General features: G+C 37.3%; 6 protein-coding genes across 14 annotated transcripts; 4 read left to right on the top strand and 2 right to left on the bottom strand.

Annotated features, from left to right (window-relative positions):
- Positions 1–9,659: 9,659 nt before the first annotated feature.
- Positions 9,660–43,646, top strand: LOC112295539 (uncharacterized). 8 transcript variants are annotated; one of them, XM_024547288.3, is made up of 70 exons: positions 9,660–9,941; positions 10,150–10,315; positions 10,847–10,950; positions 11,249–11,383; positions 11,926–11,985; positions 12,383–12,480; positions 12,731–12,848; positions 13,084–13,185; positions 13,564–13,767; positions 14,073–14,233; positions 14,677–14,847; positions 15,044–15,124; positions 15,409–15,730; positions 15,959–16,063; positions 16,273–16,368; positions 16,561–16,628; positions 16,913–17,036; positions 17,469–17,780; positions 18,108–18,317; positions 19,047–19,156; positions 19,331–19,427; positions 19,563–19,661; positions 19,907–20,077; positions 20,353–20,427; positions 20,790–21,413; positions 21,632–22,159; positions 22,401–22,544; positions 23,015–23,128; positions 23,309–23,493; positions 23,635–23,743; positions 23,908–24,051; positions 24,274–24,606; positions 24,762–25,006; positions 25,609–26,032; positions 26,226–26,420; positions 26,881–26,984; positions 27,411–27,703; positions 27,914–28,007; positions 28,121–28,510; positions 28,777–28,994; positions 29,293–29,479; positions 29,588–29,921; positions 30,108–30,269; positions 30,549–30,712; positions 30,930–31,134; positions 31,377–31,673; positions 31,876–32,073; positions 32,316–32,358; positions 32,513–32,649; positions 32,969–33,520; positions 34,018–34,326; positions 34,424–34,900; positions 35,099–35,166; positions 35,325–35,655; positions 36,056–36,154; positions 36,246–36,401; positions 36,848–37,029; positions 37,310–37,559; positions 37,904–38,202; positions 38,411–38,582; positions 38,827–38,963; positions 39,133–39,259; positions 39,579–39,800; positions 39,989–40,348; positions 40,995–41,153; positions 41,447–41,740; positions 42,152–42,394; positions 42,518–42,570; positions 42,826–42,937; positions 43,167–43,646. In XM_024547288.3, the coding sequence occupies exons 2-70, from the start codon at positions 10,219–10,221 to the stop codon at positions 43,491–43,493; spliced, it is 13,920 nt and encodes a 4,639-aa protein (XP_024403056.1). In that variant the 5' UTR covers positions 9,660–9,941; positions 10,150–10,218; the 3' UTR covers positions 43,494–43,646. The 8 variants fall into 8 exon arrangements, with proteins under 8 accessions (XP_024403056.1, XP_024403053.1, XP_024403063.1 ...); XM_024547285.3 differs by having other exon boundaries at positions 24,762–25,012; XM_024547290.3 differs by having other exon boundaries at positions 9,701–9,941; positions 18,108–18,298; positions 19,339–19,427; positions 24,762–25,012.
- A 2,020-nt stretch (positions 43,647–45,666) lies between these two features.
- Positions 45,667–46,444, top strand: LOC112295541 (small ribosomal subunit protein uS9). Its single transcript, XM_024547297.3, has one exon. The coding sequence runs from the start codon at positions 45,800–45,802 to the stop codon at positions 46,232–46,234; it is 435 nt and encodes a 144-aa protein (XP_024403065.1). The 5' UTR covers positions 45,667–45,799; the 3' UTR covers positions 46,235–46,444.
- Positions 46,445–47,890: 1,446 nt separating this feature from the next.
- On the top strand, positions 47,891–50,219 carry LOC112295540 (uncharacterized). Its single transcript, XM_024547296.3, has 4 exons — positions 47,891–48,420; positions 48,555–48,877; positions 49,061–49,271; positions 49,382–50,219. Exons 1-4 carry the CDS (start codon positions 48,172–48,174, stop codon positions 49,862–49,864), a joined length of 1,266 nt encoding a protein of 421 aa, XP_024403064.1. The 5' UTR covers positions 47,891–48,171; the 3' UTR covers positions 49,865–50,219.
- Positions 50,220–50,903: 684 nt separating this feature from the next.
- Positions 50,904–53,828, bottom strand: LOC112294937 (uncharacterized). Its single transcript, XM_024545950.3, has 4 exons — positions 53,146–53,828; positions 52,530–52,873; positions 51,906–51,963; positions 50,904–51,726 (listed from the first exon to the last, which is right to left on the bottom strand). The coding sequence occupies exons 1-4, from the start codon at positions 53,255–53,257 to the stop codon at positions 51,233–51,235; spliced, it is 1,008 nt and encodes a 335-aa protein (XP_024401718.1). The 5' UTR covers positions 53,258–53,828; the 3' UTR covers positions 50,904–51,232.
- A 2,788-nt stretch (positions 53,829–56,616) lies between these two features.
- LOC112295068 (uncharacterized) lies at positions 56,617–59,191 on the top strand. Of its 2 annotated transcripts, none has more exons than XM_024546211.2 (7): positions 56,617–56,942; positions 57,317–57,460; positions 57,571–57,669; positions 57,821–57,897; positions 57,979–58,087; positions 58,226–58,554; positions 58,892–59,191. In XM_024546211.2, the coding sequence occupies exons 1-7, from the start codon at positions 56,873–56,875 to the stop codon at positions 58,991–58,993; spliced, it is 930 nt and encodes a 309-aa protein (XP_024401979.1). In that variant the 5' UTR covers positions 56,617–56,872; the 3' UTR covers positions 58,994–59,191. The 2 variants fall into 2 exon arrangements, with proteins under 2 accessions (XP_024401979.1, XP_024401980.1); XM_024546212.3 differs by lacking the exon at positions 56,617–56,942 and adding an exon at positions 56,970–57,063.
- Positions 59,192–64,768: 5,577 nt separating this feature from the next.
- LOC112295051 (uncharacterized) lies at positions 64,769–67,348 on the bottom strand. The gene is made up of 6 exons (XM_024546172.2): positions 67,207–67,348; positions 66,729–67,054; positions 66,418–66,566; positions 65,785–65,946; positions 65,511–65,626; positions 64,769–65,221 (listed from the first exon to the last, which is right to left on the bottom strand). The coding sequence occupies exons 2-6, from the start codon at positions 67,018–67,020 to the stop codon at positions 65,191–65,193; spliced, it is 750 nt and encodes a 249-aa protein (XP_024401940.1). The 5' UTR covers positions 67,021–67,054; positions 67,207–67,348; the 3' UTR covers positions 64,769–65,190.
- Positions 67,349–67,782: the final 434 nt, after the last annotated feature.

Genomic DNA, 67,782 nt, shown 5'->3' with positions numbered 1-67,782 from the left:
TATTTTTAGTATGCCATAGCTAAAGATAAAAAATAAGCAAGTTGATTAGCTAACAAGGGTGATTTCAATAAAAGACAATAGACATAAGGTGATTTTTTGTGCCTCCACATTGAATGAAAAAACAAAATGATCTGCAACTAAAAACTTACTTGTAGGAATGATCTTTATAAAAAAGTAAATACAACATAAGTAATTAATATATATATATATATATATATATATATATATGATGGTTCCAAATCTTGCCTCAATGGTAGAAAAGATAGCCAAAAGAATAGAATAGTCAAAATAATTCATATATAAATAAAGAAATATTTTTTGAATTGATTTACCTAGTGGCATGCCACGTGATCAAGGTACCTCTTTTCAAATAGAATTATTACCTAAAGCCAAACTACCAATTCTACCAATTTACTACCTAGCACCAAATGAAGTCAAAGAGTTGCAAAAGATATTGGAGGAACTTTTAGAAAAGGGCCTTATTTAAGAAAGTACGTCGCTAAAAAAAACATTTGGATTCTTTGTACCTAAAAATCCTTTGTATTGATTATCATGGCCTCAATAAGCAGACTATAAAGAATGAATATCTACTTGCGCACTTGGATGATCTTCTTGATCAAATTTGAAGTACAATCATTTTTAGCAAAATAGACCTTTGTAGTGGCTTTTGGCAAGTACCTATTACAAATGAAGATTTAGAAAAGATGGCATTTTGCATGTGCTACAGACATTTTGAATAGCTTATTTTATCTTTTGACTTTACTAATACTCTAGCTTCTTTCATAGGTCACATGAATAAATTGTTTCGGGACCTTTTGAACTAGTATGTAATTGTCTTTATTAATGATATTCTTATATATAGTAAAATCCTTAAGAAGCATGAGTAACACATACAAAAAATGTTACGTTGGCTATGAGAGAGTCACTTCTATTGCAAGCAATCAAAGTGTGAATTTTAGAAGTTAGAAGTCACATGTTAAAGATATGAAGCATCCTCTGAGGACATGTGCATGGAGCAAGATAAGGTGAAAGCAGTGGAAGATTAGCCAACCTCCAAGGATGCTTCTAAAGTCTGCTCATTCTTAGGCCTTGTTGAATACTACTGCTATTTTGTTCAACGATTTGTACACATTGTTGCCTCATTGATAAGCCTATTAGAGAAAGGTGGTCCATTTGAATGGAAATTTGAGCAGCAAAATGTCTTTGATAGGTTGAAGGAGGCATTCATAATTGCTCTAATATTGCAACTATATATTCTCAATCTTCTCGGTATACTTAATATTGTTGTTTTTGACTTTACTATTAGAGCGGTCTTTTTATAAGACTTTAGTAGGAACCTTCAACCAGTGGTGCTTGAATCATATAAGAATATAAGAGCAAAATACAATTACTTTGCACATTGTTGTATTATGTGGTGTTTGGCTTGAGAATGCACTAGACACTTGATTGTAGAAGATAAAAAGAAAATTGCAACAACAAGTCCTAACAACTCTAATAGATTCTTAAATAAATAATAATTAAAGATTAACAAATATAATCAAACATCAATCAAATTCAATTAAAATTTCAAAGAAATTATACAAGAAACACAAAGAATTTTTAGAAATCCTTTCAAGAAATTATAAAAGAATAAATTAAAAATTCAAAAAAATTATACTAAAATAGAAATCTTAATAAAATATTAAAATAAAAACCTTAATTAAATCTCAATTGAATCTTTAAAAAATCCTAAATAAGCCTTAATCAAATCTTAATCAAATTCTAATCAAATCATAATCAAATCTCAAAAAAATCTTAATAAAATCCTAATAAAATCTTAATCGAATCCTAGTCAAATCCTAATTAAGTCCTAACCAAACCCTAGACAAATTCTAATCAAATTCTAGACAAACTCTAATCAAATCCTAATCAAATCCTAAAAAAATTCTAATCAAATTCTAAATAAATCCTAATCAAATCCTAAACAAATCCTAAACAAATTATAACTAAATTCTAATCCTAACCAAACTTTAAATCAATCTAAAATCCTAATCCTAATCCTAATCCTAATTAATCCCAAGTAATTCCTACAACAAATTTGAACCACAATAATTAATGAATGAATTATTGATTTTAACTCAAATTTTGTACACTTCTTAATAATTAAGTTGAAAATAAGTATAAAAAAATTTTGAAAATGATCAAAATTAATAAATAGACGATAACCTCAAATAAGTGCTCAGGTGTGACATGGCCTCCTTCTTCGACCTTGATGTCAACCTTCCATAGCCAATTACTCTTGATTGAACTATTACTTTGCATCTAAACTTTACACACTTGTTAAAAATTAAGCTAACTATCTCTATGAAAAAAATTTGTCTCAATCTAATTAGTAGATTGATAGATTTCTAAAAAAACCTTACTAGTCTTGAAAATCCTAAATTTTGAGACCATAACCTCCAAAAACCTTCATGCTTTTTAATCCAACCATTCGATCAAATCCAAATTTACAACACACATCAAGCACACTTACATCTAAAAATCCAAAAAATTTCACTCATAGATCTACAACCAAATTTATAAAATTCTCCAAAAAGTATCACCTATTTTATTTGACAAATCTAGAGTCACTTAAAACAAATCTCAATTTTGCAAAGTTCTTATAAAGTTAATACACACTTAAATCACTTCAAATCAATGCTCAAATAAACCTCATTAAGTTAGCTCTTAGATCCTAATCTCTGATCTCTAAAAAAAAGAATTATCATTAAGCCTTGGTTTTGTGCCTCACGGTCTGATTTTGACCTTGGTTGATAACCGATCTTCTCCGGGTATCAATTTTTGTTCCTTTTGAGATAAATTCTACTGAAACCAACTTCTCACCTCTTTGCACATATGTCTATATTTTTCATTTTTATAATCTACCTTATTTTTCCTTATTTATGGCCCTACAAAGTTAGTAGGGCCCACTTTTTTAAAAAGACAGCATTACTACTAAAAGTTTTAATACCTTCCTATCTTTTATTTATATTTTTTTATTTTATCTTTTAACTTGGCTCTTCTATAATGAGATCCATATTATTATCTTTCACCATATAATCTTATTATAACACAACAATATAATTGAGAGCAATTAACAATTGTGCATGTTACAAAGTTATCGAGACACTATTTATTGAAAAAGCTAGTAATTATTCAAATTGACCATTGATCCCTAATAGACAATTTGTATTTGAAAAATATGAAATTTGGACATCAACGTTAGAATGAATAGTTACAACTTTTTGATATTTAACTTGAATATAAATAAGGGTAATAATATATTATACCAGACAGCTTATTGCGGAGACCAAACTTGAAGGCCAAATTGGAGAGCAAGGCAGAAGTTGCTACCATTAGTAGTGTCATTTCAAATCTAACTCAAGAGGCAAAATCGAAGGAAGATACATATCAGAATGCTTGTTTCAAGATGGTTAGCAATCTGCTAAAAGTAGACAATATACAATATCAAGATTACAATCTTAGTGATGGATTATTCTATTCTAAGAAGTAAATTCATATACTTGATAATGTTATACTTTAGATGCGTATACTTCAAAAAAAACATGACATTCTGATAATTAAGCATCTAGGGTGTGAAAAAACTCTAAAAAAATTCTCAAGGATATGAATTTGGATAGATTTTGATCATGATGTTTGAGCTTTTGTGTGCTCTTGCAATTCATGTCAATATAACAAAGCATGCAATGCAACATCCATTGAGCTATTGCAGCCAATTTAACTATTTATGACATATTCAAAGCAAGTAACTGTAGATCTCATTTTATATTTGCTATAAATGCCTCATAATCACATTGGAATTATTACTATTGTGAATCGACTCTCAAAGCAATTTTACTTGGCTACAATGCAATCTAATATTAATGCTATAGCACATGCTTATGTCTTCTTTGACAGTATCTTTCGTCACCATGGATTTTTTCATGTCATTGTTTCAAATTGAGATTCGCGCCTTATTAAAAAAAATTAGCAAGCCTTATTCAAGTTACTGGATACATGACTTACCTTCTCTATGGCCTTCTATCTCCAAATAGATAGACAAATAGAGTATGTAAATTGAATCTTAGAGGATATGCTATGGATATTTGTAACAATTCATTATAATGATTGAGTTGAATATTTGATGCCCTTGGAGTTTTCTTACAATGATCATATTTAAGTAAGTACTAGTCATTTACTATTCTTTTTTAACATCGGTCAACATCTAAATACGTCAATAACTCTTTATTATTCCATTGATACCAATAATCTGACAATAGAAGAGTTTATACAATAGCTTAGAACTACCTTCCAAGCAGTACAATATTGTCTCTTTACTGCATAAAATTGATATAAGCAAAATATGGATAACCACCTATAATATAAAATATTATAGGAAGGTGACTAAGTATCACTCTCTAATGCCAACTTTCCACTTGCTACATCAATCCAAATCCGTAAGCTCACACCTTAGCATCGTATTAAGTGAAACCTTACTTGAAAATGTACCAAGAACCTGGTTGTAGAAGGTAGAAGGGATATTGCAACAACAAGATTTTAATTCTAATAGAATCTTAAATAACTCCAAATAAATCTTAATAATGTTAATCAAGATTTGATCAAATCTAAAAAAACTTCAAAGAACTTACAAAAGAAGCATGAAAAAATCCTAAAGAAATTCAAAAGAAGTATTAAAATAAAATCTAAAATATATCTTAAATAAATTCTAACAAAATCTTAACTTAATTTTAATTAAAATCCTAATAGTCCTTACTTAAATCCTAAGTCAAATCCTAATTAAATTCTAAATAAATCCTAAATCCTAATCTACTCCTAAATCCTAACTAATTTCTAAATCTTAAACCAAATCCTAATCAAATAGACCTAATCTAGAGATAGTTTAAAACTTCAATAAATATCAATTATACTATTGATCTTGCTTAAGATTTTACAAATATTTTAACAAAAAAATTGGCAATAAGCATACAAAATTTGAAGAAGATCAAACTTACCAAGTAGAAGAACAATCCTAAATTTTGCTCGGGTGTTGGCTGGCATCATAGTCCAAACTGAATGTTGAACTTTCAGTTTAAATATTTCTTTTTTGAATCATTAAATTGCTTCTAAAATATACTTAAATTTTGAAAAATCAAGTCTAGTTTCTATAAAAAAGATTCACTTCAATCGTAGTAACAAATTGCTAAAGATCTGAGAAATACTTGTTAACCTTCAAATTCCAATTTTTGAGTTGTCAACCAACAAAAACCTTTACACACTTTGATTTGACTATTTGATTGACCTGAAAATTTTCTCATATGCCAACAAATAGACCACCAATAAATTATCCAAAATTCATCCATACAAAAACCACAAAACTCAAGAAATCCTTAATTTTATAAATATAATTTTATTTTTTAGAACCTAATTCAATTAAAAATATTATTAAATTTGAAAAACTTCCAAAAATTAAATATTAAATTGATTGACATAAAAGCAATGTTCAAAAATCTCTTTATAAGTTTGCTCTCAAATCTCACTCTTTGATCTATGAAAGAACCCTAAAATCACTGTAGGTATATGATTTTGTACCTTAGGATTTGATTTTGATCTAAGTTGACAATTGGTCCTCTCCAAGGATAAATATTTGATAATTTGAGGTAATTTTTGCTTGAATTTATTGATAACTGCCTTTTAAAGATGTTTATATCAATTATATATCTCATTTACTTTGATTTGAGGTATTTATGCTTCTACAAAGCAAATAGAAGTCTCTTCCCTAAAAGGCAACATTCAGACTATACTTTTTATTACCTTCCTATCATTTATCTTTGTTTTCTACTACATCTTCCTACTAGGCTCTTCTATAATAACATCCATATTTTTATTTTTCACCATATAGTCATGATACTGCATGACATCAGTAGCTTAAATCTTTCCACATTTCTGCAATGATTTTTGATATTACATACTACCTCGAGCTTCCACCTCACATCCAAGTCTATCCAATCTTCCATGTTTTGCAACTCAGCGAGTTTCATATTAAATCAAGGTGCTTTTTGGATCGACATCAACCACCACCACTATCAATTGTGATTGATGACTAATAAGAATATGAAATAGACAATATTTTGAAGCATCTGTACTTTTGTTATGGCAATGGATAACCACAACTTTAATGCAAGGTTGTTTAGAAAGGTTATCCCATTGACATTGTAACATGGAAACTTGCACAAAACCTCATCCATTGCCAAAAAATAATTTGGAAATACGATCGAGAGCAAAACAAGGACATTCCACATTAGTGGAAGAAAATTAATTGTAACAGGGTATAGATAAGATAATTATATTATTGATGCATAGAAATAGGTAATTGAGGTTATTTTTGAAAAATTTATAGAAGTTTTTAGAATTAGAGCCAAATTGGTGGTTTAGGTGGGATCCACCATAGAACATTATAGAAGAATTAAAGATGGTTATTTAGGTAGATCCCACTTCTAGAACTTTCTAGAAGGGTAGTTATTTTGATGGAGCCTACCATTATCGACATTCTAAAAAGTTCTAAGATAGTTACATAAAGTATACATAGAACTAATTAAGACCATTTGAGGCATTTGATTAAGTATGGCTTTGGTCTCTTTCTCTTAGAAAAGTTTGGTTTGTATTTTTTGTTCTATTTTATTTTAAATCCTTTTGCTTTGTTTTTTATGTCTTATTTTATTTTGTTCTTTTTAGTTTTGTTCATGTCCATTTTGTCCTAATTTGTGATGGAATTCATGTTGCTATAGACTAGAAGGGTTTTAGATCTTTGAAAGAATTTAGTCCCATTTTAGCCTAATAGAAAGATATAATAAAAAAACAAGAATAAATAATTGGAAGGTAGTAAAAACTTTTAATTTTAATGCTACTTTTTTATAGAAGTAACATCTATAAACTTTGTAGGGGCATAAATGAGCCAAGTTAAAGTAGGTGAGATAATTTATTGTTATAGATATTAATACACTATAGATTTGGACTATTTTTTATTTTTGAATATATAAAATTAGTTATATATTAATTATATTTATCAAAATCTATGAAGATCTATCTTACATATTTATTTTTGAATCATAAAAGATAAAAGATATATCAAAAAGATAAAAAATATAATTTTTATATATAATAATAGATAAAAATAAAGAATTTGAGGTAGAAGAAATATTAGAATGAAGCTAATACTAAAATAAGTTAAAATATCTTGTATATTGGTACACATATGATATTAATGAATGTAAATAGAAGCCATCCAAAAATCTTGAAAATGCAACAAAGAAGATTGATTCTTTTTATTGACAACATCAAACTAAAAAACAAAATAATACTTTGTTGTAAAGTAAAGAAGGTCCATTGATGATTGCATTCTATTTTTTTAATCTTTATTTGTGGTTTTTTTAGTATTTGTGTTGTCAAAGAGATTGAAAATCAACAACTACAAGATCCAATTTAGAAACTATCATTTATTGAGTCACTAAATGAGGCATTGAAATTGTCTTAACCTTCAAGACAACATAACAAAGATGAAGACCTTCAAAAATAACATGTCATTCTTTAATTAGGTGGAAAGATTTAACATATTTGATATTATGATCTTGGAAGTAATTTTTAATGTTTGATGATATTAATAGATATAGAGATGATTCTTAATGGTAGTCAAAATATTTTATTTCAAGAAAGTTATAAAGTCTTCTATATTTATAAAATAAGAAGGATGTCTTCTTGATTTGATATAAAAAACTATTGATGGTTGAAAGAATGTGTCAATTACATTTCATAGAATTAAAGATTAACGTATATAAAAAATATTTTTGCTACATTTTGGACTTTTTTACAATGTTATCATTGATCCTTCTAGAACTTATTTCTAAAAGAGAGAAATGATATCATTGATATATAAATATATCTAAATGTATATATGTATATATGTATATATATTAATAATTATTTAGATTAAAAAATTAAATAAAATAAGTAAAAATAAGTAAATTTGATGATATTTTACAGAGAAGTTTTTTAGAAGATTTATATACCTAGAGTTGAATTTTTAAATATTAATATGTGTCTTTAATTGACTTTTTGGATTAGAAACATCATCAACAAGTTGGCCATGTGCCACATATGTTGTTAGCTTAAAGACCAAGCTAACTATGTAGCCCACACGTAGAAAAACTTGCATTGTAAGTCAAGGCATGTGTCCTACAAAGTCAACACATATTAGAGGTCCTATAAAACGTCGCCACGTAGCCCCTAGTTAGATAGTATATATAGAGACAAGAGTGAAGCCCTCTTCACTCTTGTCAACTCCTTTCTTACTTCCAGTTTAGTTTCAAGGGTCTCTAATTTTCTTGTCTTTTGGCAATAGCCATTCCAGTTTTTCTTTCAATATACGTACTTGTTTATTTATATTTTGTAACCTTTCTTTGAATAAAGGCTCACTTTTCTGAATTACTTTTTCATCGAGTTCTTGTCCTTGACAATAAGAAACATGGACATGGATTGTATGATCTATAAAATATCATTATATAGCTCTTTAGTTAGATATTATATATAGAAGCAAGAGTGAAGCCTTCTTCACTATTGTTAATATTTTTCTTGTTCTTAATCTTGTTCTAAGAATATCTAATCTTTTTGTTCTTGGCAATAGCCATTTTAGTTTTTTTCATATAATTATGTATGATTTGCCTATGTTTGTTTCTTTAAATGTCATAAGAGTATAATATTTCTATAGTGTTTTATTGTAATTCTTATCCTTGACATTAAGAGAGGACAAGGATTCTTACTATAACATTGATTGTTGGTATATAAAAGTGGTTGTTGAAATAAGTTTAAGGACCCAAAAGAAATGGCAATAATTGTGACATTGAAAGGTAGGTAAAGAAATTTGGAGTTTGAATGTAGATTAATGTAATAATAATATCCATGTAATAAAATAAAATGCTGACATAATAAAAAAGAGGTGTCCACTTATAGATTCCTTAAGTTATTAATATCTTTTAAATATACTTGAAACTTGTTAATTCTTAATACTTTTTATACACTAATTAGATATAGTTTTATACTTTCATTTTCATTGCAACATGGTAATATTTAAATATTAAATTATTTATTTAGAAAACTTCTATATATTATAATGTATTGATTTTAATAGAAGACATTAGTTTTATTTTTATTTTTATGGAATTAATATAAAATATTTATGAACAATATATAGAAATGAATGCTTACAATTATAACACTCATATTTTAGATTTATATCAATGCAATAATAATATTTATTGTGCCATTTTTTGAGTTGATACCAATATATCACCACCATGCTATTCTATAAAATAATTATCTTTTTAAAAATATAGGAAAGAAGGGATTTAAGTTTTGGATAGAGTTGTTGTCTCGATCATGTGTGTTGCTTGCTTGCTTGCTAGCTAGTACCGAGCTGCTTAAATGAAGTATGTGGTGGGTAGAACTTTACATATATGTTTAATAGTTTGTCCTGCTTTTTGAAGGAAAGAGAGACTCTGCAGGAAGGAATAAAGAAGTAAAGCGATGAGGAACATGGAAAGAATATGGGGGGGGGGGGTCGTGTGTGTCGTATCTCGGGGCATTCATTCTGCCTTGCCTTTGCCCCCCCTCCTTCTTTGCCCTTTGCGTTGAGTTGCGTTGCACTGATCTCCATCTTCCCCCTTTCCCTTCTCTCCATGGCCACCCTCCCTCCCCTACTGCTACGACGACTACTAACTCCCATATATCTCTGTTTCACTCTCTTCGTTAGTTCCTTCCTGGTCGCTTTTTCAAATCTTACGGAGCGCGTTGCCGTTGCTTGTCTTCCGGGATCCTGCCCTTCTCCTCCTCCTTTTGCGAACTTGTAGCTGGCCAAAATTGGAGGTGTCGAGGTCGGGAACTTCAGATTGCCTCTCGTCATTGGTTGATGCGCTATTTTTATCGTTTGTGGTGAATTTGGCATGTTCCGAAACTGGTGTTTTGCGATCTTCTTCTTCTTCTTCTTCTTCTTCTTTTTCTTTGATGATGGTTGATCGTTTGATCAAGGATTGTGCGTTAGTCGGTGATGAGTGTGAGGTGGTAGTGGTAATTGGAATTCAGGGCAGAGGAGTCGTATGGATGCCGAGGTAGAAGTGCAGCGTGAGGCGGAGTAGGCCTGAAGAAGACAACATGTTGGAAGAACAGTTGGCGTTTTACTTGGAGAAGTACCTTGGCGCGTATATCAATGGACTCTCCAAGGAAGCGCTCAAGTTCTCTGTCTGGCAAGGTCAGTTTTCGCCCCTATTCCATTTCGGGTTTTGATCAGATGATCAGTGTAAGCGATTGGATTGGAAGTGATTCTGTCTAGTTGCCGCTGTTTTTGAAATTCTGCAAGGCTGACCGCTTGAAGACGAAGATATGCTCGGAGTAGGTTGTGCTTCGTAAGCATTGGTGAATTAATTCACGAAATCCTCAACACTATGTGGAAGATGGCAGTACTCACGGTTGATGAAATGATCATGTTCTCAATGCATTATTTTCTTGGCTCAAGTGCTTCAGTAATCTTAATTCTTGGGACGGAGTTGATTGTACGTCCTGCACATGTTCGTATAAATGCAGTTTGAATCTTGAAGCTTGCCTTCTGAGAATTTTAAAACACAAGGTTTTTGGTTTCGTACTGTGGTATAGAAATATTCGAGGCAAGGCACTTTGAGTAACTTTGGGTTATTGGCACTTCTGAGTTCCATGACCTACTATCTGTGTCTGTCATTGATTTTATTTATTTATTTATTTATTTTGTTGAACATTCGGAGTGTAGGAGATGTGGAGCTCACAAATATGCAGCTTAAGCCGGAGGCTCTCAATGCTCTCAAGTTGCCAATAAAAGTCAAGGCGGGATTCCTTGGGTCTGTGAGACTTAAGGTATGACGTACTTTTTATTGCTCTATCAATATGGTAAGCTGTCCTGGTTGTTACTTGATAAGGCAGAGTTTGGCAGGGATTGCTGCACATTACGCTCATCAAGTTTTTATCGCAGTTGGACGATTCAAATCTCATCTTTGCACAGGATTAGGGCTTGGACTAGAATGAGTTGGTTATGATCTTATGAAACTTCGTAATTTAACTTACGCCCACAGTTAATAGAGGACAGAGGATCGTAGACTATTTCCCATTTTGAGAGCTTTCCTCAAGATAGAGCTAATGACCATGATGACTCTAGGTCCCGTGGAGCCGTCTCGGACAAGAGCCTGTGGTAGTTGAACTTGACCGCATTTTTATACTAGCCGAACCTGCGACCAACGTGAAAGGAGGTGATGGCGACTCGGTGCAGGAAGCAAAGAGCCGACGTGTGAGGGTAATGCTCGTTCTACATGCCTTCTTGATTAGGTTCCCAAAAGATTTGTTATCGTAAGTGCTGTTGACCATGAGCATGGTCAGCTTGCTTGCACGCCAAACAGGGGCGGTTTACAAGCTCTATTGGCAGTCCATTTACTCATGTTCAAGGCTGAATTTTTTACGGGTGGCTATTCTGCATCTCTGATCAATGAAGAGAGGTCAACATAGAGTGATCCCTTTAATAGTTTAGACGAGGTGATTCACATCTGGCTGCATCATAAGATTGGAATTGAGAAGCATGATCATGTTGGAATCCCAGGTTTCGAATCATCTAAGATACTGCTGACGATACTCTTAGATGTTCAGAAATCGAAGCCAAGAAAATTAGACCTTCAGATAGCAGTATGCGAGCTTCATCAAATGCATATGAAAAATTCTGAAGCTTTGATTCACCGATTTTAGCTTGACCCTGCATTCTACACAAAATTGATTACCTTGCCGTGGGAGGTTAATTGCTGGAGTAGCATTCGTGAGGACGGTGATTTCTTGTGATGTCTGCAGGAAGAGGAAGAAAAGCTTCTGAGGAGCAAGGCAGAGCCCACGAGAAAAGCTGAAGAGGAGGTACATGATCTATCAATTGCTTATGATTTGATTTTTAGCTAAATCGTAGTTCTCACTTGCATTTTCCTAAAATTCTTGGCATTATTTGCGACACAAATCTACTACATTTTTTCAATGAAAAGATGTTCTATTTCATTTATTTAAATTTTAACTTATTATTATTATTATTATTATTATTTTTAATATGAAATTTTATGTGGATATATATATATATATATATATGTATATAAGATTCAGGTTTCTGGCGTTCTTGTGCATGCTGATAATCAAGTTGATGTTAGTCCACCACTTTGTAAGAGTTGTTCTGTTGCTGGTATCCTGAGGTTTCAGTCTGACACAAAGTGCAGGTTATGATATGATAGAGACGGAAATGAAATGCAAGTTTCTTGAATTGCAGAGCAACTCCTCATGGCTAGGGTCGTTAATTGGCACTGTTATTGGAAACTTGAAGCTGTCCATTACTAACATCCACATTCGATATGAGGACGAAGAGAGGTACGGAGACTTGTATAAATTTCAGACATACTTCATTTGTTTCTGACTAGAGACCTAATCTACTAGTCCAGCATTTCGAAAGTGTTTGCTTCCTTCTATTTATTGTTCAGTATGTGTCAAATCGATGAGTAATCAGTCTGATCAATAGTCCACTCAGTACTCACGCAGCAAGCTGTACAAAAAGATATGTTTGTTCATTAAGGCGTTTTTTTCTTTTTTTTTTTCTTTTGTCTTTTCCTTTCTGTCGCAGCAACGCTGGGCATCCTTTTGCTGTGGGTCTAACGTTAGCCAAGCTAGCCGCTGTCACCGTGGATGAAGATGGAAAAGAGACTTTTGTCACTGGTGGTGCACTTGACCGTGTGCAGAAGGCAAGTACCTTTTGTATTCTGAGAGATATTTCTGTTGCTCGAAAGCCTTTGCGCTGTGGAACTGTTGAAATGCATGTTGTGCTGAGCCGTTTTGCAGTGGACGTCGTTGGTATAGCTCCTTCAATTCTTGCATTGATGGACTTATTTCACGTGTGTAAATTCCGAATTTTTATTCATACACAGTAGTTATTCGCTTTGTATTGTATCGCTAACTGGTCATATTGTGAATATGCAGTCTGGAGAGCTGAATCGATTGTCCTTCTATTTCGATGCAGACACCAAAGCTTGGCCTATGGAAAAATCTTGGGATGAGATTGTGCCGCAGGATTGGAGCAAGGTACCAAAGCTTACTTTAAAATACGCTTGCAATAAGCACACTTATCGATTCATCATCAGTATGCTTGATGGTGTTTTGTATACATTTGGTAAATACTATATGTTTCACATAATTAGGCGCATAGTTAGTTGTTGTACCGAGGTGAGTTTTTATCCTCATTGGGTTGCAAGCTAGATTTCTTGATTCTTTTTTTCTTGTGATTATTTCTCATTGATATACAACAAGTCTACATTGTATGCGAGTAAAATCTATGTGGCGTCGTTCTTTTAATCTGTCGTAGTAAACGAGAAGGGATGTTCGATCCCTCTTTTTAAGGTCAAGTGTTTATCCTGCTGGCTTTTAGAAATTAATTTGACATGACTATAATTTTGTTGGCAGGTGTTTCTACCAGGCATTGCGGAAGAACCATCTGCTTATGGGAGAGAGAAGCCTCCCTGGATAGCAGATCACCAGTATGTTCTCGAGCCTGTTGGTGGCACAGCGAGGTATTTCAAACTTGGACAGAAGGATACACCTAGTCCAGATAAGCCCGCTCATAAAGCTATCGCTATATTGGATGATGTCACGATTAGCTTGACTGAGGTATATGTTCTATCTTCATTCTCTACTTTCGATTTTTACGTTATGGCTCATTAGGGAATGAAATTATTTAAACAGTCTGCATACCCCTTATCGTTCGTGGTTCTATGTGTTTTGTATTATTAATTGAAGCTCTTGTTTCTTTACAGCAGAACTAAATTTTCTCCTTATCGACCTTGTTTGTTTGTTTGTTTGTTTTGCATTTGGCGTTACCAATAATTTCTTTTTAAGTCTGCGGGTGTTTCTAGCGTGAGAAATTAAGCCTCTTTTGTACAATAGACTATTCTCATGGTGGTCCGATCATGTAGGAACAATATCGAGATGTTATAAAGCTGGCTGAAAATATTTCGGCGTTTAGTAAACGTGTGCAATATGCTCACTACCGTCCTAGTAGAAGTATTCAAGAAGACACGAAAGGGTGGTGGCATTATGCGTATACTGCTGTACTGGAAGACCAGAAAAAAACAAGGTGCGCCTAATTCAGACACTGAATATCGTGTTGTAATTGAACGAGCAAGCTTTGACTTGTAACGTTTTAGAATCTTATGGGTGATGGCCTTAAATATTTCACGAATGACCATATTTGGAAAAGGTTTGAAAATGAAGTTGGAGTGGTATCATTGTCGAGGAATTGTCCTCTTGATTGCATCTGCAAACGTCCCGGGATTGTGTCTCAAACCTTGGGCTGTGTTCTTTAAGCGTTGCGTGGCATACACAATGACTGAAGTGATTTAACAGCTGTTGCCCTTTAATTTTATTCTTACATATTAGTTGGTTGAGAACAAGTAAGCAGGGGTGTTGTTCACCAGGAACAAACGCACAAGCACAATGACTTCCTTGATCAACAGGTTCATATTGTTAATCAGCTCTAATTAACTCACTTTTTTTTTTTTTTTTTTTTTTTTTTTTTAGTGGTCACCTTTCATGGCATCAGATCTTATTTTACTCAAGAATACGCAAACAGTATTTGTCAAAATATGTTGAGGCTCTTCAATCAAATCCAAAGGCTACGTCTATCAATGATAACAAGGACATTATGGAGTTGGATCGCCAGCTTGATTCTGAGATAATTATTCAATGGAGGTAATTGTACTACTTGCATGGATGTACTGGATAATATGTAAATTGTTTTAATTTACCTATTACTGTGCTCACAAACGTTTAAGGCGCTGATTTTTCGCTGCCTAAGAATGCTTGCAATAATACTAATAGTCAGCAACTTGATATTTCTGTCCCACCGATTCTTAACCAATATTTTACTTACCTCTGGTGTGTACAGAATGTTGGCTCATGCATTTGTGGATCAGGAGAGAAAAAAGGGTGAAGAAAGAGTTAAACGGAGCTGGTGGTCATTTACATGGTAATTTGTTACTCACATCACTTAGTAGTAGAGTGCTGGATGGATTCGGACTTGCTTTTCACGCAGGAAACCAGAACCTTCTGCTCGAAGGTTTAAGATCGTTTGAGCAATGGTTTATCATATTCTGTCGAACAGCAAGTATTTACACTAAAATTGCCAAACGGTTGAGAGGTATACTTAAAAAGTTTTCATTTCATCCTAAATCTAATTTATAGGATTTGAAATGATCTTAATCATCTAGGTCAACGACACTCTTACTTACTGATCTGCTTTTCTTTAAGCAGGGGCGGTGTTGATGACAATGATGCTGGTAGCAAAGAGTTTACAGATAATGATTGGAGAAGGATTGATTATGACATTGGGTATGAACAAGGCGCACCAGCTCCTATAGCCCCTGCGGCAGACCAACCCAACATGCTACATGCTGTTGTGGAAGTTTATATGCGACACAACGGTACAAAATTGGTATCAGCGAATGGAGAAAGCATTCTGGCGCTTACAGCCGAAGGCCTGAGGTGTGGTATTAAATTATATCCTGAAACCAAGGTCTTCAGTGTTGGACTAAATTCCTACAAGATAGCTGCTCCAGAAGGACTTCTTGGAGAGGTACCAGTACACCACAGTTCAATAAACAGCTTTCATGTATTTGATATGAAGGCGAAGTCTATGTAGGGGCAATATTTAACTACTTGTGGTATAGCAGTTATAGTCTTCTATACCATAAATTATATTAATTCAGATAACAAGTGGTTGTAACAGGAACTTAAGATATTGGAACTCTTTTATATTTGCTAACAAGTGCTTTGATTTACTTGTCCTGCGGCTGGATCCTAGAGTGCACATGAAGAGAACTCATTGTATGGTACTTTCATACTAAGTCCATGGGATAAGCAATTGGATTGGTCGTTGGAGGCTAAGGCTGCTCCCTGCTATGTGACTGTATGTGACCTCTCCTTTCTCACTCACAAGCATACACATAAACTTGAAGATTTGCTGTTTTTTCAGTCTGGAAATGATAATGCAGTTATCTGATTAGATGGTAATGAGTGGTATTGGTAACATTTGAACCAGTATTACCCGGAATGTTTCTTGCGTCTAGATTTTAGTGCCGGCTACTTATTTAATTATCATGTGCTGATTATTTACAGGTACGATTGCAAAGCTTACAAAGGATTTCTCAGTTCTTTTCGAGCAAAGAAGCTGTAAGCCGAGATGTTGCCCTTCAGACAGCTGCAGCGTTACAGGTTCGTAGTATTTCACACACTTAAGAGTGTTAAACAATTGGCTTATCTCAGAGATGATGATATTTGTACCTGAAAGTCGCTTCTTCTCTTCCCATCATTATATAGGTGCTTTCGTGCGATGTTCAATTTGACAGAATCTTGGTTTTGGAATCTTGTGGCCATGGTTAATTTAGGCGTTATTGAGATGTGCAGTCAACCGTGAATGAGGTTTCCAAAAATGCTCAGCAACAACTGCATGATGCTCTTAAAAACAAGCCCAAGTAAGAGAATTATTTCTGAGCAAGTAATGTAAGATTGAATCTTGTTTGGTAGTCAAAAAAGTGCTAACTGAAACATATAGACTGGCTATAGGTATAACATGGTACCTTGGTTAGGGATAAAATGGTGGGTTCAGATGTACATTTGTATGTGTGCTATAACCCATTTCTAATCTTTTCTCTTGGGAAAAACACCGTGTGTAGTGCAGTATATCTGCTAACAACATCTAACGTAAGCGTGTTCTAATATGTTATTGAGCGTGGCTTGACTTGCGGTGTTCATCTAGGTTTCTGTTGGACCTAGATATTGCTGCTCCCAAAGTCACCATACCCACTGATTTTTATCCTGATGGCCAGCACAAATGCAAAATGTTCCTCGACTTGGGTTATTTGAACATTAATACCTTACCAGTAAGTACCTGTGCATTGTTTGATCTTGGGTTCTAAACTGTGAGGCTGTGGACATCGTGTGATGCTTTGCTAGTTTCGTACTTTCTGTCATATCTTAGCCTTTGAGGTAGGTGTCATTGACTTGGAAAGCAGTTTTGTTACAAAATTAATTTACTTTACGATTGTTCATTTTTTCTTTCCTTTCTCCCACAAACAGACTTCTATGGCATGTTTTTGTAGTCCTGCAAGAAATCATGGTATTCCTGAATCGATTGCCGGCCAAACTTTTCGAATTTGATGTCTATTTTGAAAGAGAAGAAAGAACAAATGTCTTCATGTTTTTCGGAAGTACTCAATAGTACATGTGTTTTGTACCTAATCAATGATATCAGGGTACTTACCGTTTTGCCGAATGAGAATGCCTAAATTGTTTCTCGATGCAACGTGTTGTAGGAGAATGGCCCTATTGACGACTTAAGTGAAGAACATCAATTATACATGCGGTTCCGTATTCGCCTAAAGGACATTTCAGCTTTTTTAGTAGATGGTGATTATGATTGGCGAAAGCAGTATAATGTGAACCCTGAGACTGGCAGACTTCATGTTGTAAATGATCATGTGCTTTATCAGCCTGATAGTGTAGAAAGTCTAAAGAACCGTGGAGATAAAGACACTGGCGCTTCTGAAGGGAAACGAGATGATGATGGAGGTTTATTCTTCTTGCCTATGCTGGAGAAAACTGGAATAACAGTTGCGCTTGAACAGGTAACTCCCATAAATATTTGCTGGACATGGACTCTGTTTGCAATCGATTGTGTTTTATTTTTAGTTGTAGTTTAGATCTCATTTTACAGCCCAGTAGTTGTGATGTTCAAGTGAAGACACCGCTGTCATAGGATTTGGGTTGCCGGAGTTAATAAGGGAAGAAATTAAGTGTTGGATTATTGTTGTAAAACGTAGCTCCTGATTTTTTTCTCCATTCAATGAAGGATTTGGTATGTCAATTTTTAGCTTTCAAGTATAGTGGTATTCAGCACACCCACACATACAAACATAGTACATGCATTGATTCCTCTAACTGTTGTGACGCAGATTTGTGTGCCACACCCAAATTACCCTACGACTAGAGTGGCAGTAAGGTTGCAGTCCCTCGGATTCCAATTCTCTCCTGCACGATACCATCGGATCATGCAAGTTTTTGGGATTTTCGGTGATGAATCTAATGAAGAGGATACCCGTTCTGCTTTTCGACCATGGGACTCTCCAGATTTTAATGGACAGATGTCAGTTCTCTCCTGGACGGTGTGCTTACTCATTGCAAACCCTCCATTGTTGATACTCTATCATAAGAGCTACTTCACAAATTTAACTTTAATTGAAGCACATGTTTAGGGTTAATACTTCATGATGCGATTGGTTTATTTGCGAAGTTTAGTTAGCACTTTCGGCAAATTACGATAGCCAGTGTGCTTTGTTTTGTTTTGTTTTGAGTTGTTTTTTAGTTTTTCTTTCTTTCTTTCTTTCTTTCTGAAAATGTGGCTTTCTTATAAAACAACAGTATTTGTCCTGCTTGTAATAGATTTTGAATTTTTTGCAACATTACCTGGTGTTATTGTCAGTGTTACTGTATTATTTTGTTCGACGTCAAGATTTAGTGAATTATCGACTACTAAGCTCTTGAATGGAAACCTGGCTATCAGTTTCCAAGGGAAGGCTCTTGATGAAACTTTGTGCTAGGACCTCTCCAGTTGAACAGTGTGTTGCCTGGAATAAAAATGAACCTTGGTTCAAAGTTTCCATCTTATGTTTTTTTCCTGTTGTTTTATGTAGACATTAAAAGAGAAACGGACCGACTTTGTAGTGCTATTATCTTAATCTAATATGCGCATAACATGCCGTACGCTTTCGTTTCCAAGATTTTGCAGAATTACCATCCTGCAAGCTTGAAGATGTTGCTAGGTCCATGAGTATCACATTCTCTGTCATGATGGCTGTCGTGTATGTTGATTCACTCTTCTGCTATTCGTGCAGGGGGTGGGTCACAGAGAAGCTAAATGGGAGAGCCGTTATGGTGCATTGGCGGGGCCTTTTTTTTATCTATTGGAATCCGAATCATCACGCAGCTATAAAACGTTTCATTCGTATGCCAATTTTCACTACCTAGACATGATTGTGCATGATCTTCGATCTTTTCTTCATCCTTTTATATTTTAGGGACCTGCAGTCAACGGCTAGCTACTTCGTTTGTTTTGGGCTTTATGATGTGCAATTTTCTTTTTGTCCCATATGAACTAAACGTTTTGTTATCTGATTAGTTTGATAGGTAAAAAGGTCTTTAACCTTCCAAAAGAATCTTTGGGAGGTGTGGAGAACGTCATCGCTATATGTGATGCTGGGCAAATTGTTAGCAAGGTAATTTCCTTTTCACTTTTTGGGAATTGAAATGGATTTATCTTCACAGTAACAACTCATTTCAGTATACTAGATGTAAATTGCTTTCAACATATACCATAATAAATTCCTGGTTTGCTTTAATTCCAAGTACAGGTGGCAGAATCTGCTGGAGCGCTTCTTCTGCGTTTTGTGGACGAATATGCAAGAAATAAGTGGCAAGAGCGTTTCTCACGAGCAATATATCGGGCATCTGTAAGTGAAAATTCTGGATTGCAATCCTTACTTTATAATTACTTGAAATCTTAATTCTTTCTTGACTTTGAAAGTTCTTCGTGCTATTGCTTTAGTATTGCTTGAAAACTTATTCATGTGCTTTTAGATCCGCATTTTTTGACTTAGAATTCGAATTTTGTTCGATGGCATCTGCTCTTGTGGATTGTGCATCTTGGGAGCAAATAGAAGTTCTGACTATCTCGTGCGTTACAACGGGAATTCAGAGTCCTGTAGCAGTTGCAGGATGTCTGGGTGGAAGGGCTCAGAATGATGATACGGAGGAAAATATTCCTGTGTCTCCAGATACAGGCCAAACAAAGCTAACTGAGCAAGAAACCATCTTCTTCACTGGTGTTCTTGATGAGTTGAAAATTGTCATGAGCAACAGTCGTGATGTAAGCTGCCTTGCTAGAATATCAAAATGCTTGACTGTGACACATATCCGTGCGCTAGAATTTTCGTGCTCATAATTTCACTTACTGGTCTATCTGGTATGAATTTGAATCTGATACCGAGATGCTGGTTTATTTGAAAGAAACATTGTAAATTTACACTATTGATTCTGATTATCTACATCCAATTACAGTATGTGACCATTATTTGCATGTGTATGTAAATGTAAACACTCGAGCAAATGGATTCGTAAGTCATGATGACTTGCCTTGTGCAGATTGAGCTCACGTCACAAAAGATGTTGCTTGCACCTGAGAAACCCCTCTTGGAATTCCGTGCCATTGGGACTAAGGTAACATGTGAATTTTACATTCTGATCTTAAAAATGTTTTCCGGTAATCAGCCACTAAGCTTTGGATTTTTTCACTGATTTTTACTCGGCTTGATCTGCATAGCAGACATTTGCGCATAAATCGTGTATTTGTACTAGGTGTCAACATGGTAGTTGATGTGTTGATTTGTGACGAATTTACTGTGATGTATTATTGTCATGGCAAGTGTGTCGTGTACTTAGAGACGTTTAGATATCTGTCTGCAGTATGCATCTCTTTGAGCAGTCGCATCATTGCTGCATTGTTTTCTCAATCTGAAGTTGCACACGTATTTATGCTGAGCATCGCACCACTATCTATTAAGTAGGCACTTGTTCTGCAGGTTCAACTTGTTGTGAGCAAGAACCAGATGTTGGTTGGAGCTGTCTTACAATCCCTAGAAATAGAAGATAAGTTCCATGGTCATGTTTCATATTCTTGCCGATATCTAGCGCGATCATACATCAAGAAAAAACGCAAAGAACAACATCATGAAAGCAGCAGGCCCACATCACCTCACGAACACACTCACCTGGAAAATCTGGAAGATCAGAAATTGAAGGATAAAAGAAGCGAAGTATTAATAAATAGATCTGGTAACAACTCTAGGAATCCCGGTATGTCTAAGCCAATGCTTAGTCGCTACAATTCTTCAGGAGATGAGCATTTCTTTGACGCTTACGACGAAAGTGATTATGAAAGCAGCTCAAGTACATTTAGTTTACATACACGGGACAGTAGTTCTGATCTTGCGGTTAAGTTCTATGACGCAATTGATGGTGAAGCTGACAATCATGAGCCTCCAAGTTTCAAGAGAGAAGTAGGCCTCTTGCCGGGGTCTGCTTCACCAGACCGGAGCAAAAGTGATCATGATGTAACTGATATCGAGGACCGAGAGAGCTTCGTGAAGGCCCAAGTTATCATGACTTCACCAGAGTCCCGTACATATGCCTCTATTGACAATGAGGTTAGAATTCAATTTTTCAATGCTTTGTTGTAGACCTACTTTAATTGTGTGCTTTTAGGCATAAGTTGAACGTGTAAATCGTATATTTCTCATTACAGAGTTCATTGTGTGATATTGCATCTCCTTACATCTCTATATTATGAGGTGTTCTTTTTTCACAATCATATGGTAGTTGTTTTTCTATGTGAGCATTCATAAAAATATGTTTGACATAATAGGTGCGAATATCACTTTCAGCACTGTCATTTAACTGCAATCGGCCAACAATCATTGCTGCTTTAGATCTGGTGTCTGCCCTCACTGCTGAGTTCCAGCCTAAGAAAAACGAAGAGTCGCCCTTCACTGTTGGAGATAGGAAAGTAGATGCACCACGGTCTCGAAACAAGGAAATCAAAAGTGCCCCTGGTCCATTAGATATCGACAATAAAGATAAGAATGAGGTTAACCAAGACGCCGATAGGAACAAGGTTATTTATCAGGAAGAGTCCCAGTCCATGCCTGTAAATGCAGATGTGATTGTTACCGCAATCGATCCAAAATTTGTGGAAGATGTAGATGAGACGGGCAATGTCAAGCTGCCTCCAAAAGAAGAAGAATCAGTTGTCAAAGGGCTGCTAGGTAAAGGGAAAAATAGGATGGTCCTTTTGTTGGTATTAGATATGGAGCATGCTGAAGTTGTCCTGAACAAGGAAGATGGCTCACAATTATCAACTCTCTCCCAAGACAATTTTCACACGGACGTGAAGGTAATAATGGCTCTTCATAACGTTTTCCATCAAAATAATTGTTGAAAGTCTTTACTGCTTTTCTGTACTTTTATTTTCACCTAATGATCTAATATTGTTGGAGGAATATCTCTCGGATTGATTGAAAAACTCGCCTTCAATTACTTCGTTCCTTTGCTCTTGTGATAGTTGAATATTGTGAAGGATGTTTATGTGGAATTGTTCTAATTGATGATCTGAAGGAATTTGTGCATCTGACTAGATTTATCCAGAATCATGGGGAGTGAATGCCGTTCTGGGTAATCTTCGTGTAACTGACGATAATGCGACGGACCATCACGGTAGAGACATTCCTTACCAGTACATTTGTGATATGAGGGATCCAGGCGGTTCATCTTTCATTGAGGTTGAGCTTTCATTATCTGAAGCTCATTTTTCGAATTCCTTGTTATTTTTGCATGACTCAACTCACTTGAACTGTTGAAAAAGTAAAAGGTTTGTTGGCGAAGGTTTTTGTCCTTCTCTGCCAGTGTATTGTAAGAATGCTCTCCTATAATTCCTCATTCTAAAAGTCCTCTTCACTTTCTAAGTTACTGCCAAGACCTAGGTGAACTTCATGACAGCTATTCACCGTGTTAAGAAGTAATTATAAATAAGAATTTTGCGTGAAACACTTAATTGGACTTATCCAAGTCTGTTTTCTGTTGACTTAAAAATGCCTCCCTGTATTATATGAGAATTCTTTTTATTTTTTTGTGAGTATTGATTTCTTTACACACACAAGAGAGGCTTGAAACATTTTTGATGAGACCATGGTTCTGGTTATTGTACCTTGAATATTAATCGTCAAATTCATGTTGATATTCGCACATGCAGTTGGAATTTGTGTCGTTCAATGAAGACGACCTTGATTATGAGGGTTATGATTTTAGTGTTACTGGAAAACTTTCAGAAGTGAGACTGGTGTTCCTCAACCGTTTCATTCAGGAGGTGTGTTCAGTTACTTGTTCCTAAGGAATGCCATTTAAATGTCAAGGTTCTCGCAATGTGATGGGTATTAGCGCCTCGTATTGTCAAGTTCATTGTAAATCTTTTTGGTCTCTTGTAATTGAAAGATGAAAAACTTTGTACATCTGCTTTATTGTTATGATTGTTAAAGCTTTTGTGCAGATCATTGCTTATTTCATGGGTCTTGTTCCTCAAACTTCGGGCTATGTGATGAAGCTAAAAGATCGCGCCTCAGATTACGAGAAACTTTTTTCTCAGTCAGAGATAGAGGGACAACCATCACTGAAGTTAGATATTTCTCTCTCGAAGCCTATCATCATAATGCCACGAGGAACTTACAGTACTGAGTGAGTCCTATCTGTTCTCTGCCATTTTAGATGATGTCCGTGCATCTGGGCTGAGTTCTTTATTTTGTTGTGTTAATCCTCCTTATCCTCCGGTGAATCGACCACGTATGAATCTTTTCCAAATTTTTGCCATGTAATCAGTTTCATGGAGCTTGATATTCTACATATCAACATTCGTAGCAGCTCTGAATGGACTGGTGGTGGGAAGGAGCAACTCGGAGCAATTCACTTGGAAACAATCAAGCTTGATGTAATTTTCTTATGTGACGCAGTGACTTGTTAAAATGGTTTCTTTCAATGTGCGACATGCTAACCAGTTGTTTAAATTGGAATCATGTGATGATAACTTGGATATGAACGCCATGACGTAGGGTGTATACACTACGATAATTTGTTTCGAGCTTGATTCTGCAGATTGAAGATGTCAGCCTAAACATTGGAGTTGGAAATGTTATTGGGAATGAGATTTTTGATCGAGCGAGAGGCATCGGTTTGGTAGTAAGACGACCCTTACGTGACCTTTGGCATGAGGTGCCAAGTATCGAAGGAACAGTCAAGGTGATCTGTTTCAGATCATCTCTCTCTTCCTACCTTTCTTTGTGCAGCTTTCTAAGCATAAAAAACTACACTAACAATGTGTAACTGTGCTGAAGTTATTAGAAAATATCTCATTTTTTCTGTTCGTCGTCATCTTTTCCGTATGGCAATTTCATCAATAATACAGAATTTATCTGAAAGTTGTTACTTCTTTTCTTTTATCTAAACACTTCTTATTCGCAGATTGAAGAGCTTCGAGCATCACTCTCTGACAAGGAGTACCAGGTGATAACTGAGTGTGTAACACAGAATATGGCCGAAGTACCAGATTTACCTCCTACTCTGTATGAAAATGAATCCTTGGAGGGTGGAGCTCCAGAGTTAGCAGGAGAAGATGCTAATGGGGCAGATGTTGTCACTGAGGATTTAGAATCAGAGGACAATGAAGGTCACGGAAGGAGGAGCTCGCCAATTGAGAAACCGTACACAACTATCAAAGTTGGTGTGGGGATTGATCTGGTTGAGCTCCGTTTATTTATTGGCGGCGCTAGAGATGCATCTCTCGCAACTGTCCAGGTTAGATGTGAAAGGAGACCGTAGTAAAAAAAATAGCGTTTGCCTATGGTTTTTATTTCAATGTGTGATTTGATATGGGCATTAAGACGAACGTTGTGTTGTTTATATGTTTGGCCATTTGGTTCATCAGCTGAAATGTCATGTGGAACTTGTAGGTAATTGGCGCATGGGTTTCATACAAAGGAAATAACGTTGAAGAATCAGTTTTCATGGCATCTCTGGAAAGGCTTAGTCTCAAAGATGAACGTGAAGGAACCGATCCGGAAATGCAGTATATGATTGGGCATGCCGATGATCAGGCACCAAGCTCTTTAGGGGATGACCTTCATCACTTTCGAAGAAACAGGGAAAACAAAACTGAAGATGAGACTGCAGCTGGATCCTCCAACACATCGCCTGGGTGGGGGTACGACCTTTTCATATTGTGTCTTCGTAGTAAACGACTTCCAAACGTATTTGTTCGTCTGTTGAAAGTTTCCTTTGCATTCTTGTTCATTGTTTTTAATCCAATATGTACTTCTACGTGCATTAGAGTTTGAATTTGCAACATTGAATTTGTATCTTCTTAATAGATCCCCAATACTGTTACTAGGCAGATTTTGAATAACAGCAGAAATTCTTCGACGTATGTAACTGGGTTGTATACTTCTACTGCTTATTCTATCGTAAACCCAGAAGTTGCCATATCAATCCACTTTCTTGCTCATCTGCCTTAGTCTAGATAAAAAGAAAGTCAAATGTCTTTGTTTCTGTATCTTGAAATACGAGGAGTAATGTCGTCGATTAATGACACAGGCTAAGGTTTGTTTGCTGCGGTTCCTGATTTATATGTGAGGAACCTTTCTTGCATGATCACACAACATTATGGTTTTTTTAACTGCTCATTATAATTGCTTGCTTTTGTGTGTACATTCAAATGTATTGATGTAGCACATTTCTTGAGTAAATTTATATATTTGTGTTAGTCTGATATCTTATAACCAATGAATTTGCTCTTTGTAGATCTGGTTTGACGATGCTTGTAGTCGATGCGAAATTATGTCCAACAAAACAAGAAATTTTTCTTCGCATTCAGCGTCCTCGGGTAGTGGTTGCCTTTGATTTCCTGTTGGCGGTTGGCGAGTTCTTCGTCCCATCAATGCACACGATGCTGGCCGAGAAGGGAGAAGAGGATCCTCTGGACATGAAGAATGGGATTTTCCTGAATGATCATGTATTTAAGCAGAAAGTGCGGGAAGTTCGAATTTCACCGAAGAAGCCTTTAGTTGCTGATTACGAAGGTATTCAAGAATATACCTACGATGGCCAAGGAAATACACTACGATTATTGAACCGACACGATGAAGATCTAGCTATGGTTTCTCCAGAGACGTTAATCTTTGTCGGTGATGGAAAAAGATTAGTATTTAGGAATGTGATCGTTCAGGTATGTTCTTTCTTTTTCGTAAAAACTCTTTTGCAACATGTATTGCTGTATTCTGGTTGCGCTTTGAGCCTCAGCACCTTTTTCTAAGTACTGGTTCTGTCTTAAGGAAAGATGATGGTGGTGTGGAATAGGAACATCGAGGTTAAGAAATTTGAAGACAAGCTATTCATTCTAAACATATTATTTGTGGCAGAATGGCGTCTGCTTGGATTCATCGCTTTATCTAGGCAGCAACAGTAGTTATTCAGCATCTCGGAATGATGGAGTATTTTTGGAAGGACCTCCCGAGGAGTTCGATTCATCCAGCATTGGGTCATCCCATTTAGCGGATAGAAAGGACATAGAAGAGGTTAACAAACTACCTGTGGAGATTGTTTTTGACTTACAGGTATTTCTTGCCAAGGACATTCTACGTTATCACGCTTTTCTTGCTCTTGCCTTTCTAAGAAGATACTTTGCAGTAGCCTGAAATTGAACCATTATTGATGGAGTTTGTTTAACTCAATAAGAAAGGCAATATATATCTAGCTAATCTAAATTCAATGTTGTTATCCATAAAATCATTCCCATGTTATCGATCGACCCATGGGTTCTGAGGTCTTACTTATAGATGATAATTGCTGCTACCTTGGGGATATAGATAGGTGCCCAGCTTGAGTAAAGCCTATGTTCTTTTACAAAGGTCTGCTTCTAGTTGACATGCATAATATTAAGCAGGAATAATCGTTAGATGATATGCTTCATAGTTTTGATATAACCATTTAAATATATGTTCCTCACGATATTAAACTACAGTTTAGGTGATTTTCTCTGCCTACTATTAATAAAATATTCTGGATATGTGTCAGGCTATTGGTCCGGAGCTCACTCTTTATGATAGTACTAATCGATCATCTGAAGTTCCGGTTCTTTCGGAGAGCTACCTTCGTGCCACGATGAATGTTTTTGCCAGGTAATGTGCATGCAGCCGATTAAATAAGATTTAACAGATCGTTAAGCTGCAATTAATGTTCACCATGCCTGGTCCATTGACCTACTTTTTCAAGCATAAGCATGTAATTCTCAGCGGTTTAATCCAACGCGTTAATGAAGCTCCCCACTTTTGGTGGTAAACACATCCGTGCATTTGGATGTTTCTGTATGGAATTACGTTTGGACTACTTATGGGGTGGTGGTCGTTACGCTGGTAGTCTGTGTTTCAGTTTTCTTAGTATTTAAAAGCCAAAAACTTTGTTAGCCATTTGTTTGTTACATAACTGTGGTGAAGTCGTACTCAGTTTTTTCTTGGTCATGCTTTATTTTTTTCTACTGTGTCTGATGTGAGGATCTTTGGAGTATAATTGCATTGCAGTAAATTTTTTTCATTTGGTCATTGTAGATTTTCAACGAAGGGAGATGATATGGAGCTTTCAGCAAACGTGAATGGTTTCACAGTGGAGTCAACAAGTGGCGTTAGGGTCTTGGAGCCTTTTGATGCTCAAGTGGCTTATTCCTTGATGACTGGGACTCAAAACATCCGTCTTGGCACGACAGATATCAATACGAACTTCTCCTTCAGCATTCTGCAGCTCATTTTACTCCTGCAGGATGATTTCATGTCGATCATGCGTATCACATCTGAACAGGTTACGATACAATGCTCAGAGTTCGAGAAAATATGGGTACATGATGGTAAGACTAACTCCCTATTGTGTACCTTATTAACAGTAACCATGTGAACTTATGCACCTTGGTGACAAGTTGTTGGTGGACCACATAATGAATTATCACTCTTTTGCATATTATTTTTTGATAAAGCAGAGTGCAAGTTCTGATTTTATTTTTTATATGATGGTTGTATATAAGATACATATCTTAATATACGAGATTTGTGTGTCGTAGACTCTGAAATCGCAGCGGGTGGATTACACCTAGCTTTCTGGCACCCTCGACCACCACCTGGATTTGCAGTGCTTGGTGATTGTGTAACACCTATGTAAGTCTATCATTTAAAGTTTATACATATTTATTTTGAATTCATTTGTGGATCCTATGCACTTCCTATGAGCAAAATAATTGCAATGAATACAACTTGTTTTTGTGGTGTAGGAATAAACCTCCAGCAAAGGCCGTACTGACAGTGAATATGGCTCTAGTACACGGGAAGAGACCTTTGGGATTCAAACGTGTATGGTCATCAATCGAATTTGCACACGAAGTTTCCCAGAAGACTCCCATAGGTGGGAGAGCCATACATTTAAATGATAGTAGTAAAGTAGAAATGGGCAATCCTATGCTTTGCATACCTGATGCTGAAGTGCGAGGGGAACAAGGCTGTTGTATCTGGTTGCCAATTCCACCAGAAGGCTATGTTGCTCTAGGTTGTGTGGTTTGGAAAGGACAGGACGAACCCCCTAAATCAGCAGCCCTGTGCATTTTAGCTGCACTTACATCCCCATGTTCAATGCGAGATTGCATCAATGTTCTGGGAAGTCGTGAGTAAGTTTCATTTCTTCTAGTAATGGAGGAACCCTCAACATGTCCGTATTAGTTAGACATGGTTTGCGATATTTTTTAATTTGGTTAATATTTGCAAAGGTAAATCCTTTTGATTGAACATCTTGAGCTCTTTGTATCATGTTCCTGTTGTTGAATTGCCTGGATTTGATACTATGCTGCTTTTTCCATTTTTTAAGGTGCCACCATTTATGATTCCAGATCTTTTCTTTTCTTTTCTGATATCCTCATTTTATGTCATATTACAGGACTTCTGGTTCAGGTGCACAAGAGCAATGGGCATTTTGGCGGGCAGATAGCTCAATTGGCACTTTCTTCTTGCAAAATGATCGAAAAGAATCGATTCAACCCCAGGCTTATGACCTTCGCCTTTCTACCTCAAATTATGAATTTACTACCCTGCAAGAGACAGCTCCAAGCTCGGCTAAACCACAAATGAGACTACCTCATACATTGTCATCCATCGGTAAGACATTGAATCAAACAATTATGTGTGCTGTGCTGCAAAACCACATCACATCCCAAGAACTTTTCTCATGCTTTTACTTTCCCTTGTGAATTTGTCTGTTGAGGTTAGAATCCTTCGTAAATCGATCTCTCAAGGGACAGTCTAACTAAATTTGTTATACCAACCGCGGAGGGTCTCATATAAAGTGGAAATTGTTAATGTGTAACGATCGTTGGTTGGTGTACTGTCCCTCAGGCGTCTAGAGTGCGTTGGGTTGTCGACATACTTTGACTTTGGATCCGTAATGTCTTTTCAGGCGAAGAGGCAGCGGACACCGCCGGGATATTAACAGCAGTGATCTCATCGGGTAGGATATTCGAGAATGTGGGAACGTTCAAATTAATATGGTGGGACAAGGGTAGTGGATCTACTGATGGTATCTCCATATGGCGACCAAATGTGCCATCCGGGTGTGCCATGCTGGGAGACCTGGCCGTGAAAGGGTAATTTTCTAATCACTGGTATCATGTAAGTTATGTTATGTATCGTTTCAGAACATCCTTCAGCTGCTGAGAGCTGAATTGTTTTTTTATTCTATATGTTGTATGCAGATATGATCCACCAGTCACTGGTCTTGTTCTCCGTGACACAGAAGAAGGGGGACTTTTTAGCAAACCGGAACGTTTCCAAGAACTGGCTCGCATCTCCAAACAAAGGCATGTGAACGGTGTTTACTTCTGGAATCCGGTTCCTCCTCCAGGATATTCCGCAATTGGATGCATAGCTGGCAAGAGCTCCCGCCCTGATAAAGATGTCATGAGGAGCATCCGTTGTGTGCGGAATGACCTTGTCAGTCATGCTAATTTTTCAGAATCCAGTCCCTGGTCCACAAAGTATTTGAAGTCGGGACAACAACCAATGAGTATTTGGCTCGTAGAGAATGAAGTAAGTGTGCACGAAGCACTTTTCATCTAGTTAATCTTGGTTCAGTAGTGGCTTTAATTGCTACACTTCAAAAGTCATGTACGCATTCTGAATCCACGCTCAATATTTTAGCTGCATTTTTTGTTTAGGTAATATAACATTTTTAAGCTGATCGTATCAGAAATTTATAATGTGAATTTGTTGCAGGCACAGACTTTTTTAGTTAAGCCTGGAAGCTACGGTAGCCCTTCTCCACAAGGTGCACTTGGGTTGATAGCTTTGCGAAGGCAAGCAGAGCCTGACAACTTGGCTGTAACTGTGGAAATCAAGAGCGTCTCTGCTAAATTTTACGATGACTTTGGCGGATTCGTACGTTCAAATCTTCATTATTCTGACAGCATAATGTTTCAGTGGTGACATAGAAAACATATTCTGTGTTATCCGTCGGCGCAAAATTTTGATTTCAAATTCATCACTTCGTTACTGATAAATTTATAATGAATGCCTATTTTGGTCTACTATATAGAACTAAAACTGCTTTTTTCTTTTTTCTGTTCTCTTCTTTTATAAAATAAAATTACAGATCCTTTAACGTGCTCTCTAACACTGCCACTTGCGTCTGTCATGCCTTTGTTGGTCTGAATTCAGATGACACCGCTACTTGACGTGTCAATTACCAGTTTACTAACAAGCTTGCACGGTCGCATGGAGGCATTTTGCTCAGAAGTCATTTTTTCATTGACAGTCACTACGTACAACACTAAGTTTGATCTTTGGGAGCCTCTCATTGAAACTTGTGATGCGATTGTCAGGTTTGTGTTTGCATGCATGTGTTAAATATCTTACTAATTATTGTTTCAACTGTGAATATTGTTGCAGTTTGAATTTCAGATGCTCCATCACTTGACACAATTCTAGGAGCTCAGGCATAGCAATGTAATGTATGTAGTAAAAGCTCACGAAGCTGATTAGTCCAACTTCAAAAAATAGACCGATAATTGAATGGACTTTTTGTGTTGGATGGTCCAGATATAAACAGGACAGCGACCCGCAAGCTCGAGATCAACCCAAAATTTCAAGAGTTCGTATCGAAATTCCAAGAGCTCGACCTGAAATTTCTACTGACTTCAATGTAAATATTTCTGTCGCAAATGCAAACATGTTGTTGGAAGCTTATTCCAGTTGGATGCACCTGAGCAATTCTGAAGCGTGGGCGAAAAAACGAGAAATTCAGGTCATTCTTCAAATCACTTTAATCTGAGGAAGGCAAATTATGTGTTGTCCTTTTTATCTGCTTGTGTCTGTTGGTTCATTACGGAATATTCTGTTTTGAGGCATTTTATGGTTCGCGAATGTCGATTCGTATTTTTGTTGGAAGCTATCTTTGAAATATGGGAACAAATCCTTGTTTGCAGCAGGATGTTTGTTTTTAACTCTCATCTGTTCAATAAGCTGATAATTCCTGACATTTTGCAGGATGATATTGCAAAATCGCAGAATTCGAGTCGAAGATTTTTTAAATTAATTAGTGATGGACCTTTGGACCGTAAAGGCAATAAGAGTTCTTATATATTGGCACACAACGAGATAGGAGAGCAACTCTGGCTGAGGACTGTCGAGAGAAGTGGCAAATATCAAGTTTTGTCTTTACCTCCGAATGGGACCTCCATCGTTAAGTTGCCAGATACTTACTCCAGTAAAGACTCTATCGATAGGGAATTGGTGCGCGGACTCTCTGGAAAATTCGTGGCAATCAGGATCAGTGATGCTGAGGTGAAAATTCCTGTTGCACTGATTCCTTGATCAACTACTTACTATGAAGTTCAATAATTGCATTCTTGAGTATCTCGTATCCAAAACAGTCCATCAAACACTTATAGTTGTCCCAAATGTTAGCTGCAAAGTAAATCGATGACGTAATTCAGTTGCCAATAGCAGAGTTGTGCATTTTATTCTGATTAGTACTTGGTCACAGTTACCGCATGCTCAAGGTATTGGAGGAAGGGAATACATGGCAGCGATCCGTGTAGTGCCCGTAAATTTAGCATCCAATAACAGGCGGCTGCAGTTTCAGAGTGCTCGAACTAGGTGTGTGAATCCTAGTGCGAAGAGCAGCACTGACCAAGTGCGCGTCATTTGGGATGAAGTTTTTGTATTCGAAGTCCAATCAGGGGTATGTGTGCTGCACGTACTCTTCAGCCTCCAATCTGGGATAGTAGTGTAGATCATTTGAGGAGTTGAAGCCCTACGTACATAATGCACCTTTGATTTTATACTTTTATCTCTATATCTTTCTTCTAAAGACTAACCATATAGGCCACTTTCCTCATTCAGAGCGTTTATTACCCATTGAAAGTCTCTTTTCAATCATGGTGATGTATCTGCACTTAAAGTTGAAGTGAATTCGTTACGCAGGAAGTAAATCGTGCCCAGATTGTCGTTACTGACCTCGCCAGAGGTACGTCTATAATGGATATTTTTTTATCTGTCCGTTTGTGCGATCTGTTGTTTGAAAATTATGGGGGTGCTAACGAACTTGGACATTGTTACAATTGTTCAGCATAGCTAGTGTATTCCTATGCTAGTAGTTATATCATACATCTCACTTGCAGGATCACCTATTGGATATTGCTCGTTGGAGCTTAGTGAAAAAGGAACTTACGGAGTGAAAAAGATTAAGAGTGACTTTGCTTGTTTGTCCTCATTCCCGCTAAGATCTGAAACTTTGTATCCGCCTGAAAGAGATCAGGTAAATTCAGAACCTGTAGAAGTACATTCAATATTCTTCTGATATTTTAGAGGTATTAGTGTTGAAGTTATATTCGAGTGCTCTACCTTTTTTCTGTTTGCTGTGTTTGTTATTGAGATTTAAGCTCTGCACATAATGTGCAAATGCTTCAAGCTTGCAACCCCTGCTACTGAAATAATGAGGAGTATCTACTATTGTAGGGATAACTGTCAGGAAATTCTTATTTCCACCATTATAAGAATGGTTCATTTCAGAAGTGGCCGTTCTTCCGGATTCCGGACATTTCTGATTGATTTGTGATTTGACATGCAAACTGCAGGAGGAGGCTGGTTTGCTGGGTGAAGATGGTGAATCTCTTGTTGAAAAAGAACATCAAGGGCGCATTAATTTGGCAATTCATATATTTTCCGCGTATAGAGACGAAGGCGATATTGAAGACTCTGAGGATACTGACTCTCTGCAAGACGAAAACTTGCAGATGTTCGGCACAATAGAAGTTTCTGCTACTAAAAATGGACCCTGGTCTTCTCTAAGACTAAATTATGGACTTGGTCCAGCACCCTGGCACTTAGGGAAGGACCATTTTGCTAGTGAAATGGTTGTCAATGATGGAGTGAAGCATCTTTTTGTTAGAAGTCTAGTGACAATTAGGAATGAAACAAAATATCAACTTGAAGCTCGTCTATGCCCGGATTTTCTTGTGGATCAAGAAACGGATGCGAACATTTTGGACGCCAACAATTCTGAGAGTTCTCTTGAGGAAGAACTCTTTGAAAATCAGAGAATTCAGCCAGGGAAAGGATGGGGTCCTCCGACGATGCCCGCATACCCAGGCCAGTGGTGCACACGCGACCTTTCTAGATCCTTTAAGGTAAACGTCTGGCCAAGAACTTTGCTCTTTTGTCCACCGTTTCTTTTCCATATTTTACATCTAAATTTCCTATTACCAGCCTTTGCGAGGTAGACAATTAAATCAATACCTTAAGAATATCATCCAGTCATGCGTAGAAGTGTGTATTCGGCCTCTAACATGCTTATCACATCAAAAGCTTTGTCTAAATTAGTCTTACCAATAGACCACCTCATATTGATGTGTATTGTACGCAGTGTAGTAGTCAATTCTACACGCACTGAATCTTTCACCTTTTCAAAAATAGTGTTCCTTTTTTTCTTTTTTCTTTTTTCTTTTTTCTTTCTTCTTCTTTTCTTTTTTTTTTCTTTCTTTCTTCTTCTTCTTTTCTTTTTTTTTTCTTTTTTTTTTTCTTTTTTTTTTTTTTATTTTTTTTTTTTTTTTGGTGTGGTTTTTTTTGAGTGAGCTAGAACGACCTGGCAGTACTATGGGCTCAGCCTGTAACATGTGATGTGCAGGATTTAACTCAACTCTCACTTCCGGATGGTTGGGTTTGGATATCCGATTGGCGACTTGACAGAACTGGTAAGGTTGACCACGATGGATGGGGATATGCGAGTGATTTTCACGCGTTCAAGGGTTGGCCACCAATTGGTAATTTTGAAAAAGGCACCATGTTAGTGAGACGCCGCAGGTGGATTCGTACAAAGCTACGGAAGGATGGTACCAAGAATATGGTGATCTCGCTTGGCACCTTAGAGCCTCACTGTTCTGTGGCCTGCCCTATTGGAAGTCTACGACCAGGCGGATCAGATTATGTTGTTCAGGTAGGATTCTACTAGCTGGATATATATTTGCTTATGGCATCTTGTTATTGAATTGTTCCGAGACTCACCCTTACGCTGTCGTCCTGTCTCGCTGCAGGTGAAACCTCGAGTTGGATCAGTAAACAATGGCGTGGCGTATAATTGGAGTTCAGTTACATCATATAAAGATAAACTTGAGCTGAGTATAGCCAGGAAACCTACAAAAGAGCTCCGTATACGTGGGCTTCAAAACACTGAGGAACTTTTACACTGCTCAGTTTTAGCGAGCAGCAGCAGCATGGATAAGACAGATGTTTGGCTTTGTGTTGAGTGTAAAGCAATTGAGGTGGGAAAAACCAGTCAACTGGATCCTATTGAGGATTGGCGTTTAATCATCTCCGCTCCGTTAGAGCTTGTCAACTTCCTACCCGTAGCATGCTCGTATACGGTTTCAGAAAAGTACAATGGAAAGGGACTTGTGCCAATACAAAGTGGATCGGTTAAGCCTGGGGAATCGGAGGCTATTTTTCATGCTGACTTGCGTAATTCTCTTTATCTGAAGTGGATACCAGAGGGTAGCTGGGTGCCTAAGGAAGTAAGAATTCGCATGTCATGCTATTTAAATCTTTTGACAAATTGACTGTATGTACGTAGTATTTCTCTGCCGATGTTTCTCGTCTTTTCTTTAAAGTCGTCAAATCTTACATCTTTGGTTGGTAATGGACGTTTAAGTTTCCTAAATTGGTTACCCTTCCTAAATGCCATGCTGGATCTGTGCATGCGTGTTGTGTAGGACGACGTATTAATCTCACAGCCAGGAAAAGATCCAGCGAAGAGAGTATTTGTGACAGATGGAGGGAGGTAAATCTTCTGGTTGAAGATTGAATTGCTCTCTGTGAACGAGTTATTGTTTTGTTGGGCCAAGCATGCTTCATTTTAATGAACTTTTGCAGTACCTTTTATGGATGAGTTGGCCCTTACTAAAAGCTTGGAAAGTGTTTTGGTTATGGTTGCTGCAGGGATTTAGCTATTCATATGCAATACGACAGTGGGATCAGGGATATATCTGCAAAAGTTATTCAATTTCATGTTCCATGCTGGCTAGATAGTATTGGTTGTCCTTCTCTGAAATACAGCCTAGTTGGAAACCATTATCACGGGCGAAGGTCGAGCGAGAAAAGTTGGCTTACCAGGAAGTCCTTGGAGGAGATTGTTGAAGAGGATACGCACCGACATCCAATTATGCTTTCCAACTATGATTGCACGACTATGGGACTAGCAGTAGCTCTGTCTGGATCTGAATGCACTCAGTTTGGCCCTGTTGCATCCTTGGACGCTCTAGCCGATCCTGTAAATTTTCACTTCTCCATTTTTTGAAAGATTGGATCAGATTGCTTTGATTGGAAATATTTAATAAGGGTCATGACATTTGGAAACTGGCCCTAATGAAATCAACTCCTTGAAATGGGTCCTCAGGAGTTTTAGCTGGAACTAATATCCAAAGTTTTAGTATTTATATCCGTCATACACCTATTTCAAGTGAAGTAGAGGGAATTTCTTCTTCATCTGAACTTGAGCAGGCATTGGGGAATTCTTCATTTTCTTCAGGATGAATTATTACTGACGTTAACTAAGCTGATTTTCTTTTAACTCCGCTGGATTTGGGACGTTTATTGAAGGTTTTCTTATGATACATTAAACATATCAAGTCATTAACGTGATATATTTTCGTTTGTTTCATTTTGTGCAGAACGGGAGTGTGGATCTCCTAGTTTTTGATGGTGAACATTCACACTTTAAATTCCTCGTTACGACAACATCGCATCCACACGGCTTTGCACAAACGCAGGTACCTTGTGGTTTAATTGTGTAAGAATAATTATTTTCAATATTTTTCTTTGATGCTAAGAACTTATTCTATTGATGAAATGGTGGAGTAGGTGGTCCGTTTGCGTCCATATACGTTGTTCACAAATCAACTTGGGGCACCTCTTGAGCTGAGGCAAGCGGGTGGGGACGAATCAAAGACCCTACATTCTTGGGATTGGCAAACCGCATTTTCATTTCAAGCAATCCAGGATCCCCTTCAGTTGCAGGTAGATGGATGGACATTAACTCCACAAAAATGTGTCATCAAAATTTGTAGCACTATTTAGCATAAACCCTTGCGTGACGTAACAGCAACTATCATGTGTGCCCCATGGATTATCATACGAAAGCTTCATTATGAAAATCTACACGTTTTCGGTCTGTGTGCAATTGTGGAAAAGCAACAAATGGTTACAACCAAGTGTAAACCTCACAAACATATTTGCGCATTGCGCCTTTTCAATGTAGAAACATTATTGGTGTTTCTCGTGTGATGGGCCTAAAACAAACGACTCATGACTTCATTGAAGCGGCGGAGCCAAAACTTAAGATTTTGAACCATAACTGAAATCTGGGAGTATTACGCTGTAGAATATTATTTGGAGTTGAGTTTGATGTGAAACAGTTGAGAAATTTAGCTCTTAAGAAAATCTTTGATCTTTTTCATTTTCAGATACGACTGAAAGGATCAGACTGGTCATTCCCATTTGCCATCGATGATAAAGAGATTATGGACATTAGTGTTCGTCATGGAAATGGAGGAAGACAATCAGTTCGACTTGATGTCCGAGGGCATGATGCTGGATCTCAATTTTTGGCTGTTTTTCAGCTAGGTTCATCTCGCGGTCCTTACAGGTATGTGTTTGATGTGTCTTTTGCTGTGTTTTGTGCTGCTTTGTTTTTGTTTCTTGAGTGTTATTCTACCGAGTCGTCCACGAAAATCGTAATCGATGATGAATTCCTGAATCTTCACTCTGGAGCAGGTATCTATCTTAGCCCATATTTATATATATATATATATATATAGAAAGAGAGAGAGAGAGAGAGAGAGAGAGAGAGAGAGAGAGATCACATTTAAACTGTTTGTAATCGTGTTCCAAAATGAGGTTGACGCACTGACTTGTTTGTTTTGCAGGGTTGAAAATAGAACAAGTCAGATGCGACTCAAATTTCGTCAGTTAGGTCTAGATGAAAGTGCCTGGAGGAGCGTAAGACCACATTCGTCGGCCACCTTTGCGTGGGAGGATCTCCAAGGTGAAAAGGTCTTGGAAGTAAGCCAAGAAGGAAGTGATGCCTCCCAAATTGTTAGGATAGATCTTGACAAATTGGGTGATCACCCTCTTTTTAACGGCAACGCGTTTGTCTCTTTCAATATTTGCGTTCGGGTATGGAAATCTTGACCTCTTGTATATTTGTACATAGCAATGTTCCAAGATATGAATGGATTGTTTCTGCACTTCTATAAGTATTATATTTTAATTTGTTAATTTGAAATAGATCACTATAAGTCTAATAGAGTTATTTTATTGCATTACATGTATAATGAATGTTGCTAATGCAGTGTTTCAAATAAATGCTTAGGTTCCGGATGCTTAAATTGCTAATAACTTCCCAGTAATAGACCTGAGATAAAAAGAAATGCAGCTGTGTGTTATGTTCTTCTTGTTGGTTATATCCTCTATCCGTCTACCTCTTGTTTTTATTTTGACAAAGTCTTTTTTATTTTTAGATTGTGGAGTCTTCAGAAGCCAAAGTAGTAAAGTTCTTTGATTCAGAAATAGGGACCCAAGAGTATGAAAGCGCTGATAACAGTGAAATCGAACAACTGCTTCCAACTCATGGTGCTACGGAATCCATACAAGATGACCAAGAAAGGTGCTATGATGCTCCATCACAAACAGAGATTGCCTTGGGTATTGGCAAATTTGGTCTATCAATTGTTGACCAGCAACCTCGGGAGTTGGTTTTCCTTAGTATGGAGAAAGTGGACATTGTCTTTGCATCTGGACTAGGCGACAACGTCAGTAGGTAAGTGCAACGAGAATGGTCCTGTCTTTTCCTCAGGCTAAACTTTAAAAACTTAATCTCATACCGAATCGAACAAACTAAACAAAGAACTCGAATGAAGTTTTCAAACTCTCTTTCTCTACTGCTAGGTCTTTTCGTAAATCATATGCCATGATTGTAGACGGATGGAGGATATACATCTTAATTCAAGCTTTTTGAAATGGTGTAGGTTTACAGTAAAGGTGGGCTACATGCAAATAGATAATCAACTTCCTCTTACACCCATGCCTGTATTACTAGCTCCTGAGCTCCATGAAGAGGACTTTGTTATCAAGGCCATTGCATCTATGAAGGTAGAGACTAATGAAGCGATCCAAGTTTATCCATACCTTGGGTTGAAGGTATGTTACGCTTTTGGACTCATCATGTTGATTGTATATCAATATTCAATGCTGTGGTCAGGCAAGAGCTGCATATTTCAGAAATCTGCTAGTAGGCATGTTCTGTTTTGTTTACATGCCATTTTTCATCAATGCAACCGCGATCTTAGCTATGTTAGCTTGAGTGACATGTTAATTAAAGGTCTTTCAGGATGCTCTTGCACGTGAGGTGAACTATATATTGAAGCGAACCAATTGATTGCAGTTAACTGGAAGCGCATGGCGTATCAATATACACGAAGCATTAATTTGGGCATTTTTGGAGATGTTTAACAATTTGCATCTTGATCGTCTCTCATCGGACTCGCAAGTTGTCCAAGTGGATCCAGAAATACGCATTGAGTATGACTTTATTTCCCTCGCTTTTCTTTTCACGGATTACAGAAGGAACGTAAGAGATTAGGAGGAACGTAATTGTGTATAATTTGTAGGAACTTTTTGTAATCTTAATCGCAGTGTCACTTCAACAGAAGGTACTAATTTAGCTCTAGTGAATTGTGGTTAATTTCAGGACGTTGGACATGGCTGAGGTGCGATTGAAGATTTCAGTATACACAAGCCCTGATCAGCGGCCTCGAGGAAAGCTTGGTATCTGGGGTCCTGCATTTACCACGCTAGGCAACATTTCCAAAATGCCGGTCAGCATACCCACCACTATGTCTTAAATTGATTCTTCTTGGAGCTAGTGTTATATTGGTGTGTTGTGTGAGATCATTCTGACAACTTTAATATCAAAAACTCATACTTGAATGTTCAAGTGGTCCTGCAAAATGTGAGAGTGAATTATATGGTAAACTTAATAGTAGGTGAAAAGATATCCCCGATGATTCCGATCCACAGAACTTTCACAATTAGTATCTTTTCGACCTTTGATTCTAGTGGTGGAGACACCAATCCAATGTGTTGTCTGACATATCTTTGCCAGAACTGACCTAGTCCGATCGTACTTGTTTACAGATTAATTTCCGCCCTGTATTTCGAGAAAATCGACGTATGCGGAATAGCCAAGTGGTAACTCAAATTCTAAATCGCGTTACACTGGATCTTATTCACCAACCAATTCAGCTTCTGTTAGGCATGGACGTTCTTGGCATGACAAGTTCTACACTTGAGACAATAAGTCGAGGAGCCGCAAGTTTATCAAAAGATGATGACTTCATGCGAATCAGGGCTAATCAGGTCAGCTCATAGATTCATAACAATTCTTCATTTCAAATTTCAATTGCGCAGTTATGAGTTTACGTTTTAGACATGAATATTATTCCTTGGTGCCTACAAACCTCAAATATCATCTTTTCAGTTCTATTTACCCGTTCACTCAAGATACCACTTGTCTCATCTTAGAGAACTTCTTATGATTTGTCCAGGAGACCGCTAGGAGAATAAAAGGGGTGAAAGATGGCGTGGTCCAAGGAACTGCATCTTTTGCTCGAGGTGTGGGCTATGGTGTGAAAGGAATGCTAACAAAGCCCATCGATGGTGCTCATGATAGAGGAGCTGTTGGCTGCATTCAAGGTGTCTTCAAGGCTTTGGTTGGGATTGTTGCGGAACCCCTAAGTGGTTGTCTGGACTTCATGGCTTTAAGTGTTAGCGGCATAGATACAAGCTGCACAAATTGCTTTGAAGTTTTCGACAAGAACCAGAAAGTTGAACGCCGTCGTCTTCCTCGTGCCATTAAGGGAGATGGCGTTCTTACTCGTTATAATTCCAATGCTGCCCAAGGACTGGTATCACATGCTGCACTTTTTCCCTTTTATCTACAAGTTAGATGTTTTTACATACATAATAAGTACCAAACCCCCTTCATGTATTAGAATATGCTGAAATCTTTTCTACTTCAATCTGTAACTTTCTTAAACAAAGAAGAGGGTGGAAGAAGTCATATGTTGAACACTAGAAGAGCACGCAAGTAGATTGAGCTACTTGACACTTGTAGAACAACTCATATCCTAATTCATTGTTTTAGAAATAACTCGCTTTTACAATGCTGGGTGAACTTTTACACCCCTCTAACTGCGTAACAATATTATATTCAGATTTAGAGTTTAGCGTTTACAACGCTTTTATAAATTGAGAATTCAACAACAATTAACTTGAAGACCTTGAAGAGAGGAAAGGCGTATGTAAACGTGAAATAGTACAAGAAATTTCACTTAGGTTTCTAACCACCTTTAGTTCCTGAGTGGTATGGACTCTTAAAGTTTTGGTTCGAGCAGTGAAAACGTCCGAGCAGTAAACCCTGAAGTTGATCGCTATAAGCTACTAGCATGATCTTCACGTCTTCCAGCTGTGACCATGTCCGCGAGGTTCCTGAAGAGTTTCCTTAACGTGATGGTTCAAAATAGGTTAAAGTTACTATGCTTCTGATTGCAGGCCATTTTACAGCTTGCACAAAGCGGCGGCATAACTGGAAGAAGGGACGTGTTCAAGCATGCAGCGATTTATGCTTTCTCGGATTTCTACCAAGACCATTTCCATTTACCCAAAAACTGTATTCTCATGTTAACAAATCGAAGAGTTTTAATGCTACAGGTGAGTAATTTTAGTCTTGTAGTTCTAGCATGAGATGACACATGAAAAGCTTGATATTGTAGTTGGTAATTTCAATAAAACATTAAGAAAATAAATGCACAAAGAACCTCCAAGAGTGTTGCCTTTAAAGATCTGGACTCGTGTAATTAACTGATTCCTTGCGCTGAGGTGTATGAAAGAATTTAGCCGTGCAGGTTTAGTGGTAATTATCACAGCAAATCCTTCTTTGCAATGCATCCTGTTCGTGACGGGATTGTGCAATCTCAGACGTGGTTTTAAATATTTCATAACAGAGTCCGCCATCACATGCACGAGAGAGAAGCAAGGAGCTGACAGATCCTTGTACAGTACAGTGGGAAATTCAATGGAATAATTTGCTGGCCATGGAAGCGGCAAATGATCAGAATCAGGCGGAGCCAACACAAGTCTTCCTTTACCCGAGAAACTCCACAAAGCAATTCGCTTATGTTGTATCGTGCAAGCATCCATGTAATTCAGATACTCCTCAAGCCACTCAAATCTGCAGAGCAGTTCAACAGCAATGGCGAGCATTTTGCCCAACTCCCGAGGATCCAACGAAGGCTAAGGTAGGCAGTGACTTTTTAGCACGAGATTATTTTGCTTCACAATTTGTGGTTATTTGATAACTACGAAAATTCCCATTAATCTTATCAACCACACGAATAAGTTACTAGTTTGGTGTACTTTCCTTGCTGAACTCAATTTTGATTGCTCACAGTAAATTTCACCAAATAAACACGTAAGGAATACAATGCCTGCAGGTCCCCACTTTCCTTGCTTCTGATGAAACCCTTTTGTGAATGATTGCTTTCTTCGAAGTTTCAGCTGTAGTGCATTATTCTCAGATCCGAGCTAAGCACTCAATGTTCAACTTCAACGACTGTTCCACAACGTATCCTATTTTTAGAACTAACGTAATGTTGGTATTTGCATTCAATTACTGTAATTAAAGAAATGATGTATGATATATGTTACAGAAGTCTAGAAGGTTACGAAGGCGACACAAGTTGAGACCATTATGGGAAAGTGGCAAGAATAGCAGGAACAGCCAGGCAAGTTCTAGCCGATCATACGTTGAGCATTCTGATACCTCTGGATCTTCTCGACAACAATGGGATACCCAACTTGCTTCAACAACAGGGGATGAAGGGTTTCGGTTTGAAGTCTCTTTAGGAAACCTCTTATGGAGTTATAACAAGAAATCCAACGGTTCTTGTCTGGTATGAAATACCTCTCATTATACTTCTCACTTCCTAGAAAGTGGATCGATTTGTGTCCCTAATCTGGCCGGTTTGCTGCAGAAGGCACTTTTGAGATCTCATGAGTAGTGCATTGTATTACAGGGGTTCACAGTGGCTGATAATATCTCGTTTTGGCGTCCCGATCCACCACCTGGGTAAATACTTCTGACTATCTCATTTTTTAAACCTGATAAACCACCAAAACAACTGGTATTCGTTGTGTGACGTTGGAAGTTTCTATAAGGTTTCAAAGTGTTGGACTGAATATCTTGTTTAAGTCAGTCTCGAGTTATGTTTTCGGTTGGCTAATTTCAGACTAAAGCAATTCAAACTTTCAAGTCCTAAGGAATTGCTTGTGAAGTTGGTGAATACTAAGTCCTCGCTAATCTTCAAACCAATCTATATTGTAGATACGTATCTGTTGGAGATGTTGCATTCACTGGAGACTATCCGGACAACCAAACTGTAATTGTCTACAGAAACGACGAGGACAAATTTGAGAAACCTTTGGGTTTCAATTTGGTACCAACTTATTTCTCTTGATGATTTAAGAAAGATCTCTTGTCCGTAATCTGCCTTGACATTTCACAGACAATTGATAGCTACCTCTTGTGTACATCTTACTGATACTTAGGCTATTATTTCTCAAGAGTTTTGAGTCTCTTTGGTGTTTTATATGGCTCCGTTCAATCCTGAAAACCATGGGTAAAATGGAGCCAAAAAAATTGAAGCATCTGAATAATTTTTACAGGTGTGGAGAAATTGGAAAGACGGATCAGGGAGTCCAATTTCTATATGGATGCCAATTGCTCCAGACGGCTATTTGGCCGTAGGATGCGTGGTGTGTGCTGACTATGAAGAACCCCAGCTGGACGTTGTATGGTGTGTACACAGTGACTTGACTGAAGACACTATCTTGGAGGATCCGGCGATCTGGAAGGCCCCAAGTGAAGCTCCTTGGCATTGTTATGTATACACTGTGGCTAGTGAAGTGCGAACTTTCATAGCACTACGACAGGAGAAGAATGAGAATACGCCCAATCCTAGAAAAGTAATTGACCAGATACAGTTTTACTAGTGACGTTCGACTATTTGTTCTCTCTATTCTTTGGTTTGAAGCCCCATCTGCAGTACCCTCGAGGAAGTGCCATTGTAAACATGTTCTTGTTTATGGTGTTGGAATGTTGTGAAAACATTTATTTATTTATTTATTTATTTATTTATTTATTTATATTATTTATATTATTTATTTACAATTTATTAACATTCATGAATGTAAAAATTAAACATATATGAAGATTACTCTAAAGTGATTTAAATGATTGTATATATATATATATATATAGATATACACACACACACATATAATTCAGTTCTTGTTTTGTCTTTCATATGTGTATGGATTCTTTATAATTATTCTTTTTCATTTTTTTCAGCATAAATTTTTTTCATGATGATGGAATATACAAATTCATGAAAACTAGAAAAATACAACCATTGGTGATACTTTCATACGGATCAGCTGAAAATCATGAACACAGACTGCAATCAGAGAATAGATTTTACGAGGCAAGACGTCAATATGCTTGGACTAAAGTAGTGGCAATGATAATAAATTTTGGACTTATGAGTTCAATTTTAACCAATGATAACCTCTTGTTCAGAAAAATACATTTATAAAAACTTTAAAAAATGAAAATTTTAATCCAAAGTTGACAGAAAAACAAACAAACAAACAAAAACAAAACAAAGCAAACCACACTAAACCAAACCAAACTAAAATTTAAAGACAATAAAATATTACACTGCAATTCAACTGATATAGTAAATTTCATGCAATAATTTTATTTAAATTTACTAATAAATGAATTACATTGGTTGTGTTTTTTACCACGTATGAGCATACAAAATCATTCAAGTCCTCCAAAAGTTTTTATAGACAAGTACGAACATTTCTGAACCTCTAGAACTTTCTTTTATCTCTCAATTTCACAGAAAAGGTCTCATTGACATTGAATTTTATAATACAAATGAGGAGCAAGATTAAGTGATTGAACTTCACCCTTGCCAAGATAAACTATGAAGCAATCCATGGTGTTGTCATTTTTCAAGCTGCGAATCATTTCATAATGTTTGCAACCACTTTTGAAATCAAATAAGATTGTGTGTGTGTGTGTGTGTATGTATGTATGTATGTATGTATATATCAATCTATTTCTTTTATTTAATTCCTTATTGTCAACTTCTTGCATAAATGACACACTGGTAAATATAATTATATTACATTATAAATAGATTAGATGAATTAAATAGATTGGTGAAATGAATATTATGTATGTGGAATCAATTGTTGTAGCAAAAAATAATTGTATTGAATAACTTCTGAATGGATTAAAAAGAATAATAATAATAATAATAATAATAATAACAACAAAATTAACACAATTTAAAGTATTTTTTATTTCGACATGAAATGAGGCTAGTAATATGAATATTCCTTCCATTCATTTAATTCCAAGATTGTAAATCTAACCTAATGAATATTTGGTTCATAATTCCCAATATCAATCATTTTAGTTAGCTTTCATATAAAACTATATATATATATATATATATATATATACATAACTGAAAATAGTAGAATAAGAAGTTGAAAAGATGGAAAATTCATACATTTCATAAAAATTAGCATAAAGGTCAATTAGTTTTAATCATTTGTTAAATAACAGTTTAACTTGTACTATTTACATTTAGATATGGGCATACAAACATTCAGACACACACTCTCTGCAATGAAGAAGTATACTAAATTATTGACAAAGAAAATCAATCTACAATACTATGTAAAGTCTTTTATACATATATAAATATACATATAGATAGAATTACCAAATCAATTTGTACTTCATTTAATATTTATTGTGCATGGTCCTAAATTTTACCTTGAATTATCGCCAGACGGTTTAGTGACAGTTTTGATGCAATAATAGAAACTACCCTCACTTCAACTATTTATCTCATGGTCCAATATGATTTTCACGTTCCATCACGTATTTAAACCTTATTTCCACATGTGATAAGTATGAAATTATTATTTGCCTTTGCTCCCTATAGTTTTGGTGCCATGGCAGGGGGAAACATGCCCGGTTCTACCAGGGCCATCATGTCCGGGTATATACTGAGTAACAGGGTATCAACCGAAGGGTTAATAAGGCGAAACCCTAGTTGGTCCAGGAGCGCCGCGATGGAGGGAGGGAGGAGGGTCTCCTTGAAGAGGTTCAGGGCGTACGAGAAGCCCCTTTTCCGTTTCGCTTCGTTTCCTTTCCTTTCCTTGCTTCGCAGCGTGATTACGCGCAGGTTGAAGTGTTCCAGGATTACGCTTCCATGGCGACCCCGACGGAGTCAGTGCAGTGCTTTGGCAGGAAGAAAACGGCTGTGGCTGTGACCTACTGCAAGAAGGGCAGGGGTTTGATCAAAATCAATGGCTGCCCTATCGAGCTTGTGGAGCCCGAGATTCTCAGATACAAGGCCTTCGAGCCAGTGCTGCTCTTAGGCAGGCAGAAGTTCGCCGGCGTGGACATGCGCATCCGCGTCAAGGGTGGAGGTCACACCTCACAAATTTACGCCATCAGGCAGAGCATTGCTAAGGCTCTAGTAGCGTACTTCCAGAAGTACGTCGACGAGCAGTCGAAGAAGGAGATTAAGGATGTGCTTTTGAGGTACGACAGGACTTTGCTTGTTGCTGACCCCCGTCGCTGCGAGCCCAAGAAGTTCGGAGGTCGTGGTGCCCGTTCTCGGTTCCAGAAGTCTTACCGTTAAGCACCGAAGCGATTGGAGTTGTTGGGGTGGTGGTGGAGATGCTGTACACGATATATCTTTTCTGACAGGGGAGATCCTTAGGGTTTTTGGTTTGGGTGACCTAAAATTTAGGTTTGTGAATCTTAGATTGTGTGGATTCCTCCACCTGCGGTAATGCTTTGAAACGTCTGATATAATACACAAAACAGAGCTTCACTAATTTTTTGATTATACCTAAAGTCAGATTGAAGCGCTTCCTCTTTTATCTAATCTGCATGTTGTGATTCCTTGAATTCTTCAATGTGTTACGAAGTCATTTTTATATTGTCGCTAGGGTGCCTGTCTTGTTTATGATTTTCCCCTTGATGTCGTTTCAAAACTTCAAGGTCTGGATTGACTGCTTTATCAAGTGTTTTACGCTAACACTAAGTCGGGCCTAATTAGGTCAACATGGTCACATGCTACATTGGATACAATAATCTGTTGTTCACAGGTGTCAATTGAACACTCTTCATGGGGTCTATTAGATCATTCTGGATACATTATCCTTACCAAACTGTATTTCTATGTTGCTGAGGTATTCTCCTAAGTAGGGTATTCTCCTTTTTGGCCCAAAGCGTTTGAACAGAGACTTATCGCTTCTTGCTGAAATGATTGAACGGGGGTAATATTAACTCGGACACTCTGTAACTGCATCTCAACAGAAAGTAGGGTTTCACTTTTATTTCCTGACACTCAAACTGTCTTGTAAGTAGTCCTGTTCCTCCGCATTTGGATTATTGTCTTTTTTCAATCTTAACATTCCTAGGAGGCATGCCTGTATTTCGTGTCGGCCGATTGCTGTCATCCTTTGTCTCATTTCCTGAGCCCCTAGTTCTCCTCGTGGGTCCCGTAGCTTCATGCGGTTCCTCATGCTGTCGTGGTTGACACGTTTTCCTGAGCACGCTGGTATGCATGTGGACGTATCTTCACTTCAGAGTTGTTCACCAGTGGTTGCCCTGCACCTGTTCCCTTGGTTGATGACAACGAAGAACTGTACCTTCACTCAATTGAGGTCTAAAATGCTGGAAATTCCTCAGATGTGAATTTTGATATCCTTCTGATTTTGGAATGCTACACATGGCGACACTAATTCCTATGATTTTGTAATGTTTCGATCAAACGGTGAGTAGTAGTACTACCGATGATTGTTCTCATTTGCATATAAGTAACACGGGTGTAAGATTACACAGTGCAGCTTGATTTGTTGCCGATATCGAATTAAATGCGGAGGAGTTGCCAGGTCAAAGTTAACGAAAGACTCAATTAAGCAGGAACAAACCTCAGATATAAATGAAGTTGAACAGCACTTTGTTTCTGACGCAACGAACAATGAAAATATGCTAAACCTCACGTCACAACATTTATCGATCTTCTTGTCGTCCTGTGGCATAAAGACGTTGGAGGAATCTCGGATTTTAATTTTATATGAACCCAGGATTTGGTTCTTTGAGTGCATGTGAGGCACTTCACCGATTGAAAGCTCATCTTATCATTGAATAACTGAATTTGTTTCTATAGTAAAGAACCATCAGTGTTGAACACGGTGGACACAGATGGGTTTGATGAAGCAATTCTTTATTCAAACTTTGATCTTGACTGTCACCACAGACAACTACATTGCCACCACTTTCCTCGCATGCTGAGTTGTGAGCAGACGAAGCAAACAAAAAACTTCGGGCGGGTCCTAGTCCTTTCCACGTGTCCTCTCACACTTGTTATTGGAGCGCTCATGGCGGAAGACCACTGATGTGCAGCTCCCGCAGTCTTCAAATTTCATCTTCTGTGAACCTAAGGCAAGTACTAGATTGCAGATCAGTTTGTAAATGTTCTCGAGTAGCTGGTCAAAGTGGTTTAGTTGAAGAAATCGTTTAGATTCAACGACGTCTGGAGGGGAGAGGAGCTGAAGCTGGTTGAAGATGGAAAGTAGGATCAATGATTCTAAAAGGAAGAGAGTGGTAGTGGTCGGGGGCAGCATCGCAGGGTTGTGTTGCGCGCATTCACTGCTCCGATCGGAATGGCTGGAGGTCCTTGTCTTCGAGAGGGCACGCTCTGTCACGGCTGCTGGAGCTGGCCTCGGCGTGGGCCCTCGCGCTTGCGATGCGCTTCGAAGTTGGGGATTAGGGGATGCACTTGAATCGTCGTCCCTGCCGCTTTCAATGGAAGAGGTCCGTCTTCGGATCTCTCATTGTCTCTTGATAATTATCTCTAACTCTCTCTCTTGCTGCAATTTCGGTTGGTGATGGGTTGTTGGAAAGTGCAAGGTAATTTAACCTGAGCAGTATCAGCTGAGTGGGTGCAGAATAGAGCGCTTGACAGCAAGAGAAATGATCCTGTTGTAATCAAAGACGAAACCTACGATCACCGAGCTGTGCATTGGAGTGACCTACATCGTCTCATACACGATGCGCTACCTGCGGGCATTGTTAGATGGAGCCACGAGGTCGTCTCGTTTGCGGAGCTTCGAGAAGCCAATGGAGAGCCCCGTGTGCGAGTCAAAGTGTCCAAATTAGGAGGTGCAGAGAATGAAAGCAACGTGGAAGAGATTGATGCTGATTTCATGGTTTCTGCCGATGGATCCATGTCACAGACCCGGGAAAAATTTATACCGAATGAAAGCAGAAGGTAAATGGGGGGTCATCAACCGTATCTTTATTACCATGTTTTTTAGGGTTCAATTTTATTGTAAAATGCTCAACACTTAAATCCTATGTATCACACAAAGAGAAGGATCATCATTGTCCATTGCACTACAATTCCGTCATTCCTTGACATTGATTTGGTAGCTTCGATTCGTACAAACAATAGGTACTCTGGGTACTGTGCATGGAGAGGTGTCTTGGAGACATCTTCCGAACATGCCCAAGAAGTGGCAGAGACTGTTAAGAAGGCGTATCCTGACCTTGGAAAGTGCCTCTACTTCGACATTGCCGAGGGTACACACGCAGGATTGTATGAGCTACTGAAGAAAAGGTTGAACTGGTTATGGTATATCAACCAGCCAGAGCCCCAATTGAAGGTATTGAATTTCTCATCTTATTTCTGACAGCTCATAAACATTTCAGCTTTTCTTTCCTGGAAGTGCAGCTTGTTTATACACAGCTTTGAAACATGGATTTTGGTGTCCAGGGCAAGTCAGTCACTTTGAAAGCTGATGAAAAAGCTATCAAGGAGCTCCACGAGCAAGCGCAGCGCACATGGCCACCCGAGCTGGCGAAGTTGATGCAATCAACCGCAAGTCCTTTCATAAATGCAATTTTTGATCGAGAGCCTCTAGGCCAGTTTGTATGGGGTCGTGTAGTATTGGTTGGAGAAGCTGCGCATCCGACAACCCCGCATGGCTTGCGTAGCACCAATATGTCTATCGATGACGCATTTGTGTTGGGAAACGCCATTGCAAAGTGGGGTCCCGATCAAATTGAGGTTGCGTTGGATGAGTACCAAGGAGAACGGGTTCCGGCCGCTACTAGAGAGGTTCTTTTCTCCCGACATCTGGGTAAACTGAAACAGGGACTTCTCATTCCTGGCATTGATTGGCTGCAAGCTGAGCAAAACCTGAAAGAACAATTGCTGCAAAAGAATGTGCATAGTTTCCAACCGAGTGAACTATAAACTGTGCAATGTATGTTGCCACACAATTAGCAGAGAGGCCAAGATGGTATGAGGCCAAGATGATATGCAGATAGAGCTCTTCTGAGCAAGTTCGTCAGAATCTAATCCGAGTCCAAGAGTGGGTGTCCAACAGACGAATAAAAGATATCATTGGATCCCCTGGCACAGAAAGTCATGTGATTGTAACGTATATGGGAAGCCACTGAGAATAATTTCATCTCCTTGTGGAAAAAAGTGCAACCAGTAAGTAAGAGGCACCTTTAAACTGTTAACTTGCTATTAGATTTGAACGTGAGTTCGATTTGTAATTTTGGAGCTGAATTGACTAAACAATGAGTTATCAAAGTTGAAAACACTACCAATGTTTATTACATAGGGGTTGATCTACCTTGCCATCAAAACCAATGCGTGTACATTCAATGGTAATTTGTCTCAGTTTGAAATAATGTGTTTTTAAAATCAAGCATGACACGTAATGTAATATGCGTTTACATGTGAATGAATTATATCTAAATTAACTGGTTCTTCCTTAACCTCGTTTCCATCGATATCTTCATCTCCCCTGCATGTTTTTGGGGAACAAAAGTATCTGAAAATCTGTACTTTCAACTTTACAAGTCCAGGGCATGGTCATTCTGAAAAGTTAGCCAAAGAATCCACTTCGAAAGAGGTGTGCTTCCCAACAACTCAATCTGGAAGAAGTGCGTCTCATGAGATATGTGCACGTTCACATTGATATTATGTCTAGGGTTCGGTTGTCGATGTGATTCAGATATTTTCACTTATACTGCATACCACCATCTGGTTTGAAGTGCGCAAGTTTGGAGTATGATGGATCACTGTCCACAAAAAGTGTTTTGATCCACGCCAAACCATTCTAATCTCTATCGCAGCAGTTCTTAGCGAAAGTGCAGTTACGGGCATCTGCGACCAAAACTGCTTTCCCATGAAGGCTAATACTTCTCCATGTTAAGACAGGAAATGGTGGCAGTTCCTATTTCAATCCAGATACAACCATCATGAAAAGAGAGGCTAACCCTTTAGGGGAAAATTTTGTATTATAATCTCATATCGATGGCAACTGCCACCATTTCCCATAACCGGGAGTACTCGTACACAGACAGCTCAAATCAGAGCTCATAATTATGACAAAATTATGTACTAGGTTCACATGACACTGGTAGAAGCAATGGGGTTCTTCAGGCATGATCATGTCTGGCGAGTTATAAGAAACACCCACTCAAGGAGCACCACCTTCACGTATCAAAACTCTGATCGACCTGCAGAATAATCCAGCGAGACCTAAACAGTGTAGAGCTAAGTATGGAGCAAATGCGCACCAAGATCTAGTATTTAAAGAATATGTCCCTAAATGTCATCTCCTGAACTTGCTGATTCATCGTCGTCACTTCCACTCTCACTACTGCTGCTACCACTACCACTGTCACTACTACTACTACCACTTTCACTGGAACTTCTATTACCAGCTGCAGTGGCTGATTGAGCCCTTCGTGATGCGGCAGGATCCGATCCAGACTTTCCACCTCCATCAGCTTCCTCGTCCTCGCTTACATCCACATCTTCAATCTCGTAATCGCTGTGCTCCTCAATCACTTCCACAATCTCTTCCTCCTCGTCCCCAACGACATCAACCTCCTCAACTGAAGCAGGTGCTTGTCTAGCTTTCTTGGACTCTGGTTCCGGTTCTCTCTCTGGTTCAGGCTCTGGTTCTGGTTCAGGAATCTCAAGATCATCGATATCTATTTCGGGAGATGCCTCCTTGACATCAGCAGGAGAATTCCTCTTATTGGAGGCTTTTGAAGAGCTTCCTTTCCTTTTTGTAGGCTTCTTTGGTGCTGGTGCTGCACAAAACCAATAACATATTCGAGTCAATATGATGAGATTCTTTCAGCCACGACAAATCAGCGTCAGGGTCATGAAAGGAGGACTCAAACTCATCCACACACTAGAAGTTCTGAATCAATCTACTTGGCATGACAAGGAACATCTTAATTCACAGATATTGTAATCTGATAAGCACCTGGAGCTACTTCAGGCTTGGGAGCAGGATCGGGCTCATCTGTGATAGTCTCTGTGACCTGAATGGTGAGAAAACACAGGGAAAGTCAGAGTAAACTCATATGAAGAAGTTGAGTGTGCTCCAGATTTATACAACCACCGCATTTTAATCAATCAGCAATGCTAAGGTTCTGGTTCCTTGTTACTACCACCATTTCATTTTCATTCGGTTTCGTATCGTGAACTTCACTTAACTGATATTCCGTTATATTCTACGCGGCATTTCTTCTCAAGCTGCTCTCAAGACTTTAAGCAACATTAACACAGGTACAACCTGAAGTTACAATAGCAAGAAATCAGCTTGCAATGAGTACTCCTACTGTTTCATCGTCATGAAATCCCTAGGTTCCAACGAATCTTCTGAAAAACCAGATACAGTCCCGTTGTCGATCTTTCTCTCATTATGAGCGTGTTAGTTAAGAGGCTGCTAATGTGACTCTTGATGTTCGTAGACAACTGATAAGATCGAGATTTTAATGGACCCAGACCCTCGACGAGGACATGTTTCTGAACTCAATCCATCCAAAACGACATGAGAATTCTGCAAGTCACAGAGAATATGGAGGAACAAAGTTGGAGGCTGTACATGATGGGCTTTGAAGGCATTCTTCTCTGCATTGTTATATCCCCCGTTTGAATGAATGGGAGAAACAGCCCCCGATGCAGCACTTCCAGCTAAAGCTGCAGCCGTCTCACCCTGCCTCAAATGCCTAAGGCTCTTCACAGCTTTATGCAACCGCTCCAGTCGAAAATTTTGTCCATCAAAGAAGATGACAGCATCCATGTCTTTGCAATCCTCACTGTTCCCTTGAAAAGCCACTTTGGGTTTCCCGACCTGGTTATTCGAAAATTCCACGGTGACCTTGTTCTCAACACTCTTGTGGAGTGTGCCAGGAGTGCCTGTATCAATTGAGGCTGGTTTGAATTCATCTGCAAGGTAATATAGATGAAGAATACACAGAATTGGTCAGCTTCGGAAGTTGGCAATCCGGTGGCAATATAAATCCAATGATAAAATTCCTTTGACTATAAGAATGACACTGTAAGTCATCGGAACCAGACCATAACGGTTAGTTGAAAACAATGTTGAGTGAGCTTCAAGTCTATAAATGACGAAAGTAGATACAAGAGCAGCTTCCTTAATTCGCACGGTACATGGAGAAATCAGCTTCCAAGAATGACCACACCGAAGAGAATCTCACATCTCAAGGAATAAAACCGAGTTGGGGTCGGTTCCAATATGGTTGGCCCTAATATGAGAGGAAAATATGTGTCAGTGGGCGGAGCAGTATCTGGCTCCACGGTCCTCGCCATCTCTTGGAATGCCCCTAAAACCCTAGTTCCACCTCCACAATTCGACCAATTCTACCACCCTTGCGCCACTGTTGAACCTCGTCCACAATTCAGGCCGCTGTTGAACGCATAATCATCTGATGCGGGTTGTTTCGTGCTCCCAGCTTCAGTTCAAATAATGCAATTCTTTCCCGACACATCCGTAACAAGACGACTGAGCAGCCGAGCTAACCCAACCCCAACTACAATTGATGCCCATTTTCGTCACCCTGCTACACTAAACATGAAAGTGACCCCGGACCTCAGATCAACAATGGAACGATGGCTTCCCACTCACGCCTATGGATCAAAACGAAGCTTGATACGCAGCAAGAAGAAACAGAGCTGACGCCATCAATCCTGGTGAAAACAAGAAAAATTGAATGGGTGGGTAAGAAATTGGGATGAGAACTGCAGCGCCATGAACACCAACAGCAGCGAAACTGCTAGAGGAAGCGATTGCGAAGGGGCCTGCCTTCAAGAACAAACAACAACATCCCCTGTTGAACCCTGATTGCGTGCAAGTTGCTGTGCTCTCTCGCTCGCTCTCGCTGGCTGGCTGATTGCAGTTCCTCCCTTCCCCTTCCCAGATACCCGCACTTGCCAAGAATCTCCGGCGCGGGTCGGGCCACCCGGCTCCTGCTGGCCTGGGCATGCCACGTCCCCAGCTGGATTGTTCTGGGTGGCCGGGTACCACAACTAAGCCGGATATCAGGTAGGTGGTTGGTGACCCTGTGCCTGCTTCAGAGGAACTACCCCGGACTTGACCCACGTGGATGAATGCCGTTAAAAACATGATTTTATCATCCTTTTAGGTCAAGTCTCGGGCCGAAACCATGTTACGTATGTATATGTGTTTTCTATATTCGGACACTTGTATCAGCTGGGGACCACAAAGTGAGTAATTAGCTTAGTTTCTTAATAAATTTGATGTTTCCAATTCAAAGCTGGACACAAATTTATTTATTTATTTATTTTCTTCTTCTTGACAGTTTTGACATTAATTTGCTATACATTTGTGAGGTGATGCATCTTCAATAACACTCATCATTCTTGGGAATCTTCATCACTCTTTTCAAGTAAGCACAAACAAATGAAATGATTTTGACTCAATTCTTCATTTTGATGAATATTTATTACTATCTTGGCTTTGAGTCTAGATATAGTTTTGTCTTGACCAATTACAACTACAATTTTGTTTTCTTTTATTAAAAAAAATATTTTCTTCAAGAATAAAAAATCTTCACAAGAAATATGGAAATTAATATGATAACATAGGTTTTTTATAAATTGACAATATTTGGTTACTTCATACACTCATAGTAGTGCAAAAACAACTTCACCTCAAGGTTACATTTTAAGGTTACAATAAAGGTCACATCATGTACATCCAAAAAGTGATCAAAATCTGGTCCATTTAGAAAAAACCTGATCAATGTATCAATTCCCAATAAATAAATAGATTGTAAATTTCAATAGCTTCAATTATCAAATAATATAATATTTATTTCTATAATTATCAAAAGTTTAATAACAAAATTATGACACAAATTTTTATTAGATATAAAACCAAAATAAATATACAAGTTTTGAGATAGACGTAAATTCAATTGAGATAAATATATATAAAGTTTTGGGATAAATATTCTATTTTTTAAAGAATAGATATAAATTCTTAGTTGTAATTAATAAATTGCAACTCGTACAATTTATTAACATATATATGATATTTTCATATGTGTTGAATACAATATTGGTATATTTATTTTATTGCATCGATTATATTACATTTTAATGTGTAATACACATATATACCAAAAATCCATGCCATTGGGCATTGCAATCTCTAACACATCTATCCATTTCCTTGTTCATCCATGATTCTTATGTTCCTTAATTCCCATGTTCTTTGATTTCCATATTCCTTATTTGTCGTATTCTTTGGTTCTCATATTCCTCAAATTCTCTAAGTTCTCAAAGTTCCTTTTTTCATGGCCAATCAAAAGACTTCTTTGTCTATTTGTGTTATATCCAAATTGTCTTATATTTAAATATAATACTAGACATTGAAACACATCTATTCATATACATTTGCATAATTCAAATTTATTTAAAAACTAAAATGATGTACAAAAAAAAAACATAATTATATCATATTTAAGATTTATTTGATTGTTTGGATAATATCATAATTATATCATATTTGATAATATATATCATCATCATCATCATCATCATGAAAGTGTATATTAAAAATTTTTAAATAATAAATCGAAGTATTTGGAGACATGCTGTTTGGCATACTCAAGTGTATATTTTTGATAACATCCAACCAATTGCATTGCAAGCATAAAGTTTTAAACTCTTAACAAAGTTTATGAATTCCTCATATTTATAATTATGCACTACATGCATTTTGTTGACTTTAAAAGAAGAGCAATATCAAGTGTACTTCAATTGTCTGTACTTGCAAATACTGAGTAAGATTAATTACGTCACATCTTATGTCTTTAGATTCTACAATAAAATATACAAAAATTGATAGTTGTGATCAAACTTAACGGATGATTTGCAAAATGAGAAAGTGCATGCAAAACTTCTCACACACTTTTTTAGCATCTTGATACAAATGAATATCCTATTTGTATCATGTGTCAACTACTTTAAAGTGGTAGTAGCAGTTAGTATGTTTATAGTATTATACTTTATCATCACCATAACACTTATTATAAATCTTAACAAATTCATTAGCAAGTTGTGTAGAAAGTTCTTCAAGTTGTACAATAAAGAGTGGCGATCTTTACAAAAGACATGCACACACATAGTTATATGAATAAATGCCATTCCACGTGAGCTATAATTTTTTTATTACCTACAAGTTAAGACAAAATAGAAGGATAAATACCAGTACTTTACAGGGTACCATTTGTTTCCAAAATTCAACTTTTAGCGCATATTTGTCCTTCCATGACTGTCATCCTAATCGAAATAAAGTGGTCCTCAAGGAAATAAAAGAAATATTTATGTAAAGATAGAAAAGTAATGAACGAGTGGGGGATGAATGTTGGACCGGTGATCCTTTTCATGGGACGTGAGTACACTACAAAAATAAAAGTCAGTCGATAAAATCCTCGAACGGACGATTACCGAGCGGAACCCCGTCCAGTGGATGAATACCATTCAGCAGGATCAACGGATTGCTCGGCACTGGCCACCGTGACAAGGGGACGAAACCCTAAAACGGTGGACGGACTGAGAAAAGGACGGACGGACGGACGGACGGACGAATGGAGGAGAGGACGAACGAAGAAGAAGGCGCAGTCATGCATCCCATGCTAGCCCTGAATTCGGCTAATGAATCAATAAACAGTAGTACGAGAGGGAGGAGGCGGCGATGTCGGCAACGGTCTCCATCGTCGTTGTCGGTCTATCACGCCTGCTGCCCCCTCCTAATGCTGGTGCTTCAGTGATGATCATAGCGTATTGCGCAGATCATGCCTGTCTTCTGTCTGCAGCAGCTGTCCTGTAGCTTCACTTTGTGTGATCCGGGGTTTTGTGGCTCTGTTGCTCCGGTGCCATTCTCTCTCTGGGTGGGCCATGGAGGCTGTACGCTCTTCCTGCAGCTGGGTCGCTGACAATGCCTCCCACGTCTCCATCGACCCTGCTGGTTCGTTCACGGCTTCTCCCACTCCCATGCCCCTCCTTGTCTCCATCCCTCTCTTTTCCCATTTTCATCTTTTTTCAGATTTACTTCTGTGAAGGAAGGTTCTCTATGGGTGGAAATTTTTGTAAGTTGGTATGTGTGTTTTGGGTTTTGGGTTTTGAGTTTGGTTTGACTGTTCGGCTTGGGGCGATGTGATGCAAGATTGCCTTTGGTCTCGAGGATTTGGTGCTCGTGAGCCCGGGTAGAGTTCCTGCTGATTAGAGAATGTGTTTTCAGTCGGTATTAAGTGTGTTGTGCAATGTGGGCGGTTGGTTTTTATGTGGGAACACGTGCGTCCTTTTTGACCTTCGTTGTGACTATTTCGATGAATTTTCCAGGGATTGAAAAGCTTGTGGACCACATTGGCGGGAAATTGCCTCCAATAAAGTGGGACTTTGAGGGCATTCACTATTTTGATAATGGACCCCTCACTGCTCAGTATATGTTGGTGTTGGACGCTCTCAACTTCTGCTTCTGGCCTGGTAAGCTCTGTTTTCTTCATGTTTGGTCTTTCGGCCTAAATTTCGTACCAGTTTTCTGGTCAACATATCTGATGTACCCTGATGCAGTTCTATTGGTGTTACATTGGCAGATGACGACTTGCAGTATGATCACTTAGCAGCTGGGCTTGCCGATGCATTGAAGGCAGATCCTACAGTTTTCGATGCGCATCGCTTGAAGAAAATTACAGGTTCTTCACCTGACGTTTTTTTTTTTTTTTTTTTTTTTGGAACATATATTTCAGAAATTCGTGGCAGGGAGCACAAATAATGGTCTAATTTGCCTTCTTTGACCTTGTCCCGGTAAGACTTAATTCGTGTCTCATTTTGAATCAACTCCAGGTGCTGCGCTGAGGGATTTGCTTCAATGGCCTCGTCCACTTCCGTTGGAGGATGAACGGGTTCGTCTGCTCCACGAGGTGCGAATCAAATCTCGTCTCTGTTGTGCGTGACAGAATAAGGACCTTAAAAGATGTGTTCTAACGGTGTGGCTTTAACAGGTTGGTACGGAATTGGAACGAAGCTTCCATGGTAAAGCTGTTAATTTAGTCACTGCTGCCAATGGATCTGCAGTTGCCCTCGTTGATTTAGTTACGAAACATTTTCCAGGTGCGAAGGTTAAATTTATGCGTTACTGAGTTGGTGTACTTGGTCACTTTCTGGTTCCTCTAAGTTAGTCCAATTGATTGAGCTACTGGCAAGACTTGCTAAATCTTCTAGATCGTATTGATGGTACGTTCTTGGCAGGTTTTCGGGACCATTCTGTGTACAAAGGGCACCAAGTCTTCCTCTATAAAAGGGCTCAAATATTCGTGGCCGATTTGTGGGGCGCCTTCAAAGGAAAAGGAATTGGGGAATTCAGGGACATATCAAGCATCACAATGTTTGCGGATTACGTAGTCCCAGCAGTGCTTAGACACTGGGGCATTCTAACATGCAGCCAAGCACTAGTAAAAATGGTGGACAGCTTACAAGAGCTTCCCTCTGGTTCAGAAGAGGAGGTGGAGCTTCGCGCCTGCACCATTACTGCAGTGGAAAGGCTGCGGGAATATCTAGCAGCTCGAACTGGAACGGAGGTAGGCATTGCAACATCCCACCGCGATTTTTTCATGTTCGGGCATGTCGTTTACTTATTGCCTCATTGTTCTGTGTAACTAATGTATACTATGTTGTGCTAGAACTTTTATTTGTTTATATTTATGTATGTTTTTATTTATTCATGCTTGACGGGCGAGTTAAGAATCCTTGTATGGAAGCATATGATTAAGTGCCACTTTTTTACCATTATGTAATTATCCGTTCTCACCTGTTGCACTCTCAACATGTTGGTAGTTAGAGCAGGACAGTTAGAAGGTTTGTGAGAAGTATCGGGGGGATGTTTATTGCTGTGTATCATGTTCGTGCCGGTGACAGGTTCTCAGCGTGCAAGTGGACTGGTGGCTATGGTCCTCTGGATTGCCAAGTGCTGTAGAGAAAGTGCCTCCTTATCATAGAACACAAACCATCTATTACTGAACTTGTAGTAAGAGGGACCAGAATGTTCCGCAGAAATCATGTTACTCTTTCAGTGGGTACATGAGAAAACGACGGACAGGAGATCGAACCAAAATTTCTTCTGCTCGGGTTGACCAGTCTCTGGGAAACTCCAATTTTGACACCGATCTATTTTAGCGTGAACTAAATCAAGCAGGACAACGACATATGTACTCTCTATTCCTTGTTGGTTTGTTCATGACACCTATGTGATATTGCACAACGCTGGCACTGTGATACATATATATATATATATATATATATATAGCTGACACATAAAACTCCTCTATACCAAGTCATTGCAGGTTCAATTTTCTCATTTAACCTGCAAAAGGTAGTTTGATTCAATCTTCAAAGCTTCGCAAAGCTGCGTTTTCATGAAGCTTTGCGGAACTTCATGGAGTTGTCAGCCTAAACATGTAACTAAACCGATGCTTGCCGCAAAGATTGTGTTCCGATCTGAACCTCTATTTCCTTCTTCACCATCACGAAGACAGAATTCCAGGCACTAATTGCGCCGCAAAGCCATTACCAACTTGAAGTCAACCTGTACTACAATCTTCCACCAACGCTGTTTCTTTCTCATCTGTAGGGTCTAAGATTGGAATTGGGTCTAAAGAAACGAATGACAGTTGTTTTTAATTTCACCATTGCTGACTTTGTACTGCATCAGAGAGAAGGTTTGATACCGCTCACAGAGAATATGCAAACTACGTTTTAACTGAGTTAAGTGTAGTCGTGATGGCATTGTTTACCAATAGTTGGACAAACAATGCATCTAAAGAGTATGTATTCTTATTCCTATGTATACATAATGCAAGGAAGCATTCTTGAGAAATTTCCTTTATGTTTGGAGGTAAAGTGAACCTCTATTAATCTACTACAACCATTTAAGATTCTTTGGAACCTTTTAGAACCTTTTAAAATCTGCCTGGTATCCATTATAACATATTAGGAACTTCTCTAGAATTTTTGAGAACCCTCTTCCATTGCATATCTATGATATTATCCCTCTTTAGTTCTGAGTGTAATAATGAACAATAGAGCCAAAGTTGATTAGAGATGAAGGAAGTAAAAGATGTATTGCATAATATTTGTCACATACTCAAGTTGTCTTTTGTCAAAAGATTTATTAATTCTTGCAACCAACAATAGTGACTAATACCTTCTAATATAGATTAATTGGTATGGTATTGGCATGGTAATGTCCTCTTGCATAATTATATTTAGATATTTAATTTAAATCAAAGACATATTTTTATTTTAAGATAAAATGTGACTATTTTAAGATTTGTTAGTTTATATGAAAAATGAAATCTTAATACTTTTTGGAACTACTTCCTCTCTTTCTACAAAATAAATTGTTAAGTCTAGGATATATTCTATTTGGATATGCTATGTGAATATATTATACTAACATATGTTGTTACATTAAATCTTAAAGGATATGGATGAAATTTTTATAATTTTTGTACCACATTCACTAAATTTGAAGTTGGCTTTCATATGTACTCACAAATATTATAACCATATTAATACTTAAAATATTCTAATTGTCCTTGTTTTAGCCTCAAATCAATTACTTCTTCCACCTCAAATCCTTCATGGTTAATTATTCAATACAAAGTACTAGTAGTTGTATTCTTTTTGATATGCTTGATTCTTTTTAAGATTCTAAAAGAGGTGTAAATAATAAGGTGAAATATTCAAGGTTCTTGTGATATATCTATAAAGTCTTTGGATGTGAAATACCTTCAAGCCAATGGCACCATTTCTGGAAAGAATCCATAAAAATAAGAAATTTATTGTTGTGCATCTTGTAATTTATCTCCATGGTTATGAATTTTTAAAAATAAAGTGCAAGTAGATGTAGTTTATTTACTCTTCCAAATTGTTATGAGATTGTTTTTAATGCAAAGTCTAAAGCATGAGTTTCAATAAAAAAAAAATAGCTTAAAAAAGTCTATGTGAATGAAAATAAAGATTGTGGTAAATGTTGTATTTATGTCATGAACATATATATTTACTCTAATATTTACCTATATAATTAAATAGAAGTAGGTAAAAATATATTTATTTTATAATATTTTTTAGAGAAGCTTTCTAAAAATTTCATAGATGTTGCTTTGACTTTATATGCATTTGTAGTTGATTAATAAGTTAAAAACTTAGCCAACAAGTTAACCTTATGTTGATAATTTGTAAAATGAGCTTCTTAAGAGGCATATATATAGAAAACTTGCTTTGTAAGTTAAAATATGTGTCTTATAAAGTCAACATATTTTGGAGGTCCTATAGGGCATCGCTAGATAGCTCCTAATTAAGAATCTTAGAGGCAAGAATGAAGTCTTCTTCACTCTTGTCAATGTCTTTGTAGTCTTTAGTCTTCTTTCAAATCTTTCTAGCCTTCTTGTCTTTGGCAATAGCCATTCTAATTTAATAATATATCATTATCTTTTTGAGTGATATAAGAGTGTATTGATGTTTCTTTTCTTTGAGATTCATATTTTTGACACTTTAAGTATTCAAAAGCTTTCTCAACTTTTGATTTCTATTTGAGTTTATCTTTTATTTGTTCTTTCTTTTATGTATATTAGATTATAAGCTTTGCAAAGATTTATTTTAGTTTAGATCTTAGTTTGAGCTAATTAATTAATAATTCTAGATATCAATGATAAAAATAAGTAAATAAATAAATAAAATTTTGAATGTTACTTTGTTGAAATCACAATAATTGATAAAATTTTGCAAAGATCTATATTTTTTCTTTACAAAGAATATAAATGCATCAATAAGAGATTTAAAATTTTAAATAAAGTTTTTAGCTAAGTTCTCATCAATATATTCCTTTAATTTTATAAGCTTGTTTTGTGACAAGTTATAAATTGGATGAAAATGTGATTAAGCATTATCTTGAAGATCAATAGTACAATCATAGGGATGATATTTTTGTAAGATTTTTTCGTTCTTCTTTTTAAACTTATCTTTAAATTCTTTGTATTCTTTTGAAAAGGTTATTGGAATATTTATTGCTTTAGATGTTGGAGTTGCATAAATAATAAAAGAAATGTCTTTCTTGGTTGCTTTGATTAAAACACTAGCTCTAACAAAATGAAGTTTTATGGTTTTAGATCTACAAGGTATATAACATTTTCTATTAAGTTTAGTAATAATAGGTTGTGATATTCTAAAAAATATATATTTCATATGGTATCCAATCTATACAAAGATTATATCTTTTTAGCTAAAAAAGTCTTAAAACAATAAAATTATGTTAAAACGTAATAAAATTAAATACAACCTAAGTACTATGATTCTTTGATGCTAATAGATTGGCTTTTTAAGTAAAATTTCTTGAAGATAAAGGTCGATCATATATGACCTTTATATAAATGGCCTTGAAATTCTTGATAATAAGAATTTTACACGTTCTTAAAAATTCTAAGCCAAAAAAGGAAGCATAGGCTCTTGAATCTATCAAAACAAGGGTTTTTGATTATTGAGCATCCAAACATATTAGCATAGTAAAAAAAAAAAAATTAGATGATAATATGTGATTTTTTTAATTTTATGGACTAAAAGAATATAATTGTACAATTCGTATTATAATTCTACATTCTTATTTTTTTATAAAGATTTTGGTGATGTGATTTCACTTTTTATCTAATATATATGTTGACACTTATTATAACAATTATCAACCTTGAAGTTAGATTCTTTATAATACAAATATATGTTGTATTTTCTTTAATACTTCTCTTCTTGCTTAAAAAAGAATTTGAAGTAAATCCCATCAATTTGCATATCTTCTACTTCCAAATATTTGCTAGAATTAGAGAATGTAGAAGACACCAAATAAAGTTGTGGCATAGACAATCAACATTTATCTTGTTAATATTGAAAAATTTGATTATTACATTTCAAAGCTTGACTAATGGATTCATTGAGTGATTGAGGATTAGACATTGATAAAAATGGATTCTCCACATTACCTTGTAATTTCTAGTAAAATTGGCTTAATAATGCTTATTCTCTCTAATTTATATCATATATTAATTATCAAAAATCTAAGGCATAAAATGATGTAGAACATGATTATTATCAAAGGCTTTTAATTTCGATTGCTACAAAACAAATCTTGTGATGTTTGTCAAATACTATGTCAAATATTGCTACATATATCTCAAAATTATATAACATAGAAGAATTCTTTTAAAGTAATAGAATAAACAAAGTCAATTCTTATCTCAAAAGCAGAGTTCCAACCAAATCAATACAAGATACTTTTATGTAATATCACTAAAGTTAGAGCAAAGTAATTAGTTGTACTTGATTTATGAAGCTACAAAATTTTGAATAAGTTTTATTAAATTTCTTCAAAAAACTAACTTTTAGTTCTTTTGCTATTGAGATTAAATTATTGTCTCAAATACATACATCTTCTAGTGAAGTAGACCTTGATGATGGAATTCCTAAGATGACTTATGATTGTTGTGAAGGTGGTTCTATTCTTTGACCATTATATATAGTCATATAAAGTTCTTCATTTTGTTTAGATGAAGTCTCTCTTTTCACTCTCAATGCTTCAAGAACATATATAATTGAATGTAATTTAGCTTCTTTAGAATTTGCCATATTGAACTCATCACTTCTTGCCATAGAAATAAAATAAAAAGAAACATATACAAGAAATCAATAACAATATTGGTCTAGAAGAAGATAATCTACAATGTCTAAAGAGCTATACTACTTTCAATAAGAGGGGTAACGTCCTCTATATATTTAGGAAGACCAAGCTCCAATATTATATACATAAAACTCAACAAACTGAGATGAACATTTAGATTTAGTTGGATAAGACTCTAAGAATTTAAGAATATGAAATAGAAGAAATTCACTTCATATTACAAATAAAGAGCTATGACATGGCATAAGAACAAAACCAAAAGATTCAAGTTGAACCACAAGGATTGCATTGTTTTTTTACAAGTAATAGTATCTTGAATATGTACTTAATTAAAATAAATATAATAGAATTTCATATTATATATTTAATATGATATTAATAAATTTGTACAATAAAAATGGATTATTATAGGTCTCATTTATATCATTTCACATACTTTGTAAAGTTAATCTTTTAATTTTCCAAATATAGGAAAGCGCCATGGAAGTAATAACAAAATACAACAGATTGACAAATAAGTGACATTAAATTCACTAAGGGATGACACAGAGTTGTGATAGACTCTCAGAGATCATTGTACTTGTCACACAGCTAGGACGTCACAGTTTTAAAATTGTGCATTAATCTACAAAGAAATGAAGTCGACAAGTCATTCTTTGAAACTAAACTCCATATACGTGATTTTATTGAATGATAGACAAAATACAAAGTGATGGTGTGAGACTGAGTGCACTGCATTCCACCTTCCACAGCCCAACTAAATGAAAACTTCCATTCATGAAGTCGTGAGGTAATAGAACAATACTGTCATGGAGTGTAGATGTATTTCATCTCATTAAAGTTTCGTTTGAACTTGACGTATACAAGCCTCTTCAACAAGTACGAAAACTTGACTCATCATAGTAAATCCCCTCTGAATGTTTTACATATTAAAATGAAGATTAAAACCAATTACATGCAACAATCTCTTAAGCAACAACCCAGATTAAAATGCAAGTTTTGTTTGGTTGCAGATGCGAGTTCAACTACTGAATTTGTATGTACATTTACTTCACCTGCCACAGTGCTCATAATACGAATGGCTAATTGATTTAACTTGGTAGACGAAGAAGGAAACATCTCAATTTAATAGTTTTGTGTCAAATGCTAAGAATCTGTCAATTTCATAAGTATGCATTGCATTGATTTCTAACAGGTCTACATTTGAAACAATTTCAGTTCGACTAAATAATTAGATGTGTTAAGGTGAATACTAGCAACGGGGAAAGCTCTGAACCTGGCATGAGCAACATCTAGAGATGCATACTTTGCTTTCCAGCGAAGAGGAAAGCGAACAGCACCTATACAAGCCATAAATCTGCCAAGGCGTGAGTGCGGATTTCGTTGACAAATTGTCATTTCACTGTCAAATCCAAAATCTTACGAAGTTGTAGCGCCTGCTGATAATTAACGACAGTAGCGTCACTTGTATCCAAATTTCTCGCTAGCTCTTTCAGGATTCCACTGCGTTTTTGCCACAACACCTGAAACAACCAGGCCTCCTAAAGAGTCACAAACTGGTGGCAGATTTCAGTTTCAGAATTGAAAAAACTAAAAAAAGACATTATCATACTTGAACATTAAAATTTTGACACAAAAGAAATACTCGAAAAGGTATCAAGTCCTGGACATCTTCGATACGTTAATTAATAAAGACTTTAGAAGGATAAAAGGTGACTTGTCTAATAAAGAGCGGCATGGCACAAGACGCATTCAAACGACTTAATCTTCGCCAAAAAGCTGATTCCAATAGGAAAGCGAATGAGAACTCACCTCTTGTACTTCTTTTTAGACCCACAAGGGCAAGCGGCATTTCTACTGATGTTTCCCGTCTTCGCTAGATTCACAGAAGCTGCTGCACTCCAGCTGCCACCCATGAGGGCTTCGACCTTTCAAAAACAAATAAATAAATAAATAAGTAAACAGAAAAAAAAAAAAAAAAAAAAAAAAAAAACGAACCCGTTAACAGAAATCGATGCAGTAGAACTGCGTGACACTGTCCATAAACTGGGGAAGTTAATTTTCTGAGAAAAGACAGGGTGAGTACCTCATTCAATGTCTTCGGTAAAGGCTTGCCTTCCGCTTCGAGTTTCTTGACACGCCGATTAGCTTCCTTCGCCCACTCATACTTTGAAATCACGTTCTCCACGTCGAATACTGTGCACCCGCACTCTGCAGCTACATCAGCCTTCTGCTGTGCTCCTACTCGCTAAACAACCACCATGCCCAGCAAGAAGACCCTTCTTTATAATCCATATTTTAGAGGCGCAAACCTGCATATCAAGCCTCTCACTGAACAGCACTTCTTTGTACTCTACAAACATTCTGTTCTGGATTAACGTATCTTGGCTGCTTACATTTCTTATTTCCACGCAAAATGTTTAGATGAGATATAGATGTATCTGCTCGACCCACAACATTTTCTTCATTATAAGAGACACTTAATAATCAAGTTCGTTTAGGCGCAACTCGATTTCTATTGATTCCAACTCCAAAGCACGTAATGACTAAAGGAATCGCTCTCCATTGAATCCAAGACCCTAAATCACAGGTACTCATACTTGCAGGGCACACCAAAGCGCCTGCACTTATCTTGAATCAGCCCCTAATTCTATATTAAAAAAGGAGCCTCGACGCTAATGTTCAAAATTTGAAAGGAGCATACAGACAGACACTTTACCACAGGATCTCGCTTGTGCAGTGCACGGAGAATTTCTTCTTGTCTTTGTAAGGACTTGACTGCCGACATTTCACCTCCGCGAGGAAGTCCACGTCCAAACTGGGTCATGCTTCCGAATCGACGGGCCTTCCCAAGCTCATCTGCAAAATCTGCAACAATACCACAAATCATGAATAACAAGTCAGAGCGATTCGCGAATAACTAAAACCTTACTACGTAATTGGGCACTGTCAGCGAAGGCTTTGGTATCAAATCATTGTTGCAGCTTGATGCAGTCTGTCAGGGAGGAGAAAAGAAACGTGTGCACTTACTTTCCATGGTGAAGTCCCCGGGTAGAATAGCCTTGGGATCAGCAACCTTCGGTTCAGGACCCTGAGGCCGCGATTCAGAGGATGGTATCCCCTTGAACACTCCCTTCAGCTTCTGGAACCATGAAGCAGATCCCTCACTTTGGCCACTCTCCGACGACGTCGCGTAACCAGCCGCTGTTGATACACTTCCATGGCCCTGAGGCGAAAAACCCAACACCCCAGGGCATAACCTACGACACGGGTCCCCGCGAGACAAACGCGAAATAAGGCGCTGCCGCACGAATGTTCCCATGGGCCGCAAAATTAAACAGGACGAATCGAAAACTCTGCAACGTGCACACAGGAGGGGGAAGAAATTACAAGAATGGAAATGCTTGGACGATTCAAAATCAGGACAACAATCTGCTGCCCAATGTTCACAGACGCAAACGCCCATATCCACCCAGTAAACCGACGAGCAAATCCCACGAGAACGTACCTTGAGACCAGGAAGCAGATCAATTGTTACCGCAAAACACGAAAACGGATGTAACCACTAAGCGAAACCAAGGAAGAGGAGAAGGCAAAATCGCGATGTGCAAGTGCACCGAGACCCCAGTGCCAGCCGGGGCTTCGGGTTTAGGGTTTAGAGGAATTTCTTTGAAAATTTCTAAGCGGCTTCGGAGGAAGAATTGCCCTTCACAACCAAATTCAAAACAAAGTGAGGTGCTTCCAATATCTTGAAAGGTCAGCTCATTTCGTAACAAATTTAATAAGTTGAGATTTCTTCGAAATCCTGAAAAGATATCAAGAAAATAACTATATTGGATATCCATTTCTACTAGTGCCCTGATTTTGTAATTGAAGATGTAGTAAGATCATTTATGCAATTGTTCTAAATCAAATCTATAATAAACTTTGGTACAGAAAACCATTACAATCAGCTATGGTCATAAATTTAGAAGAATGTTAAATTGATCCACTTAAATCAACCCACCACAATGTGGCACCACAAATACTGGAAGACTCAAACACCTAAGATTTTTCTTGGTGGTCATAAACAGTATGTACCAAG

The sequence above is a fragment of the Physcomitrium patens genome, chromosome 18, assembly GCF_059467195.1.
Source record: "Physcomitrium patens ecotype Gransden chromosome 18, ASM5946719v1, whole genome shotgun sequence".
In the NCBI taxonomy this organism is placed as follows: Eukaryota; Viridiplantae; Streptophyta; class Bryopsida; order Funariales; family Funariaceae; genus Physcomitrium; species Physcomitrium patens.
The sequence above is the reverse complement of the archived record's forward strand: the minus strand, read 5'-3'. Positions and strand labels throughout refer to the sequence as shown.

Bases quoted from the DNA above. Each gene is read 5' to 3' on its own strand.
- LOC112295539 (XM_024547285.3), top strand. From the start codon at position 10,219: ATGTTGGAAGAACAGTTGGCGTTTTACTTGGAGAAGTACCTTGGCGCG. The intron at 16,629-16,912 runs GTAAGAGAATTA...GTGTTCATCTAG, and splicing joins GCTCTTAAAAACAAGCCCAA to GTTTCTGTTGGACCTAGATA. The intron at 26,033-26,225 runs GTATGTTCTTTC...TATTTGTGGCAG, and splicing joins TTAGGAATGTGATCGTTCAG to AATGGCGTCTGCTTGGATTC.
- LOC112295541 (XM_024547297.3), top strand. From the start codon at position 45,800: ATGGCGACCCCGACGGAGTCAGTGCAGTGCTTTGGCAGGAAGAAAACG.
- LOC112295540 (XM_024547296.3), top strand. From the start codon at position 48,172: ATGGAAAGTAGGATCAATGATTCTAAAAGGAAGAGAGTGGTAGTGGTC. The intron at 48,878-49,060 runs GTAAATGGGGGG...TACAAACAATAG, and splicing joins ATACCGAATGAAAGCAGAAG to GTACTCTGGGTACTGTGCAT. The intron at 49,272-49,381 runs GTATTGAATTTC...TTTGGTGTCCAG, and splicing joins AGCCAGAGCCCCAATTGAAG to GGCAAGTCAGTCACTTTGAA.
- LOC112294937 (XM_024545950.3), bottom strand. From the start codon at position 53,257: ATGGCGAGGACCGTGGAGCCAGATACTGCTCCGCCCACTGACACATAT. The intron at 52,874-53,145 runs GTGAGATTCTCT...ATTACCTTGCAG, and splicing joins TCGGTTTTATTCCTTGAGAT to ATGAATTCAAACCAGCCTCA. The intron at 51,964-52,529 runs GTACAGCCTCCA...CTCACCATTCAG, and splicing joins ATGCCTTCAAAGCCCATCAT to GTCACAGAGACTATCACAGA.
- LOC112295068 (XM_024546211.2), top strand. From the start codon at position 56,873: ATGGAGGCTGTACGCTCTTCCTGCAGCTGGGTCGCTGACAATGCCTCC. The intron at 56,943-57,316 runs GTTCGTTCACGG...TGAATTTTCCAG, and splicing joins CGTCTCCATCGACCCTGCTG to GGATTGAAAAGCTTGTGGAC. The intron at 58,088-58,225 runs GTGCGAAGGTTA...CGTTCTTGGCAG, and splicing joins AGTTACGAAACATTTTCCAG to GTTTTCGGGACCATTCTGTG.
- LOC112295051 (XM_024546172.2), bottom strand. From the start codon at position 67,020: ATGGGAACATTCGTGCGGCAGCGCCTTATTTCGCGTTTGTCTCGCGGG. The intron at 66,567-66,728 runs GTAAGTGCACAC...GTATTGTTGCAG, and splicing joins CGGGGACTTCACCATGGAAA to ATTTTGCAGATGAGCTTGGG. The intron at 65,627-65,784 runs GTACTCACCCTG...TGTTTTTGAAAG, and splicing joins TACCGAAGACATTGAATGAG to GTCGAAGCCCTCATGGGTGG.